The sequence below is a fragment of the Oryctolagus cuniculus genome, chromosome 18 (assembly GCF_964237555.1).
Source record: "Oryctolagus cuniculus chromosome 18, mOryCun1.1, whole genome shotgun sequence".
NCBI classification, from domain to species: domain Eukaryota; kingdom Metazoa; phylum Chordata; class Mammalia; order Lagomorpha; family Leporidae; genus Oryctolagus; species Oryctolagus cuniculus.
The window spans coordinates 23,635,165-23,702,272 of NC_091449.1; the positions used below are offsets into that span (position 1 = coordinate 23,635,165).

General features: G+C 54.4%; 4 protein-coding genes across 5 annotated transcripts in view; all 4 read right to left on the bottom strand.

Moving 5' to 3' along the window:
- Window positions 1-658: 658 nt before the first annotated feature.
- Window positions 659-17,280, bottom strand: LOC103347565 (USP6 N-terminal-like protein). 2 transcript variants are annotated; one of them, XM_070063548.1, is made up of 5 exons: window positions 14,666-17,279; window positions 8,290-14,081; window positions 7,564-7,658; window positions 7,141-7,206; window positions 659-6,528 (listed from the first exon to the last, which is right to left on the bottom strand). In XM_070063548.1, the coding sequence occupies exons 2-5, from the start codon at window positions 8,360-8,362 to the stop codon at window positions 6,343-6,345; spliced, it is 420 nt and encodes a 139-aa protein (XP_069919649.1). In that variant the 5' UTR covers window positions 8,363-14,081; window positions 14,666-17,279; the 3' UTR covers window positions 659-6,342. The 2 variants fall into 2 exon arrangements, with proteins under 2 accessions (XP_069919649.1, XP_069919650.1); XM_070063549.1 differs by lacking the exons at window positions 659-6,528; window positions 7,141-7,206; window positions 7,564-7,658 and having other exon boundaries at window positions 9,982-12,041; window positions 12,479-12,518; window positions 13,775-13,866; window positions 14,012-14,081; window positions 14,666-17,280.
- A 12,324-nt stretch (window positions 17,281-29,604) lies between these two features.
- On the bottom strand, window positions 29,605-36,423 carry LOC100350046 (tubulin alpha-3 chain). The gene is given in 5 exon segments (XM_008274599.4): window positions 29,605-29,873; window positions 29,875-30,285; window positions 30,578-30,726; window positions 31,472-31,700; window positions 36,292-36,423. Coding segments are annotated over 4 exon segments (810 nt in total). The 5' UTR covers window positions 31,599-31,700; window positions 36,292-36,423; the 3' UTR covers window positions 29,605-29,750.
- A 1,695-nt stretch (window positions 36,424-38,118) lies between these two features.
- Window positions 38,119-52,669, bottom strand: NUDT19 (nudix hydrolase 19). Its single transcript, XM_008274598.4, has 3 exons — window positions 50,588-52,669; window positions 40,901-41,108; window positions 38,119-39,099 (listed from the first exon to the last, which is right to left on the bottom strand). Exons 1-3 carry the CDS (start codon window positions 51,527-51,529, stop codon window positions 38,894-38,896), a joined length of 1,356 nt encoding a protein of 451 aa, XP_008272820.4. The 5' UTR covers window positions 51,530-52,669; the 3' UTR covers window positions 38,119-38,893.
- Window positions 52,670-66,999: 14,330 nt separating this feature from the next.
- The window catches only part of RGS9BP (regulator of G protein signaling 9 binding protein), a 3,319-nt gene continuing 3,210 nt past the window's right edge, over window positions 67,000-67,108 (bottom strand). The window contains exon 1 of the mRNA XM_017350636.3: window positions 67,000-67,108. This exon is cut by the window's right edge and continues 3,210 nt beyond it. The gene's annotated coding sequence lies outside the window, so the exon portion shown is untranslated.

Genomic DNA, 67,108 nt, shown 5'->3' on the forward strand with positions numbered 1-67,108 from the left:
ATCGGAGGCTGGGGGAGCTCTCTGGAGGGTCTAGGCAGAGCAGCACCGCCCCTGGCTGACCCCGTGCAGGGGCCTGTAGAGCTGCAGCCCTCGGGGGCCGGAAGGGCTCAGGACAGCTCAGACTGGGGAGCTGTCTCTCTCCCGCTTCCGCTTGCCGGTGCTGATGGAGGCACGGGGCACTTCAAATCACCCAGGGAGCCCTGAGAACTCTGACATAATGAGTTCATGAGGACTTCTCCCACTCAGCAGGCCCCATCTAAACACAGGTGAGGTTCAGTTCCCGATGCATACTTTCAATTTTGTTCCTTCAAGGCTCAAGTTCAGAAAAACAAAACAAAACAAAACAAAACAAAAACACTCCATTGCTGTGCTTATGTCAGTTTGCAGGTCATACTTGCTGCTTGTTATGTGAGTTTCCCAAGGCAACGAAAAGGTCGATCATCTTATCTCCTGCAACATGGCTGCCATCAGACACCTAGAACAAGCCCCTATTCTACACCAAAAACTTCATATGGCAGAAAGCGACACAAAATCACTTTTCCCGGAGCTAACAATGAGCCAATGCAAACACCTAGTGCACTCTTGCAAGAATTGTGCCCCCTCGCCCCGTCAGCCCCACTGCTACAAGCAGGAGTGAACCCGTGAGGACTTGCTCCTTAGAAGCTCTGGCAAGTGGACTTCACCCACATGAACTCCTTTGGTCAACTTATGTTTGTCCATGTGGTGGGAGATACGTATTCAAAGGCTGTATTTGCAGCAGCCCAATCCGGAGAAAAGGCTAGAAATGTGATAAAGGCGGTTAAGTCAGCCCTGCTAGTCCTCGGTGTCCCCTGGACAATAAAGCCTGATAACGGGCCAGCGTATACACCACAGGAATTTAATTCCTTCCTGAGGTCCTGGAACATACAGTCTGCCACAGGTATCCCATACAAGCCACAGGGGCAGGCAATCATTGAAAGAACTCATAGGACGATTAAAGATCTCTTACAAGGACAGAAAAACAACCGTATGCCCCCAGACCCACAGCTTGCTTTGACTGAGGTCCTTTTCACTATCAAGTTTCTTCCTTTTGATTCCAAGGGGTCAGCCCAGTTTATAAACACTGGGGATCCTTTCCATCCCAGACCCCGGCCCCTATGGTTAGGTGGAAATACCCCTGACAGGAGAATGGAAGGGGCCACACCCTCTCTAACCAAAGGTCGAGGATATGCTTGTGTCTTTCCAGAGAATGCGGCACAGCCCATTTGGGTACCAGCCAGAAACATCAAGCCTGCAACTGACAGCCAACCAGCACCAGCTGAACAAGACTGAGAGTCAGCCTTGTTAGCAGACGCACCTGCCCTATCATCCTACCCTGGGAAACTGCCCATAGCCACATCCATTAATGCTTCATACCCCACTAGCTCTAGTCAGCCACTCAAACAGCCCACAGCCTGTGTGTGGTCACACAATTCCTGGTTACCATTCTTCCTCATTCCTACCACATCTGAGCAAGCACACCAGTGGTCTCCCGTGTTGAGCACTGTTTAGTCAACAACGGGTAAGATCCCCTGGGGGACAACCTAAGACAGGCACAGCCACGTACAGAGACCACATGGACACAGGGTCAACAATGGTATGGCCAAAAATCATGCCTCCCATTGCTCAAAAATAAATGAAAGGGGGAAATGTGGTGGAATGAGAAGGCCATGTCAAGATGACCGCTGGCAAGCGAGCGTCAGTTACTCAGGAATGGCTTTGAATCCCATCTGGCAGTGGAGCCTGCCTGGCAACAGGCTGTGATTGGATGGCTTCCAATACTGCCTGACAACAGGCTGTGATTGGTTAGGGTATAAACCACCCCATGACCGGATTGGCTGTCTTGGCTATATAAGCTGTTGTACTAACTGAAATAAACGAGTCTGTGGGCTGCTTGCCTCAAGCCCACTTTCACCGGACTCCGGGGGTCTGTGTGGTGACTCCCTGCCTCTAGCCGCCACCAGGCTCCTCCTCTCAGAAACGACTCCACTGCAACATTGTTGAGAAATCAACTGCAACAGTGCACATGTGGAAGAAGCTGGACTCAGGGGCTGAGGCAGGGGATGGACCCCGGGTGGTCCAGGAGGGGATGCACGTGTCCCAGTGGTGTCTTCCCCACGTTGCCTGCCCTGGGGTTGTCATCAGGGACAGGGCCCAGTCCTCCTCCAGCCCCATCTCACTCGGGCTCCTGCTGGGGGATGCTGTCTGCCATGAGACCCTCACCAGAAGCTGGTGCCGTGCCACGCTCTCGGGCTGGTCAAGCCACAGGCAAAGTGAACTTCTTTCATTTTCTAAGCAACGCGGCTTCAGGTATTTTGCTATTGCCACACAGAGTGGCCAGGACTCCCCTCCAACTGCAGCTAAATGCCCTCCAATGTCCCTGAAGGGTTTCTGAGAAAGCCTCTTCCCGAAGCATCAGGGGTTCCCCATCGCGGATTTTAGTTGAGGTCTCCCTAAACCTGCTCTGGCTTCCTGTGCCCCCTAAACCCCCAGGTCTGAGTCCTCTGTTAGGGGTGGCTGGGGGTCCAGGCAGAGGCCAGCTCAGCAGCACTGCTCACGGCACCTGGGAGTCTGGCAGGACTTCGAGTCCCTCAGGTCAACCTCTAGAGCCATCGCGGGGCCTCATCTGTGTCCTGGGAGACAGGAGCCGGGTAGGAGCTGGGAAATGCTGAGTCTGCGAATTCACCGCCAGTCCTTACAGGGCTCTGGAGCCGCCCCTGAATTTCAGGTGAGCCATGGCCCACGTGGCCGGCTGAGAGCTGTGGCTACACGGCCACAGAGATCACCTCTGACAGTGGTGCTTGTGGGAGAGCAAGGTGACCTGCGTGCTAGGGCCCTTCCTGCCCACAGCACATGAGCTCAGCACACAGACCAGGCCCCTCCAGCGCGCTGCGGCAGCCCTTCCTGGAGAACCTCTCTGAGTCCCAGGGCAAAGGGCTCTACTCCCGTGGTGTTCACACACAGGCACAGCCGAGAGCAAGTCCCTCTCACCTCCACCGAGAATCCATGCAATTCTATCAAATGTGCCTCCTGCCTACGCTACCAACACCTGGTCAGTTGGGCAGTAGACGCACTCTAGCCACTGGTCGCCTCCCAGCCCACAGTGCACATCCTCTCCCATGTGGGAGAGCCATGTGGGGTCAAGCCAGGGATGCTGCAGCCACGGCCGCCCAGGTCTAGGGGAGAGCACAGAGGTGACACAGGCCCTCCAACCACGGCTGTTCCTATTGTGCCGATCTGTCCCAGAGGTCACGGGCACTCACGGCTGCTGCTCTCCCACCCTGGCCCAGTCCCCACAGGGCACAGCTGAATCTCAGGCATTGCCTGCAGGGTCCTGAGTGGGTCTCTGCCTGGGGCTGGGGGCTGTGGAACCACCCATCTCCCCAGGAACACGGGGAAGCTTGCTGCCGCTGGGCGCCGGGATCACAAACTGGAGCAAACTCCTTTCCATGGAACAATTTAATACAGGCTCAGCACCACCTGAGGGTGGTGGTGGGGGAGGGGGCGGGGAGGAGAGTACAGTGGCTCCTGGCACGGCTGTTGTCTTCCAGTGTCAGCGTGTCCTGGCCCCAGGAAGAGCCTGGGGGGTGGGGGCTCAACCAAGTGTATAGGATGCCGTGAAGACACACGGAAGGCTGCTGCCCAGCCTGGGCAGGACAGATGCTGGACTCGGCCTCTCTTCTAGGAGGCACCCATCATCCAGGTGCCCCACAGAATAAGAGGTAAGGAGGCCTCTGGCCAGGGAGGGCACGCGGGCCTGGTCTCCCAGCCCAGGGCTGGCTCTGGCCGGCTCCAGCCCGTGACTCTCCCCAGAGTGCGTGGGGCTGCCATGCCAGTAGTGGGGAGTCTTCAGCCGTGGCCCCCAGGCGGGGACAGCCTGCATGGGCCCTGGTTCCGGGGGCTCTGAGGCCCGTGGAGAAGCCCACATCCACAGGCCCTCCCGGCTGCCAGCGTCGGAGGAGTCGTCCTCCCTGTGCTCTGGCCCGCTCAGGTTAGGGAGACTGGCGCACTGGCACAGGCCTCCCCACCTCGAGCACTTTGGAGACTCCGTGGGGCTGGCAGAACCTGGAGACTCTGTGGTCCCCACAGGGGAGCCCAGGCCGAGGGGCTCTGGGCTGCCTTCCCAGCTCTCCTCCTCCTCCATGCCTTCCCTCTTGGTGATGCGGAGGCCAAAGCTTCCTGGAGGACGGATCATCACTGCACGGGTAGCGGGACCCCTGGTCTGCTCCCACACTGCCACTGTGTCCTGAATGGTGATTTTGGCCTTCGGAGCAGTGGGGGCAGGAACGTGCATCTGGGGGACGCGTGCCTGCCCCAGGGGCCTGCTGCACTGTTCGATGGCCTTGGCTGGAAGAAGAAGAGACGCGGTTTGCTTCTCCACAGCCCCCGTCTGGCCTGCAGGGTGCCTGCCCCGACCTCATCCTGGGGTCCCCATCACCACGTGTGACGCTGAGGACTCTTCCAGGCTGCTGGCCCCAGACGGGAGGGTGTGTGCAGCCCGGGCCAGGGGAGCCCTGGGACACCACCGGCTCCTCCTGCACAGCCATCACAGGGTGGATGGCCCTGAACTCCTTGCCTCACTCTCATCTCTGGGGACTAAAGCACCAACTCAGGACCCCATCACCTTCCCCACCTGACCTGCTGCGCCCTAACAGTGCATTGGCTGAATTTCCCGCATCTGAGTCCCTCCTACATGGCTGGAAAGGAACTGAGCCTAAGATGATGGGGTGAGAGCTGGGGCTGTGGGGCAGACATGGAGTCCGGTTCAGGCCCTTGGGGACAGGGAATGCAGTTTCTAAAGAGGTGGCAGGGGTGCCCTGTGTCCTCTGCCCCTGGGCCACTGTCTCTTTCCTGGTGAGACTGGGCTGTCACCACTACTGTCCTACGAGCACCCAAGGAGGCAGCATCTGGAGGTGCAGTGGAGCCTCCCCAGTGCCTGGACAACCTGCACCTGGGCCCCCACTTAGAGCCTCTAGAGCTGGGACAAGTCCATCTCTGCTCTGCATGGGGACCCAGGCGCTCAGGTCCATGATGGCAGCAGCAGCAGGGGACAAGCACAGGGACCCCTCCCCACCAGAGCCCAGAGGCCAGCGATGCTCCGGGTCCCGCTGCCTTCTGTTGGCCCGAGGCTAGGGCTGCAGAGCCCACACTCTTGTGTTCTGCCACGGGGGCCCCCAGCGCCTGCCTCTGTGCCCAGCCCTGCTCGCAGGAGTGCACTCGGCCCCCACAACTGGGCTCAGGGCACCTGGGCCTTCCAGGGGTTCTCAGATGGCTGAAGGGGATCCAGTGCTGGCAGCCTTTACATCACTGCACAGGGTCTCCCACAGCCCCACCTCCCTCTAGCCCTACCCACATGCAGGTGGAAGCCCCGCCCACCCCTGTCCTAGGAGGGTCCTGTGTGCAGACAGCTGTGGTCATCGGGCCAGGAGCCTGTGTGGGGTCAGTTGGGGAGAGGCCCCCTGGGCAGGCAGGGCCACTTCTCATCTTGCTGGATTGGGGGTCCAGCTGTGCTCCAGGCTCCTGGGGGCACTGAGCCAGGACACCTGCTCCAGACCTGGGCAGGGTAGCTCAAGGCAGGGCCTCTAATCCACTCCAGAGTGGGAGTCAGCCGAGGAGCCAGAGCCACAAATGCCCTGAGGACAGCTCCACGGCCTGGCCCCAGAGTCGTGGGGGGAGAGCCGGCACCCACAGGAGGATTCTGGGAAGCTGCCCGAGGCCCTGCCAGGCCATGCTGTCAGAGCTTCAGAAAGCGGAACTGCTGAGCCCGGGGAGGACAAGGAGGACCAGGAAGAGGTGAGGCCCTGGGCGGGGATGTCAGGGCCTGGCACTCCCACTACTGACTCCCCCAAGGGAGCATGGGACGGGGCCTTGTGCTGGACTCACCTTCGGGAGGCAGGAGGCACTGGAGCTTCCCCAGCTCACGCATGGAGGCCCGCAGCTGCCTGATGACCGCATCCTCACTCAGAGACCAGGCCTGCTTCAGGGTCACCTGCAGGAACTCCCGGAGGTGGTCCCGGGGCATCTTCAGCAGGCGCTCTAGACATGCGGGTGGGTGTCAGGCTGGGAGATGCCCTAGGGATGGCGCAGCCACCATGGCTGCCCCAAGCCCTGTCCCAGCACCAGACATGGGCTGCAGACACCCTTGGACACCCTTGGGTGTCAAGCCAAGCCCTGGAGGGACTGCTCAGGGGCCAATTGACAGTGCGATGACCCTGGCCACTTCTCCTTGTGGTCTGTGGGGGCCTGGGATTGGGGATGCAACAGGGGGATTCTCAGTGCCCTCCTGAAGGGAACCCAGGCCTCCCCAACCCCCTCATCCCTCCCTCAAGCCCTGCTCATGAGGGACAGGCAGGGGGACCCCCAGCTCCTCCGTCCCAGCACCCGGGCCTCTGTGGGCCCTGAGGACTCACTGTTATGGATCTTGAGGGCCGTGTATGCCATGGCTGGGAGCACGTGCTCGCCCTCCAGGATGTATATATCCCATATTCTCAGAGCCAGGTGGAATGGCACCTGGGGACAGAGGCATTGGAGGACCCGCCGTCAGGGCCTCAGCAGGGCCCACAGGGGTGGGTGTGCAGTGTCACTCCCCTAGGACAGAGGGAGACTCCAGGAGGCTGATCACACAAGAAGGCCAGAGCTCCTCCTGGGAGGGGAGGGGAGGCCATGCCTCATGGCCACATCCCTGCCCACTCAGCGAACCAGACCCACAGAGGATGACCATGTCCTGTCCTGGACCCTGGGGGTCTGCACACTTTGGAAGCCACACTGGAGATGCCAGACACCCCAGGGACCTGGGGGAGGGCTCAGCCCTTGGGCTGTGCTGCCACCAGCCTCTGCCTCGGGGGGTCTATGGATCTCCTGCCTCTCACTGTAGGGCTCTGGCCTTTGCCAGGCTCTCAGGATGGGTCCTGGTGGGACCTGTCCCCTCCTTGCTGGCTCTGAGGCTCAGCCTCAGCTTGGACCACCCTTAGCAGGGCTGGACAGGGCCTGCCTGGTCTGCACAGCAGGCTCCCTCCTGTGTCTTCTGGTGCTGGGGGAGCTCAGAGTCACAGGCCACCAGCACCAGAGAACCAGGCACTGGGGCAGGAGCTTCCCTGGGCAAGGGGTCCCCGGGGCACTTACCCCATCCAGGAAGCACTGGATGTACCAGTGGGCGGTGGAGTCCTCCAGGCACACACCCTCCTTCTCCTAAGAAGAGGCAGAGGGGGCTCAGGGCCCAGGGCCCAGGCCTGACTCCCTCTAATCTGAGCCCTGGGGCAGAGCCCCTGGGTGCAGGAAGCCCAGCAGCAGGGGCATCCCCCCTCCCAGCCATGCAGGTTCCTGAAGGGACACAGGTCCCTCCTTCCACTCTGCTCTGGGGACAGCGTCTCCCTTCAATCTACGCCAACTCTGGGGGACCAAGTGCTGGACAACAAACCAACACCCAAGCTGCCGCGGACCCCCATAACCAAGGAAAGTTTTGGTGAGGACGTGGCCTCCCCTGGCTCAGGAAGCAGTCCCATGAGCCCAGAGCCCCCAAGAGGAGAAAGGAGATGCTTAACTTACCAGGTGTTTCTCCAGGGAGGGGAGCACGCGATGCACAATGAGCCCCAGGTGTTGCTGGAATCGCTCCAGTTTGGGGGTGTTTGGTTTGTAGAAACCTGAGTAGAATCAGCCACACCCTCATGTGAGAGCCTCCTCCTAGGAAGGCTGGAGAGCCCCAGGCCTGGGTGGGGTGCTTCTGAGCACTGAGGGTCAGGGGAGGCTGGACCAGGGGCAGGTGGGGATGAACGTGGCCAGGGCAGAGGATCTGCTTGGGAGGTGGGTGCAGGTGGGTGACTGTGTGCAGCCCAGGCCAGGCTGCCCCCTGGAGCCCGCTGGGGTGGGTGCAGTCAGACTGGGTGACTCCTGACCATTCCAAGACTCAGGAGTGAGGAGGGGTGACCGTACAGGGGATACTGCCTTCCACAAGTTCCCTAGGTGTGGCTCTGTGCTTGAGAGTTGTGTACAGATGTGTGAGGCAGAAGAGCCAGAATCGACCTGAGTCACTGGACAAGGACAGGACCCCTTGTTCTGAAGGTTCCCACACCCAGGATGGCCATGGCCAAGCTGCAGGGCCTTTGGGTGGTGGTGAAAGAAGGCGGCTGGCTCAGTCTGGGAGGCCTCTGCCAGCCCTGGCTTCTAGGGAGCACCCCCCCACACACACACTGTGACACTGTCCTGCACATTCAGGAGCCAGTGAGGGCCGTGCACGGACTTGCATGCACTGGGCCCCATACTCCATCCACCTACCCTGCATCGCGTGCTTCCTGCTTTCCATGAGCTGCACCAGGGCCCAGAAAGAGTCCTCCTCGGGCATATACATGAGCAACAGCGCCACCACATGGCTCAGACCCTGGCTGTAGCCCACCTCCTGCAAGATCCCAGAATACCTTTAGGAGACCTCCCCTGGCAAGAATGATATCCTAGGATGGCCCACCTCTCAGGGAGATCAGGGTCACCCACTGAAGGGTCCAGGAAGATTTAGGCACAGGGAGCCCCTGTGCCTGAATCCTGCCACTTGGTGTCAGCTGCCCAAGAATTGGAGCCCAGAGAAGTTCTCCAAGTTCCTGGAGGGAATCCTGCAGGGCCTGAGCTTAGGCAGCACAGGGGGAGAGCTCAAGTATGGACACCTGTTACCCCCAAGATGTCAGCATGGGCCAGGTTGCTGTGGGAATCCAGATCCATGCCCATGGAAGCTTCTGGACCCCTGAGCTCTGCAGGTGAGCCGGTGGCCCTTTCTCACACGATGAAGAAGTAAGCCAGGAAGTGCTACCAGGACCGGAACAGGAGGTGCCTCTGGCATGGGTGCAGGCCTGGGCTTCCTGAGTGCCAGGCCCCCTGGGAACCAGGGCACCAGGCAGGGTTGGCCAGTGGCAGGTCAGGGGGGTGGGGATGTCCAGGCCTTGCTGGGTCACCCATGGAGCCCTGTACCTGCTCCACGCATGGGAAAGTCTGAGTGGGTGGTTGTGGCAGTGGCGCTGTACAGAGTGGGATTCAGGCCCATGGGTCCAACCACAGGGCTGGTGGGTGTAATGGCATCAGTGGGACCCAGAGCAAAGTCGTACACCTGATCTGCCCTGCCTTCACCCCCCGCCCCACTGTGTGGAATGCTAGTCCTGGGAGGGGCATCCCAACACGGCCAAGCTCCTGGGGTCTGGAGACCAGCCCAGGAGAAGGCTGCCTTTCTCCTCCCAGAACTTGAGGTTGGGTCCAAGGAGGCTCGGAGCCTGGCCTCTACCGCTCTTCCTTGGAGCTGTGGATGAGAGAGGCCCCTCAACCCAGGCTGGGATCTTTGTGACCAGGGGTGCCCTGCAGGGACTGCCGGGATAGCACCTGCGCTATGATCCCAGAATACTCACGGGATTGTAGACGGAATAGGCCATCAGTATGTGGAATAAGGCCTGTTGGCTGGAAGAGAGAGGACAGAGGCCGTGTGTCTTGTGCTGCCGAGGCTCTCAGTGCAGCTCTGCCTAACAGAGCCTGACAGCCACACGCAGGGCCCGTGACACTCTGCTCATGCGCAGTGACGTCGTCAGGGCACCTGCGTGTTGTCCACCGTGTGGGTGAGTGCCGCCTGCATGGACACGCACACCTCCCAGGGCGCAGTCACGTGCACTTTCATTTCCCCAGGTGGGTGTTCAGGGCACAGGTGAGCGTCCCACTGTGGGAGTGCAGTCCCGTGTGTCCAAGCTGTGCAGAGTCAGCCTCCCATGCACGTTTAGCCTTGTAGGGAGCAGCACCCGGTGTCCTCAGTGGTTTTAGTTCCCCCCTCCCACAGCTGTGCGCTGGTGCCCCTTTGTGGTGTAGGGAATAAGTGTGTGTTCATGCGCTGAGGAGGTGAATTGTGTGTGCTTTCATGAAGGGTCCCCCCGAGCCTGTGTTCCCGGGGTACTGGGGGGCTGCCCACTGCTTCCTTGTGACTGAGTTGAAGGGCTCCTTGAATATTCTGGAAACAACACCTTTATTAGTTAGATTGCTACTATTGTCTCCCCTGGTGTTTCTTTTCATTTCATTCTCTCCACAGTGTCTTTGGGAAAGTTTGTGTACTATAGAAAAGGCAAGTTTGTTTTCTGTGCTCAATGAACTGTTTTAGGCTTGCACCCAATCTTCCCTAGGGACCCCATGTGCCCCAGGACCCTTGCTCCTCCCACCCGCGGGTCCTCCCCAGCCCAGAGGCCTCACTTCATTCCGTAACGTTCCCGGAACATGAGGTGGTTTCTGAAAGTCCATGCGATGGCGGAGTCGATGTGATGGAAGTGAGTGGCGCCCAGCCTGGCCAGCTCTTTCATCTCCTGCAGGGCAGGGACAAGGGGGAGGGGCAGCCTCAAGAACTGCCCAAGCCCCATTGCAACACAAGGACCTCAAGTCCACGTCAGCTCTTTTGGCTGACATGGAGTTCCCTGCAAGCGCTCATTCCTTTCTGGGTCCCGCCTTGAGGGAGGGTCATGGGCTCCCTACTTGCCTCAGTGCCCACGTAACCCTGATGGTCAGCAGCAGACAGGGGCTCTGAAAGGTCCCTGTGCACTCCCCCTGCCTGCCTCAGCTCTCAGCACGACGTGGTCTGCCCCCAGCCAGGCTTCTGAGCCTCCTAGCTGAAATCTCAGGCCCTGCCCTCCAGGAGTCAACCACAGCCTAACCACTGCCCCATGCTGCCCCCTGCTGGAGGGGCCCATCTCCATCTTGACATTGCAAGCCACCCTTGGCTTGGAGCTGAGCCTGGGCAATGACTGTCTCCAGGCCCAGCTCCCAGGGCCAGCCCCAGACTGCAGACTTGGGGGAGGCAGGGTGGGAAACACAGCTGGGCCCTGCTCCCTGATGGCAGCCAGGGGCCATGAGAGCCAGCTGCAGTTGACTGCCCTCTGCTCACACCAGTCCTCACTCCCTCCTTTCCCAGAAGCATTGAGAGCTGTCTGACCATTGGAGCGGCCTCTCCAGGCAAGGGCAATGCCAGGGGCTGCAAGTCCATGTGAAGGCAGGACCAGCTGTGGGCAGGCCTAGGTGAGGGCCGGCCAGCTGCGGGCAGGCCATGTTAGCACAGAGCCTGTGGGGCTCCCTACCTCACACCATTGTGATCTCATCCTGGGAGACCCCCGCCCATCAGGGACCAGCAAGTCCTCTCTTCTGGCCGTATGCCAAGCTGCCCAGGTGAGCTCAGCAGAGAGCAGGTTAAAGCCTCTGGCACAAAACACACCTGTCCAGTCCCAGCTGGGTCTGAGGAGATGTGGAGGAGGCACTGACTAGGATCTAGGGAGAGGAAGGCAGGATGGGGAGGAGGCTCCCGAGGGCTCAGTGAGGGACGGTCCTCCACGGAGACTCAGGCTCCTGAGCAGGCCCGAGCAGGCCGGGCCCCCTTGGGCTGAGTGCAGAGCCGTACCGCGTATTTGCCCGGGTTCTGGGCCTTCCTCTTGTCCACCTCCAGCATCACGGCCCACACCTTCCCACGCACCTGGGCAGGGATGCCTTTGTAGATTCTGCGCTGAAACTACAGGAGAGAGGAGGCTCTGGTGAGTGGTGAACGTGGCCACTCGTGGAGGCAGCGCAGGGTGAGACAGCAGAGGGAGAAGCAGGGGCTCCCTGTGTATTGGCAGAGGGAGGATCTGCCCAGAGGGGGGCCTTATGACCCACAGTGACTGGAGGGCCAAGGGCTCAGGGGCACCGGCTCTGCCGTGTACGGACTGCCCCCACAGGGCTCCTGGAACCACGCCTGCCCTGCATCCGGGATTGTCTTCAGCAGTGACTTCAGATTTTCTACCAGGACAGTGTCCTGTGTGTATTGGGAGGTGTGCCCATGACCCGTGTCCCTAGGGGCTGGACAGTTGCCCCTGGGCATCTGAGAGGCAGGCGGTGCCTGGCACAGGAATGGGCACTGCTCAAACCCCAATTCAGCTCTCAGTGTTCCCGAGGGGCCCTCATCGCCACGGTACCTTGTCGCTGCCGCGGTATTTACTATGGTTCTTGATCATCTTTATCCACTTCTGGATCCTTCTTACCTCCTGTTTACGCTGGAAAACGAGACAGGATGGCGTGAGCCCAGCTTGGGGCTCTGAGAGGGGCCCTCGGATGCAGCTCAGGAGCTCTATGGCTGCTCAAATGGAAGGAGCCAGAAAAGGCACAGACCGTGAGCCCCAGATCTTCTGTCTGGGGGAGCATCGGTGGCCTGGCCTCTGACCCGAGCTGCCCCGTCTTCAAGGAAGAGCCCCTGAGCTCCAGCCAGGTCACTCCCAACCATGCCAATGAGTCAGGGCGGCCGCCAGCAGACGCCCCTGAGCTGTGGCTCACTTCTGGGACAGGTGAGTGTGGTAAGATGTCAGCAGGTGCCGTGTAAGTACCACATCGCGGGACCTTATGGCGCTCCCACTCACCACTGCCGAGCCCCACGTGCCCCTCCGCCCAGCTCTGCTTCCAGATGACTGGCCCATGGCCAAGGACTTGTCCTTACCTTTGCCCCCGGGGTGCTGTCTTGGGGCAACTTCTGCTCACTGGAAAGCAAGGGAGGCGGAGAGGTGAGGACAGGACCACAACAGGCACCGCGACCTCCCTAGTGGGGCAGGGAAGGACCAGCTTCATCCTCTCAGCCCAGGGGACTGAGACGGGAAGGGAGGGGCTGGTGACCATGAGCACAGGGAGCCTAGGGCCAGGCAGGGGCTCTTGCTGCCAATGGGGGGCTCCAGGCCTGTCAGAGGTCCACCTTCATGGGTGTGTGGCAGCCCCCCACAGCAGTTGTGGGGTGGCTGTCCTGAGCAGAGCCAGGCTGCCCAGGGTTGAGGCTTCTATATCCCCACATCAGCTCTGCCCAGGACGTCACCCTGGAACTGACCGAGTCCGGGTGGCCTTCCTGAGAGATGCTCAGTGCTGTGAGTGTGCACCTGGGGCTCGAGGCACCTGGGACCCCCACACCACTCAGGGTCCCCCACCGCCCACCCTCCCCCCGTGCCCTGGCCTCCTGAGGTCATGTGCCCCACCTCACCTCTCCTCTGTCAGCCCGGACCCTGGCCATCTCTCCACCACTCTGCTCCTACTTATTCTCCAGGTTCTGGCACAACATGGAGGCAGAAGCCCTTATCCCCATGCTAAGGTGGGCTGCTGAGTCATGCCAGAGACGGCCCGAGATGTCTCCATCACTCCAGGTCACCGGAGCCCACCCTCCAGCCACGGGGCCTCTCTCCCTGACATCTGTGGGAACAGCCTCCAAGTGTGCTTCCTGCCCCAGGCCCCACTCTTGCCAGCACAGACCCGGGGGCAGGGCCATAAGCTGCACCCTCCCTGTGGTCTGTACTGCGGGAGCCCACAAGCAGGTTCAGAGCCACAGAGACCACATCCCTGGCCATCCTTCAGACTAGGTCTTCGTAAGCCTTGAGCCTGGCCCTGAAGCCAGGCACCTGCTGGACAACTGCCCACATGCTAGGCTGGTGCCCCAACCCTGTGGACACAGCTCTGGAGTGGCGATGGCCAGGCTGTGTTGCCTGGGAGCATGGGGACCTGCAAGCCACCCCCTCTCCTTAACAGAAACAGAGGCCTCAGAGTAAGAGTGCCCAGTGCTTGCCCCACATCCAGCTCTGTCCCTGCCTGCAGTCCTGAGTCCCAGGGTCACTCGGCTCTGGCCAAATGCTGACCAGTGCCTGCCTGTGACCACAGCTGGGCTCAAGGTCGGGGCCCGGGGACAGGTGTGCCGCCTCATGTTGGGGTTTCTGACCCCAGTCCCGCCCTGGGGTGAGCTGGGGTGCGGAGGACTCACTGCAGGAACCCAAGCCTGTCAGGGACGAGGCAGCCGCCCTCATCGTCCTCTTCTTCGGGCACCAACAGTGCCGCTCCTCGGCATCCCTGCAGCTGAGAGGGGACCTGGATGAGAAGTTCTAGGAGAGCTGTTCGTCCTCCCCCTCTCCCCGTGTCCCCAGGGAGGCAGGATCTGGCTCTCACAGGCACAGTCCTTGAGGCAGGGCCCCACCTCCTCCCCCAGCACCCTGGCCTGTACCTGCTCATATTGTCTGATGAGCGCTGCTCGCTCCTGGGCCCTCCGGGACCTCAGGGCGTTCATATCCAATCTGTAAGACACACACGCACATGTGAGTCAGCACTGGGGAGCGCACAGGAATGCTGCCCTGAGGGCTGTCCCCCTGGTCAGAGGGGGGACTGCCACACAGCCAGGCAGGCGGGCACCTGGTGGCCGGGACCCTGGAGGATGACTTGTGCAGAGCTCAGGGACTAGGGACGGTTGGGGAAGGACAGCCCCCACCTTGCCTCCCCTGCCCTCGGAAAGGGGCGCTCCTCCCCCAGCCTGGCAGCCACGTGTCCTCCAGGGAGCCCAAGTCTACGGGGCTCCCTGGCATGCTCCCAGCTCCCGCATCTCTGGGGCTCTCAGAGCCGGCCTCCCTGCCCACCTGATACCAGCTGACCTGACACCTAGTCTTGAACCCATGTCCAGACACGGACTCACACCCAGGCCCATTCAACACTGGTGACCAGCAGAGCGGGAGGAATGAGAAAACTGTATACACGTTCTGCACACAGGGGCAGCACTCAGAGCTCCACCACATCACTCATGGAACCTGGCATGGGAGACCAGGGCCACCCCCCTGGCAGGACCTTCCCCACGCCACAGCTCATGCAGAGAGCAAGTCCCACTCACCTCCGTTGAGTATCCATGTGATTCTCTGAAATGCGCCTGCTGCCTACACTACCAACTGGTCAGTTGGGCAGTAGACGCACTACTGGCCTCTGGTCGCCTCCCAGCCCAGAGTGCGCATCTCAGTGACTGTGACATCACAGAAGCCTGCCAGCCAATCCCTAGTGGCTCTGCTGTGGCAGGGCTCAGGGTCCTCAGGCCTGGCTTCATTAAAGGTCACCAGAAGTGGGGCCTGTGTTCTCCCCAGGGCCCAGGTGAAGAGGGCAGGGCTCTGGCAGAACTGCCCCGGAACCAGGGGTGCCAGGGCCCTCTGCCACCTGTCGTAACGGTCCCAAGTCCCAGGCAACCGGCACCTCCCGCCACTCCTTTCTGCCTCTGCAATTGTATTACAGCACAACTGTGAAGGCCTTTCTTTGAACACAAGGTCACATAGGGAGCCCCACATAGACCTGTCCCCACACTCGGGGCTGCCCCTGCCATGACCTGAACTGAGACTCCCGGGGGTGCAGCCTCCTGTCCTACCACAGGCCCCACCCCAGCACTGCCACCCTCTGCTGCCCCTCCTGCTCTGTTCCAGCCCTTCTTCCCTGGAGTTGTAGGAGGTGGACACAAGGGTCCTCTGGGATGGAGGGCAGAGGAGTGTCCCGCTGAGCACCACCCGCACAGGATCTCAAGCCAGTGTGGCCCAGCCTGTCCAGAGCGGGAACCAGGGCCCTGTCCTGCACAGGGCACAGAGCACTGAGAACTCCTGGGCACAGCACCTGAGCCACATGCTGGTAACACCGGGCTGCTGCTGACCATAAGGACAGGGACAGCACACGTCAGGCCGCAGGTAGGAGTAGCCACAGGCCCGCGGCTCCCCGGGGTGCTGATCCCATAGTTGTTGCTACAAATGTTTCCTTACTATCAAGGTGTTGCTACAAATGTTTAATTCGTGGATCTGGGGGGGTGGTTTCTTCCATCCACTGTTCCCCTCACCAGAGGCCTGCAGTGGCCAGTGGCTGAGGCCTTAAAATAAATAAATCTTTAAACAATAAAAATTAAAGTTCAAAATAAAAGCAAGTTCCTCTACTTTTCTCCCTCTTTCTCTCTACATCTTTGACTCTACCCGCCTCTCCCTGTAACCCCATGGGATGTTGGCCACCATGTTGGATGCAGCACGAAGGCCCTCCAGAGCTGTGAGCCAATCAGCTCGTGTGGCTTGGACAGTGCCCCAGTCTGTGGGATTCTGTCACAGCAGCAGAGTGGACCGAGACACCTGGTGTTGCCTGTGTTCTCACTGCGCATAGAATTGCATCTGTCAGACAGGGTGTGGTGGGACACAGCCCCAGGGTCAAACAGGTGGGGTAACGAGGGGGTCTCTGCTCCCCAAGCCCTCCCGTCCCCTGGGCTCCCTTTCACTCCTGCAGAGGCAGGGGTCCCCCATTGCTGCTCTGTGGAGGGAGCTCAGTGAGCACAAAGAGCAGGTCCTCCCTGGGGTAAGTGCTTTAGACAGAGTTTGTGGCACCAAGAGGGCTGTGGGACCTTTAAGAGGCGGGCAGAGTAGGAGGTTGCTAGGTGAGATGGGGTGGGGCCCTGGGAAGGGGTGAGTGCTGGGCTCCCAGAATCAGGGCTGGGCCAGCCAAAGGTAGGAAATGCATCTGGGTCTCCCTCCCTCCTGGGTGATGGAACCCCAGTGCTTGGACCACCACCTGCAGGTGCCACCTGAACCCCTGCGTGTGCATTAGCAGGGAGCTAGAATGGCAGCCAAGGAGCTGGGAATAGGACCAGGCCCTCTGACTTGGGATGTGGGCGCCCCAATCCAGGATTTCACTGCTGCCTGGTGCGCCCACCCTGACCCATTGTTTCTGTGAAGGCAGCCCAGGTACAAGTGTGGGAGAAACAGAAAAAGGACCAGACCACCCTGCCCCCCCCAACAAGCCCCTTGGGACAGGAGCAGCTGCTCCACCCTGTCTGGGCCTCCCAGCAGTTCCTTGGTCACCAGGATGTCACAGATGCTCCTCCCCAGACAGCCCTGTGCCGAGTGCCCTCAGTGAGTTGTGTCAGAGCAGGGGGCAGGTGGCAGATTCAGGCCCAGAGGGCACAGACAGGCATGCGGGGGGCCTGAGACAGGCGGCAGCATCATGACCACAGGGCTGAGCCACCACAGACACCCAGATCCTGGGCCCACTGTGCGGGAGACCCCACACGGGGTGTGTTTGCGGGGTCACAGCTGCATCCACAGTTGGGGGTTGGCACTGGGACCAGCTGAGGCAGGAGAGAGGATTTCTGGATCATGGCCAGGGGCGTTCATGCCCCCTGAGCTTTAGGTCTTCCTGTCCGGTCAGGGACCTCTTCCCACCCCTTATGTCCCTTGGGCCTGGAGGTGGGAGGTCTCATATCCATCTACAGGTGGGCACCACTGCCACCGTGCACGGCCTCACACTGAGCAGCCCAGCAGGTCTCTCTGCAGAGGGCGGGGCAGCAGAGTGGCAGCTGCTGTGCAGTCTTGGGCACGCGCCCCGGCTCTGAGCCGCAGTGTGCTCACGGTGACGCTGGGTCTCTCACTGCCACTCTAAAGGAGGCTGGCCGGCTACGCCTGGTTGGTGACGCGTGTGCCCTGTGGATCTTGGCCCTGGTGACGGAGATCGAACCCCCACCCACCCCGCCCCACACTGCACCCCTGCAGGAACAACACGGACAGCCCTGGATCCAGCCACCACTGGCAGTCATGGCAGCCGGCCCGCTGCACCACCCGCCTCCCACACCCACGCCCTGTGTCCGTTCCAGCACTGAGCAGACTCTGTGCAATGCGGGCTTTTATTGTTGCCTCCTCCAATGTGAGGCCGGCAGGCAGCAGGTGGGGCTGCACCTGCTGACCACATAGGCGCGGGACGGCCCAGGGTCTTCTGGCCGGGAGGGCTCCCTTAACAAAGAGGATCTGAGAAGATTTTATTCTGCAGAGAAGTCGGGACACCTGGTGAGGCCGGGGCCTAGAGACACCTGCAGGGCGCAGGCACAGGGCACTTCCTGGGGAGGAGCTGCAGCCTGGCACTGGATCTGGGCAGCTAAAGGCAGATCCTCTCCTGCACCCGGGTGCCTGAGAATCTCTCCTAAAAATCCCTCCCTTGATGAGGAATGAGGAGGAGGTTCTCTGTGGGGGGTGCAGGTGAGGCTGGGACAGGCAGGGGCTACACAGTAGGCCTGGCAAGGTGGCAGGGCCACCGGGGGCCTCCAGGAACACACAGACCCCAGTTTGCTGGCCCCGTCTATCTCTCACAAGCTTGCAGCCTAGCAGTGCCCGTCCCCACCTGCGCTTCACCTGCAGTCAGGGTTCGGTCTGGTTTTTTCCCAGCCGCCGCCAGGCCCGAGAGGACAGGAGGGGCTGTTCGAGGCCTGGTTCAAGGCTCTGGAGCCCCAGATGAGAGGTCACCTAGGCTTTCCAGCCACATCCTCCACCCACCTCTTCTGCCTCCCAATGCACTAATCCCCCTAAATGGGCAGAGAAAAATCACAGGAGGCATCAAGGTCATGTCTACACTGCCAGAGGGGGCCAACATGCTGTCCAGAACACTGACGTGTGCCTGTGTTTCAGCCCGGGGCTGAGGGTGGGAGCATCGTAGCTGCAGAGAACCTGGATCAGGCCTGGGGGCCCAGGACTGGTGGCCGGGCGGCTTCCCAGGTGCTGGCGGTACCCTCTTGCTCTCACTGGCTGGATCCTTCCTCCAGCCTCCTTCTCACCCTATGGGAGCTCATGATGTCCTGGGCCTTTCTTGCTTCCCATTGCTCCAGCCTTGCCCCTTCTCCTGGCACCCTCTTCTTCCTCAGTGAACAGGGCCCCATGGGCGGTTTGAAGTGCCCCGTGCCTTCATCAGCACCCACAGGCGGTGGCGGTAGAAAGGCATCTCCCCAGACTGAGTTGTCCCGAGCCCTTCCGGCCCCCGAGGGCTGCAGCCTACAGGCCCGCGTGCAGGGTCAGCCAGGGGCGGTGCTGCTCTGCCTAGACCCTCCAGAGAGCTCCCCCAGCCTCCGATGCAGGAGTACAGTGTGTTGGCTCCAACAAGACGAGGGTGTCCATGGAAACGCTAGCAGAAGCGAGCCCGAGACAGCTGCCTGTGCTCTTATCTGGAACCCGGTGAGCAGCAAGACGAGTAACTTAATATCAGGTTATAACCATGAATAAAACCCCACATGTGAGTGCATCCTGATACAAACAGATAACTGCATAAGCAGACGGTTGGAGAAGAGACAAATACTCCTGAGAGAGAACCCAAGTAGTCAATGGCTGACTCCACTCCAGCAGGGGGAGCTACTGCCCCTCCCTGGCAGACGTGAACAGTGCTCTGGTGATAACCCGTGGTCAGCCACAGCTGTCATGCACACCTGGATGCCAGGTGACAAGAAGGGACCTGATTTCTTTGGTTTTCTTCCCAAACTCTCCAACCCCAGTCCAAGCTACAAGAAGAGCCCCTGACAAGCTCTGTGTAGGGGACATTGGGTCATCCCTGGCCAGGCCTCCCCTAGAGTGGCAAGGTCAGAAAACCCAGGACAGGCTGAGAAAGCTCCCAGCCCCGAGGACAGGTGGACAAAGGGCAGCTGGCGCTCAGCTCTGGGTGCTTCTTTGCCTAAAGCAGTTGCCGGATGTGAATCCTGTTTGGCACAGGGTTCTCCCTGGGCTCGAAATAATTGTGTGTCTTTTCTGCTCTGATGCCCAGCAAACCGTATTCTGTCATTGTTAGTGATAGAGTGCCTCCAGCCAAAACAAAACAAAAGTGCTTAATCTTGAATTCACTTGGAAGGCAGAGTCACAGAGAGGCAGAGAGAGAGAGAGAGAGTGAAAGAGAAGGAGAGAGAGAATTTCAGTCCGTTGGTTCACTCCCCAAATGGCTGCAATGGCAGCTGGGCCTCCTCTGGGTCTCCCATTTGGGTGCAGGGGCCCAAGCACTTGGGTCATCTTCCACTGCTTTCCCAGGCCATTAGCAGAGAGCTGGATGGGAAGTGGAGCAGTCGGGACTGGAACTGGAGCCCACATGGGATACCGGCACAGCAGGCAGCAGCTTTACCGGTTAAGCCACAACACGGACCCTGATTTTGACATATTGTGACATGTAAAACCTGCACTTTTAAAAATTAATGTGAGGGGCTGGCTTGTGGCTCAGTGGCTGTAAAGCCCTGGCCTGCAGTGCTGGCATCCCATATGGATGCTGGCCAAGTCTGGCTCTTCCACTTCCAATCCAGCTCCCTGCCATGGCCTGGGAAAGCAGTAGAAGATGGCCCAAGTCCTTGGGCCTCTGTACCTGTGTGGGAGACCCAGAAGAAGCTCTTGGCTTCTGGCTTCTAATCAGCACAGCTCCGGCCATTTTGGTCATTTGGGGAATGAATCAGCGGATGGAAGACCTTTCTCTCTCTCTTTTTCTCTCTAATGTGAGGCAATATCTACACATTCACAAAAGACCTTCAAAAACATAATGGAAGATGCATTTTACGAAAAAGTCATATAAAAGTCAAAGATTCAGGCTCAGATGCTGGAGAGGCTGTGGTCAGGGAGGCCAGAGCTGAGGTCTGACACAGAGGGCTGCCGTGGGGACAGCCGGTGCCAAAGGCCAGGGCATTAACCCATATGGGAGCCAGCTTGAGTCCCGGCTGCTCCACTTCCCATACAGCTCTCTGCTGTGGCCTGGGAAGGCAGTAGAAGATGGCCCAAGTCCTTGGGCCTCTGCACCTGTGTGGGAGATCAGGAAGAAGCTCCTGGCTCCTGCCTTCGGATCGGCACAACTCTGGCTATTGGGGCCAGTTGAGGAGTGAACCAGCAGATGGAAGACCTCACTCTGTGCGGCTGGGATGCCAGCACTGCAGGCAGAGGCTTTAACTCACTATGCCACAGCCACAGCACCAGCCCCAGCTTACTTATTGGGGCCTGTGCAGTGGCCCAGTGGGTTAACGCCCTGGCCTGAGGCACCGGCATCCCATAAGGGCGCTGGTTCTAGTCCCAGCTTCTCCTCTTTCGATCAAGCTCTCTGCTATGGCCTGGGAAAGCAGTAGAAGATGGCCCAGGTCCTTGGGCCCCTGCACCCACATGGGAGACCCTGAAGAAGCTCCTGGCTTCGGATCAACGCAGCTCCAGCTCTTGTGGCCATCTGGGGAGTGAACCAGCGGGTGGAAGACCTCTTGCTCTCTCTCTGACTCTGTCAATGCTTCTCTGTAACTCTGGTTTTCAAATAAATTTAAAAAAATAAATGGAAGGAGGCCCTCGAGGGAGGGAGACTGGGGCAGGAGGTGGCAGAGGCAGCAGGGTGGGAGAGGGTGTGTGCGGGGAAGCCAGGGACAGAAGGGAGCTGGGCTTCCCTGGGGCGTCTGCTGTGGAGCGCAGGGGCTGGAAGAGATGGAGAAGTCGTGCATGACCCCTGCCTTTTGACAAGGCTGCACTTCTCTGTGGGTCCCGGTTCTGTTCTCCCCATGGGAAGACAAGGACTTGGGCATCTCTCCCAGCCCAGCCAGGGCCCTGGAGACCCAAACAGCAGAATGTGGTCAAATGCCAACTAGGTCTTTAGAGACAACTGGTCTACCCCATGCCCCCTAGCCTTCAGGGCCATGAGTGCAAGAGAGAAGCAGAGGACCTGCGTTCTGGCCTGCCCGCCACACTGGCACTGGGTGTCCTGCAGTTCCCATAGTCACAGCAGCCAGTCGTCAAGGTCCCAGCAAGGTGCAAGAGGCTGAGCTGGCCCAGGGCTCCAGAGGCCCTGTGTGGCGCTTTCTCCCCTTGCCCAGGCAGGGTTTCTACTGGTTCTGCCCCTTCCCTGCACCCAGGCATGGGCCCATGGTCAGGTCCCCGGAAAGAGAGGGAGAAGGAGCCAACCCCTGTGTTAACCCAGGGCTGGACTTGGCCAACATCAACACACACACACGTGCACCCTCTGCAACTGCAGGTCATGCAAGCTGTGGCCTGGGAGGGGCGGGGAGGGAACACACCCACCCTGGGGGAGGACAGGCCCCTCCTGCCCTACTGGCGGCCCGGAGCAGGTATAAAGGGGCCCCGCGATGGGAGCGGCTGTCCCTGCACCATGAAGCCTGCTGCTTGCCTGGCACTGCTCAGCACTGCCTGGCTCCTGATCTCTGTTGCCAGTAGGTGCCAGCCACGGGCGCCTGGGCTGGGGGTGTTCTGGGGGCGGGGGCCAGCTTTCCAGGGTAGTGCTGGCTCCCAGGGCGGGTGAAGGGACGCACCTGCTGTGACCCATGCCTTCCATTTCTCTTCAGATTGTGACATCTGCCCGGCTGTGCAGACAGCTGTTTATGAATTTCTGTCAGGACCCTCCGATGAGTATATTTCCTATGTGCAAAATTACCAAAGTGACCCACTAGTGCTGTAAAATGCCCTGGCGCTGAAGCAGTGCGTTGATGGGAAACTGACAATGGAGGATAAGGGGCACGCGATCAGTGCTGTGGTGAGTCCAGCCGGGACTGGCCCAACACCGGCTCCTTCTGTGCCCCTGGGGAGGGGGCACTCCTCGTGCCCACCACAGCCCGGCCTGGGAATCTGTGGGAAGAACCTCCAGATGAGGACACAGAGTTGCGGGCCGCCACCCCCGCGGTGCGGGCAAGTACAGGAAGGGAGACTGCGTGCACCTGGATCCCTGGGCTCCATGGCCGTTCAGCTCCCCCAGGCAGGCCTGAGACCCTCCAGGGCCACTGTCCCCACAGCAGCCCTGCCTCTTGTGTCAGACCTCAGCTCTGGCCTCCCTGATCAGAGCCTCTCCAGCGCCAGAGCCTGAAACTTCTTCAAGCCGTGGGCGCTGGGTGCTGTCTGCCTTCAAATCTCACTAACTCACCCTGACCCCTCGGGTGCCCTCCTCCACCCCAGACCTCATGTTTCCTTCTCCCTGTACCCCATGGGCCATCTGGGGCTCCTGAGCATGGAACCAGGCCTCCAACAGCCCTTCCTGTCCTCCCGGGCCTGGCAGCAGCTGGGGAAAAAGCAGACCGAACCCTGACTGCAGGTGAGCACAGGCGGGGACGGGCACTGCTAGGCTGCAAGTGTGCCAGAGACAGAAGGGGCCAGCGGACTGGGGTCTGTGTGTTCCTGGAGGCCTCCGGTGCCCCTTCCGCCTTGCCAGGCCTTCCGTGTAGCCCCTGCCTGTCCCAGCCTCACCTGCACCCCCCACAGAGAACCTCCCCTTCATTCCTCATCAAGGGAGGGATTTTTACGAGAGCTTCTCAGGCACCTGGGTGCAGGAGAGGATCTGCCTTTAGCTGCCCAGATCCAGTGCCAGGCTGCAGCTCCTCCCCAGGAAGTGCCCTGTGCCTGCGCCCTGCAGGTGTCTCTTGGCCCCGGCCTCACCAGGTGTCCCGACTTCTCTTTCCAGAATAAAATCTTCTCAGATCCTCTTTGTTAAGGGAGCCCTCCCGGCCAGAAGACCCAGGGCCGTCCCACACCTACGTGGTCAGCAGGTGCAGCCCACCTGCTGCCTGCCGGCCTCTCATTGGAGGAGGCAACAATAAAAGCTCGCATTGCACAGAGTCTGCTCAGTGCTGGACCGGACACCAGGCGTGGGTGTGGGAGGCGGGCAGTGCAGCGGGGCCGGCTGCCATAACTGCCAGTGGTGGCTGGATCCAGGGCTGTCCGTGTTGTTCCTGCAGGGGTGCAGTGTGGGGCGGGGTGGGTGGGAGTGTGATCTCCGTCGCCGTGGCCAAGATCCTCAGGGCACATGCGTCACTGACCAGGCGTAGCCGGCCAGCCACCTTCAGAGCGGCAGTGAGAGTCCCAGCGTCACCGTGAGCACACTGCGGCTCAGAGCCGGGGCGCGTGCCCAACACTGCACAGCAGCTGCCACTCTGCTGCCCCGCCCTCTGCAGGGAGACCGGCTAGGCTGCTCAGTGTGAGGCCATGCACGGTGGCAGTGGTGCCCACCTATAGATGGATATGAGACCTCCCACCTCCAGGCCCAAGGGACATAAGGGGTGGGAAGAGGTCCCTGACCGGACAGGAAGACCTAAAGCTCAGGGGGCATGAACGCCCCTGGCCATGATCCAGAAATCCTCTCTCCTGCCTCAGCTGGTCCCAGTGCCAACCCCCAACTGTGGATGCAGCTGTGACCCCGCAAACACACCCCGCGTGGGGTCTCCCGCACAGTGGACCCAGGATCTGGGTGTCTGTGGTGGCTCAGCCCTGTGGTCATGATGCTGCCGCCTGTCTCAGGCCCCCCGCACGCCTGTCTGTGCCCTCTGAGCCTGGATCTGCCACCTGCCCCCTGCTTTGACACAACTCACTGAGGGCACTCGGCACAGGGCTGTCTGGGGAGGAGCATCTGTGACATCCTGGTGACCAATGAGCTGCTGGGAGGCCCAGACAGGGTGGAGTGGCTGCTCCTGTCCCAAGGGGCTTGCTGGGGTGGGGGCAGGGTGGGCTGATCCTTTTCCTGTTTCTCCCACACTTGTACCTGGGCTGCCTTCACAGAGAGAATGCGTCAGGATGGGCGCACCAGGCAGAGGTGAAATCCCGGATTGGGTTGCCCACATCCCCAATCAGAGGGCCTGGTCCTATTCCCAGCTCCTTGGCTGCCATTCCAGCTCCCCACTAATGCACACTCGGGGGTTCAGGTGGTGCCTGTAGGTGGTGGTCCAAGCACTGGGGTTCCATCACCCAGGAGGGAGGGAGACCCAGATGCATTTCCTGCCTTTGGCTGGCCCAGCCCTGATTCTGGGAGCCCAGCACTCACCCCTTCCCAGGGCCCCACCCCATCTCACCTAGCAACCTCCTACTCTGCCCGCCTCTTAAAGGTCCCACAGCCCTCTTGGTGCCACAAACTCTGTCTAAAGCACTTACCCCAGGGAGGACCTGCTCTTTGTGCTCACTGAGCTCCCTCCACAGAGGAGCAATGGGGGACCCCTGCCTCTGCAGGAGTGAAAGGGAGCCCAGGGGACGGGAGGGCTTGGGGACTAGAGACCCCCTCATTACCCCACCTCTGGGACCCTGGGGCTGTGTCCCACCAGACTCCGTCCGACAGATGCAAATCTATGTGCAGTGAGGACACAGGTGACACCAGGTGTCTTGGTCCGCTCTCTGCTGCTGTGACAGAATCCCACAGACTGGGGCGATGTGCAAGCCACACGAGCTGATTGGCTCACAGTTCTGGAGGGCCTTCGTGCTTCCTCCAACATGTTGGCCAACATCCCATGGGGGTGCAGGGAGAGGCGGGTAGAGTCAAAGATGTAGAGAGAAAGAGGGAGAAAAGTAGAGGAACTTGCTTTTATTTTGAACTTTAATTTTTATTGTTTAAAGATTTATTTATTTTAAGGCCTCAGCCACTGGCCACTGCAGGCCTCTGGTGAGGGGAACAGTGGATGGAAGCAACCATCCCCCCAGATCCACGAATTAAACATTTGTAGCAACACCTTGATAATAAGGAAACATTTGTAGCAACAACAATGGGAACTCACCCCTGTGCACCCTAAGCCACCCCAGGAGGCCAGCGCCCGTCCATGCAGGAGCTGGGTTGGGGCCCATGCACCCATGCTCCCTGCACACGGACTCTGGGGAACAAACCTCCCCCCCAGTGAAGGAAAACGCAATGTGGAGAACACTAAGCCTAGGCATCTGGAGTTTGAACTCAGGCAGAGAAAGGAAAACGAATGGGCATCCTCCACCCAATTAGGAACATTTGACAGCTGAAGCTGAGTGGTCCGCATTCAGCACTCACTGTGTTATTTTACAGCACTTTGTGAATCTCCAAAAGAGTTTACAATGCAATTTAAAAGCGGAGACGCTGAGTGGGGAGGGGGAATAAAAGAATCAGTTAAAACCCAAGTGTTGCTGGACAGCATCTCTGGACACGACACAGCGGTGCACTCATTCACACTCCACAGAGGAGGCCAGCAGGTGTGTGGGTGACCAGGGCCCTGCACCCTCTGGTCTCCATGCCAGGGCAGAGGAAGAGGGCAGAGAGGCAGAGCAGTGGGCCCTTGAAGGGAAAAGAACTGACTGTGGCCCCAAGGTGGCAGGCTAGGGGCAGTGTGTGGCCCAGGACCAAGGAGGTGCTGGGGGAGGGCTGAGCCACTTTCCCAGGGGGAGCAACCTTGTGATCAGCACCCTGGGGAGCCACGGGCCTGTGGCTAATCCTGCCTGCAGCCTGACGCATGCTGTCCCTGTCCTTATGGTCAGCAGCAGCCCGGTGTTACCAGCATGCGGCTCAGGTGCTGGTGCCCAGGAATTCTCAGTGCTCTGTGCCTGAAGCCCTGGCCCGTGTCCAGGACAGGGCCCTGGTTCCCACTCTGGACAGGCTGGGCCATGCTCCCCTGCCCTCCATCCCAGAGGACCCCCTGTGTCCACCTCCTACAACTCCAGGGAAGAAGGGCTGGAACAGAGCAGGAGGGGCAGCAGAGGGTGGCAGTGCTGGGGTGGGGCCTGTGGTAGGACAGGAGGCTGCACCCCCGGGAGTCTCAGTTCAGGTCATGGCAGGGGCAGCCCCGGAGTGTGGGGACAGGTCTATGTGGGACTCCCTATGCGACCTTGTGTTCTAAGAAAGAGGCCTTCACAGTTGTGCTGTAATACAATTGCAGAGGCAGAAAGGAGTGGCGGGAGGTGCCGGTTGCCTGGGACTTGGGACCGTTACGGCCGGTAGCAGAGGGCCCTGGCACCCCTGGTTCCGGGGCAGTTCTGCCAGAGCCCTGCCCTCTCACCTGGGCCCTGGGGAGAACACAGGCCCCACTTCTGGTGACCTTTAATGAAGCCAGGCCTGAGGACCCTGAGCCCTGCCACAGCAGAGCCACTAGGGATTGGCTGGCAGGCTTCTGTGATATCACAGTCACTGAGATGTGCACTCTGGGCTGGGAGGCGACCAGAGGCCAGTAGTGCGTCTACTGCCCAACTGACCAGTTGGTAGTGTAGGCAGGAGGCACATTTGGTAGAATCGCATGGATTCTCGATGGAGGTGAGTGGGACTTGCTCTCTGCATGAGCTGTGGCGTGGGGAAGGTCCCGCCTAGGTGGGTGGCCCTGGTCTCCCAGACCGGTTTCCATGGGCAATGTGGCGGAGCTCTGAGTGCTGCCCCTGTGTGTAGAGCGTGATTACAGTCATCTCATTCGTCCCGCTCTGCTGGTCACCAGTGTCGAATGGGCCTTGGTGTGAGTCTGAGTCTGGACACAGGTTCAAGAATAGGTGTCGGGTCAGCTGGTATCAGGTGGGGCAGGGAGGCCAGCTCTGAGAGCCCCAGAGATGCGGGAGCTGGGAGCAGGCCGGGGAGCCCCATAGACTTGGGCTCCCTGGAAGACTCGTGGCTGCCAGGCTGGGGGAGGAGCATCCTTTCCGAGGGCAGGGGAGGCAAGGTGGGGGCTGTCCTTCCCCACGGTGCCTAGTCCCTGAGCTCTGCACAAGTCATCCTCCAGGGACCCAGACACCAGGTTCCCGCCTGCCTGGCTGTGTGGCAGCCCCCCCTCTGACCAGGGGGACAGCCCTCAGGTCAGCATTCCCGTGGGCTCCCCAGTGCTGGCTCCCATGTGCGTGTGTGTCTTACAGATTGGATGTGAATGCCTTGAGGTCCTGGAGGGCCCAGGAGAGAGTAGCGCTCATCATGAAATATGAGCAGGTACGGGCCAGGTTGCTGAGGGAGGAGGTGGGGCCCTGCCTCAAGGACTGTGCCTGTGAGAGCCAGACCCCGCCTCCCTGGGGACACGGGGAGAGGGGACGGGCAGACAGCTCCCCCAGTGACTTCTTATCCGGGTACACTCTCGGCTGTAGGGACTCCGAGGAGTAGCACTTTTGGAGACTGAAGAAGAGGACGATGAGGGCGGCTGCCTCGTCCCTGACAGGCTTGGGTTCCTGCAGTGAGTCCTCCGCACCCCAGCTCACCCCAGGGCGGGACTGGGGTCAGAAACCCCAACATGAGGCGGCACACCTGTCCCCGGGCCCCGACCTTGAGCCCAGCTGTGGTCACAGGCAGGCACTGGTCAGCATTTGGCCAGAGCCGAGTGACTCTGGGACTCAGGACTGCAGGCAGAGACAGAGCTGGACGTGGGGCAAGCACTGGGCACTCTTACTCTGAGGCCTCTGTTTCTGTTAAGTAGAGGGGGTGGCTTGCGGGTCCCCATGCTCCCAGGCAACACAGCCTGGCCATCGCCACTCCAGAGCTGTGTCCACAGGGTTGGGGCACCAGCCTAGCATGTGGGCAGTTGTCCAGCAGGTGCCTGGCTTCAGGGCTAGGCTCAAGGCTTACGAAGACCTAGTCTGAAGGGTGGCCAGGGATGTGGTCTCTGTGGCTCTGAACCTGCTTGTGGGCTCTCGCAGTACAGACCACAGGGAGGGTTCAGCTTATGGCCCTGCCCCCGGGTCTGTGCTGGCAGGAGTGGGGCCTGGGGCAGGAGTCGGACTTGGAGGCTGTTCCCACAGATGCAGGGAGAGAGGCCCCGTGGCTGGAGGGTGGGCTCCGGTGACTTGCAGGGATGGAGCCATCTTGGGCTGTCTCTGGCATGACTCAGCAGCCCACCTTAGCATGGGGATAAGGGCTTCTGCCTCCATGTTGTGCTAGAACCTGGAGAATAAGTAGGAGCAGAGTGGTGGAGAGATGGCCTGGGTCTGGCTGACAGAGGAGGGGTGAGGTGGGGCGCATGACCTCAGGAGGCCAGGGCACGGGGGGAGGGTGGGCGGTGGGGGACCCTGAGGGGTGTGGGGGTCCCAGGTGCCTTGAGCCCCAGGTGTACACTCACAGCACTGAGCATCTCTCAGGCAGGCCACCCGGACTCGTTAGTTCCAGGGTGACGTCCTGGGCAGAGCTGATATGGGGATATAGGTATCTCAGCCCTGGGCAGCCTGGCCCTGCTCAAGACAGGCACCCCACAACCGCTGTGGGGGCGCTGCCCCACACCCACGAAGGTGGACCTCTGACAGGCCCGGAGCCCCCACTGGCAGCAAGAGCCCCTGCCTGGCCCTAGGCTCCCTGTGCTCATGGTCACCAGCCCCTCCCTTCCCGTCCCAGTTCCCTGGGCTGAGAGGATGAAGCTGGTCCTTCCCTGGCCCACTAGGGAGGTCGCGGTGCCTGTTGTGGTCCTGTCCTCACCTCTCCACCTCCCTTGCTTCCCAGTGAGCAGAAGTTGCCCCACGTCAGCACCCCGGGGGCAAAGGGGCACCACAGATGGCTGCAGTGGCCGGAGCTGTGCTGACCTGAAGCCAGGAGACAGGAGCTTCATCCGTTTCTCTCACACGGGTGCAGGAGCCCAAGGGCTTGGGGCATCGTCCACAGCTTTCCCAGACCACAGCAGAGAGCTGGATCAGAAGTGGAGCAGCTGGGAGTTGAAATGATCTCCATATGAGATGCTGGCACTGCAGACAGCTGCTTTAGCCGCTACACCACAGCGTCAGCCCATGCTCCACTTCTAATCCAGATTCCTGCTAATGTGCCTGGGAAAGCAGCAGATGGCCCAAGTCCTTGGGCCCCTGCACCCATGTGGGAGACCTGGGAGAAGCTCCTGGCTCTGGAAGAGCCCACCTCTGGCAGCTGTGGCCATTTGGGGAGTGAACCAGCAGATGGAAGACCGCTCTCTCTCTCTACCTCTGCCTCTCTGTAACTCTGCCTTTCAAATAAATAAAATACATCTTGAAAGAAAAAAATAGGTCATCTGTGTCAAGCTGTCATCAAGGGGCTGAGAGCGTCTAACAAGTGGTGGGTGATCAGAGGAAGCACAGCCATCCACGTGGGAAACGGCAGACACACTGCTCTGGGTTTCTCATGTCATTTTCCATCTGAATGATCTGGAACTCGAAACTCCCCCAATACATGGGAACTCATCAGAGCTTACAAATGTGGAATCCATAGTTTTGCCTATGGGGAAAATCATTGTGGACAAGGTTAAAAACCAAAGGGCATGAAGACGCAAACCAGGTGTGTCAGGGCACGCAGCCTGCTAATCACAGTATGCCTTCTCCCGGAGGTCTGCTGCCCGCTGATGGGGTGACACCTCCCAACGCCCAGGCCTACCTTAAAGCTGGTCGGGCATCAGTCCACAAACTGGATGGTGAGCTTGGTCTTGATGGTGGCGATGGCCGCGTTGACATCCTTCGGGACTACGTCACCCCTGTACAGCATGCAGCAGGCCATGTACTTGCCATGGCAAGGGTCACACTTCACCATCTGATTGGCCAGCTCAAAGCAGGCATTGGTGATCTTGGCCACGGACAGCTGCTCGTGGTAGGCCTTCTCCGGCGAGATGACCGGGGCGTAGGTGGCCAGCGTGAAGTGGATGCGGGGGTACAGCACCAGGCTGGTCTGGAACTCCATCAAGTCCACGTTCAGGGCCCCATCGAATCGCAGGGAGGCCGTGATGGATGACACGATCTGCCTGATCAGGCGGTTGAGGTTGGTGTACGTGGGACGCTCGATGTCCAGGTTGCGCCGACAGATGTCATAGATAGCTTCATTGTCCACCATGAAGGCACAGTCGGAATATTCCAGGGTCGTGTGGGTGGTCAGGATGGAGTTGTACGGCTCCACCACGGCCGTGGAAACCTGCGGCGCTGGATGGATGGCAAACTCCAGCTTGGACTTCTTGCCATAGTGCACCGACAGCTGCTCCATGAGCAGAGATGCGAACCCGGAGCCGGTGCCACCCCCAAAGCTGTGGAAGATGAAGAAGCCCTGCAGCCCCGTACACAGGTCCGCCTGCGAGAAACCACACAGCGTGAGCCGGGTCCGGGCAGGCCGTGCCGCCCACCTGCCCCCTACCAGGCTCACTTCTCTCGGCCTCTGCAAGTTAACACAGACTCAGACCGTCTGCGGTGAACACGTGTTAGAGCAGAAGCAAAGAAGCACACAATAAGACCCACAGTGAGTCGCACACGCACCCTCCGCAGAGGCCTCTGCAGACCAGGTCGGGCTCCTGATCCTGGCCTGAGTGTTGGGGAGCCACCTCCCCTGCCAACCCAAGGCTATGCGGGACGAGGGCGCCCCTTACCAGTTTGCGGATGTGGTCCAGCACGAGGTCCACGATCTCCTTGCCGATGGTGTAATGGCCCCTGGCGTAATTGTTGGCCGCGTCTTCCTTCCCGGTGATCAGCTGCTCCGGGTGGAACAGCTGCCTGTACGTGCCCGTGCGCACTTTGTCTGCAGAGAGACCAGGGAGGCGGGGCCTGCTGTACTCACTGAGACGGCGCGGCCGGCCCTGCTCAGTTCCACAAAGCACACGCTGTGCCCTGTAGCCCCCACGGGCGTGTCTCAGAAAACGTCTGTGATGCAAAACCACCCATGCAATTCGTGGATCTCAGCGGGTGAGGTCAACTCACCGAAGGAATCCCAGAGTTCCCTGCTGCGGTGAAGGGAGAGCAGCTCTCACCCCTCACACGGGGACCGATTTGTTTCAAGGAATAATTTAAAACTGGGCAGTGCCTAGGTCAGTGTGGCTTTGGCTGGGCAGTCCTGTCGGGGTTGCCCAGGTGCTCTGGGCCTCCCAGGCTGTGACACTGTTGTCCCCTGGCACACCCATCTCTCTGCAGCTCTCCTTCACACGACCTTGGGCTCTAAGCTGGGAGAACCACACGAATGCTCTACGCTGACCTTGTCATGTGGGAGATGCACCAGCACACAGAGCACGGCGGCAGGGAGGGAACCAGCACACACGGGGTCTGCAGAAGCCACCTGACCAAGGCCGAGGCAGCCCCCGGCACATCTCTCCGCAGCCCACCGTGTGCCGGCAGAGCAGCTGTGGGTCAGGGGTTGCCGAGTCGCACAGTCAGACTGTGCATCGTGAACCTTTCAGTTCTCACTCGACAACAGCATGGGCTCCTACAGCTGTTCTCTCTGCAGGGGAGCCCACACTGGGCATCCCACCCTCTGGTACCCGAGCACCTACCAACCACCGTGGGCTCCAGGTCAACAAACACGGCTCTGGGCACATGCTTGCCCACCCCCGTCTCACTGAAGAACGTGTTGAACGAGTCATCACCGCCACCGCCACCGATGGTTTTGTCACTTGGCATCTGACCGTCGGGCTGAATGCCATGTTCAAGGCAGTACAACTCCCAGCAGGCGTTGCCGATCTGGACGCCCGCCTGCGCCACGTGGATAGAGATACACTCGTGCTGGGAACCAGAACATAAACGTGAAACTCGCTCATTGTCAGGCAAGCTGCAGCTACAGGGCATGTGAAACACTTTCACAGTGTATAACGCTTCAGTTTCTACGGCTTTTTCAACTTTCATTTTCTACAATGGTTAGGTCACCCTTGTATCCTTGCTCACTCTAGCTATTAAGTGCCACAGTTAGCCCTAGAACCTAAATGTTTGCCATCACACAAAAATTACATTATTTTAAAAGTTGGTGGCCAATGAATTCCCGGGGCCAGCACTGTGGCATAGCAGGTAAAGCCGCTGCCTGCAACATCATCTCCCATCCCAGCTGCTCCATTTCCGATTCTGCTCCTTGCTAACAGCCTGGGAAAAGCAGTGGAAGATGACCCAAGTTTGGGCTCCTGTCTCCCTCATAGGAGACCTGGATGAAGCTACTGTCCTGGCTTCAGCCTTGGCTGTTGCAGCCATCTGGGGAATGAACCAACAGATGGAAAATCTCCCTCCCTCTCTCTCTTTCTCTCAAATAAATGATCTTTCAAAAAAAATAGATGAACTCATTCTTATGGCCAGCCACAGTAATTCTCTGAATACACAGCATTTGTGAACTGTGCCTGATCAAAAGATAATGTGAATTGGGAGAGAAAGAATGGGCAAGGTCCCACGTGGTCACTATGTGTCTGCCACCTGCCCTCCCACATCCAGTCTGCCGTTTCAATCCCATTGTGTGCTTCGGGAGGCTGACATATGTGGTCAGCATCAGAGGGAGTCCCTGGCCTCTGGCCTCATACAGGCAGCAGCAGCCGACTAGACAGTGTGGTCAGGAGCCTGGTCCCTGGCTCCCTCCCTACATACTGGCTGGGACTCACTGAGAACCTTTATCAAAGCCCCAGTCTTTAGCATTTGGCACTCTTCATACAGCTGCCTTCTCAACTGCTAGTAACTACTTCCTCCTCCGACCTCTTCAAGCCCAGGAGTGCAACGGCTCCCAGGCATGAGGCATGCTGGGACCCAGAACTGTCCTTTGATGCTTTTTTATGACTCTTAATTAACTTATTTTTATTTATTTGAAAGGCAGAGATGAGAAACATCTTCCATCCACTGGTTCATCCCCCGAAAGCCTCTAATAGCCAGGGCTGGGCCAGGTGGAATCCAGGATCCAGGACCTCCATTTGGATCTCCTCATGCTGGCCAGAAACCCAAGCATCTGGGCATCACCTACAGCTTCCCAGGTGTAGTAGCAGGAAGCTGGATCAGAAGCACAGACCAGCTTGGACTCAAGCCAGGCACTCCAGTGTGGGACATGAATGTCCTAACTGGTATCTTCAGCCCAAGAATAAACGCCTGCCCTCATGGTTTAACCCTATCCATATCTATGCTGCTTAGCTTCTCCTCAAGGCACCCATTTTGAATGGACCATCTGTTTCCTGCCAGGAGCCTGACTGGACATACACTAGCGATTTATTCAATTTTATTTTATTTTTAAAATGCTTTTATTTATTTGAAAGAGAGAAAGTTACACAGAGAGAGGAGAGGCAGAGATAAAGAGAGGTCTTCCATCCACTGGTTCACCCCCCAGATGGCTGCAGCGGCCAGAGCTAGGCTGATCCGAAGCCAGGAGCTTCTTCTGGGTCTCAGACCTACACAGGTACAGGGGCCCACGGATTTGGGCCATCTTCTGCTGTTTTCCTAGGCCATTGCAGAGAGCTGGATCAGAAGTAGAGCAGCCAGGTCTCGAACTAGCGCCCATTCAGGATGTTGGCACTGAAGAGAGTGGCTGGTTACCTGCCATACCACAGTGCCGGCCCCATTTTAAAAAATCTTTATTTGGAAGGCAGAAGAGGGACAGAAACAGAGAACAGAGGTAGATCTTCCATCCACTTGTTCACTCTCCAAATGCCTGCAACAGCCAGGGCTGGGAGGCAGGCAAAGCCAGGAGCCCGGAACTCAATTCACATCTCCCTTGTGCAAGGCACTGACGGAAGAACTTGAGACATCTGCTGCCTCCAGGGAGTGCATTAGCACGAAGCTGGAATTGGAAGCTCAGGCAGGACTCAAACCCAGACACTAATATGGAATGTGGGTGTCCCAAGTAACATCTTAATTGCTGGATCAAATATCCACCCCGACTTGTGGATATTGTAAACCACAAATACTCATAGAGATCACATCAAATTTGAGGTGCTCACCCATTCAATTCTAATCTACAATCCTAAGAACTTGAAGTCCTATTTCCTACTGTATTTGCAACAAATATCAGAGTCTGCAGAGGCATTCAAACATAAACATAATGCAATAATCTCAGAAGGAAGCATTTTTTTAAAGTAGAAAGAATTTTTTTAAAAAACAATGTCTATCTACCTGAAAGACACGGAGAACAAAGAGAGATCTTCCATTCACTTGTTCACTCCCCAAATGGCTGCAACAGCCAGGGCAGGGCCAGGCCAAAGCCAGGAGCCAGGAACTGCATGCTGGTCTCCCACATGGGTGGCAGCGGCCCAAGTACTTGGACCATCTTCCACTGGTTTCCCAGGCTGATTAGCAGACAGCTGAGCAGCCAGAACTTGAACTAGTGGCTCCAGTATGGGGTGCTGGGGTTATTAGTGGAAACTGAACCCACTGTGCCATGCCAGCCCACAGAAAGCTCTCCAATACAAAGGAACTCACTCCTCCAAGGGAGGAATCCACCAACATTCAGGGAAAAACCCTTTTGAGTCTACTTAACGACACCATTTTGAATCCATATTACTTTTTAAATAACTTACTCATTTATCTCTAAGGCAGAGTTAAGAGAGAGAGGAAAAGACAGATTATTTTGCCTTACACTTAAATCCAGGTACCATGTATTTCACAAAGTGCCTTATTTGGCATTCTACTCAGCTTGCCCCAGTAACATCCAAGTAAGATCTGTGACATCCATAAATCCCCAATTTCTTCATTTATAAAATGGGGATGGAGAACAGCCATTTCCATCTCTAATCAGAGCATCCGAGAAAATTATTCTTTGCTTTCAAGACAGTCACTATAAATTACCATTGTGACCCTCACCTGGGTTAATTTTAGATTTTACTTTATAGTTTTTATTTGTTAGAGATTTATTTATGTATTTGAAAGGCACAGTCGAGAGAGAGAGGGAGAAAAAGAAAGTGAGCTTCCATCTGCTGGCGTACTCCCCAAAATGCCTGCAATGGCCAGGGGTGGGTCAGACTAAAGCCAGGAGCTTCATCCAGGTGCCCCACGTGGGTGCAGGGGCCAAGCACTTGGGCCATCTTCTACTGCTTTCCCAGGCCATTACCAGGGAGGTGGATCAGAAGTGGAGCAGCCGGAACTAGATGGTGCCAGTGTTGGCTTCTTTATTTTTAAAAAAAGTATTTATTTGAAAAGGCAGACAGAAAGATATAGGTATTTATTTGAAAGGCAGTTAGAGAGAAGGATTTGGTTCACACCCCAAATGGCTGCCACATCTAAGACTGAGCTAAGCCAAAGCCAGGAGCCAGGAACTTTATTCCAGGTATCCCACATGGGTAGCTGGAATACTTGGGCCATCCTCTGCTGCCTTCCCAGGGGGGCGCCAGTTTGAGTCCCAGCTGCTCCACTTCCAATCCGGCTCTCTGCTGCGGCCTGGGAGGGCGGTGAAAGATGGCCCAAGTGCTTTGGCCCCTGCACTTGTGTGGGAGACCCGGAGGAGGCTCCTGGCTCTGGATTGGTGCAGCTCCAGCCATTGTGGCCATCTGGAGAGTGAACCAGCGGATGGAAGACCTCTCCCTCTCTCTCTCTCTGCCTCTCTTTCAAATAAATAAATAAACCTTTAAAAAGAATTTACTGAAGGGGCCAGGATTGTGGCATAATGCGTAAGCTACCGCCTGAAATTCCAGCATCCCATCTGGGCACTGGTTCGAGTCCCAGATGCTCCACTGTTGATTAGCTCCCTCCTCTAGGAGCAGGGATAAGCGCCCTCCAGGCTCCAGAGCCCACCGCTACTTCCAGAGACTGACAACCCTGATCCTGCCTAACTCCATCAGCGCCACGGGCATCACTTTTTTTTTTGACAGGCAGAGTGGACAGTGAGAGAGAGAGACAGAGAGAAAGGTCTTCCTTTGCCGTTGGTTCACCCTCCAATGGCCGCCGCGGCCGGCGCTCCGCGCTGATCCGATGGCAGGAGCCAGGTACTTCTCCTGGTCTCCCATGGGGTGCAGGGCCCGAGCACTTGGGCCATCCTCCACTGCACTCCCTGGCCACAGCAGAGAGCTGGCCTGGAAGAGGGGCGACCGGGACAGAATCCGGCGCCCCGACCGGGACTAGAACCCGGTGTGCTGGCGCCGCTAGGCTGAGGATTAGCCTAGTGAGCCGCGGCGCCGGCTGGGCACCACTTTTAAAAAATAAAAAATTCCCTCCCTCTCCCCACCCAGCTGCGCCGGGCGCTCAGCCACCGACTCCCAGGGCAATCCGCCTTCATCTGGTCACCGCTGCCCTCAGACCCGAGAGAACCATGGACGCCCTGGGCCGCCCGCGTCCCGCCCCGGCCTCCTCTCCCACCCTCCTCTCTGGCTGCCCCAAGTGGCGGGCTGTTCCGCCCGCCGGCCTGGGCCCGTCCCCGGGACCCTACCACGGTGAACTTCACCGCTGCCGCCTGACGCCGCTACTGGACTTCAACTGCCGCCGGAGCCAGCAGCCACCAGGGCGCACGCGCGCCCAACAGCCAGTAGCTGCCTCGCGCTGCCCCAGATTCGCTGGGGGGCAGTCATTGGTCCGGAGTCCCTCAAGGCGGGCCAAGACTCCGGATCCTGCTTCCTATTGGCTGATGCTCAGCCAGCGGATCTGGGGCGCCTTCTGATTGAGTGTGGGTTTGGCGGGAAGGGCGCGGAGTGGCCGACGGCTGCACAGACCCGGGGCCTTCTGAGGGCATCCTCGGTGAGGGCGGAAGCGCTGTGCTGGAGCTTGGGGCATTGCCGGGCACCCAAGCCCCAGGTGTGCGAATGACTGCAGTAGGAGGAAGTGGGCTGTCCACCCGCTCCCCAGGCACCCTAGGGCTGTTCGCCTCCACGCTCCTCGTTCGGTCTTTGCAGACATGGCCGCCTCCAAGAGGTCTACTTCCCTGTCGACCCAGTCCTGGCACCCTGCTCTGTTTTCTCCCAGCAGGAAAGCCATTCCCATGCAGCACTCAGGAGACCGGCAGGGTTTGATTGCTGCTTTAGTGTGAAGGAATGAGTTTCCCGGCCACAGGAGCGGAAGGGTACCCCCCTACTCCCAGAAGATGGGATGGGGTGGGATCGAGTGCCCGCTTTGGTGGACTTTGGAAAAATTGTCAGGTTTTTTCGAATCTTACGGATCATCTTAAATTTATTTATTTTTCTTTTTAATTTGACAGAGTTAGATAGTGAGAGAAAGAGAGAGAAAGGTCTTCCTTCTGTTGGTTCACTCCCCAAATGGCCGCCACGGCTGGCGCTGCGCCAATCCGAAGCCAGGTGCTTCCTCCTGGTCTCCCATGCGGATGCAGGGGCCCAAGGAGCTGGGCCATCCTCCACTGCACTCCCGGGCCACAGCAGAGAGCTTGACCAGATGAGGAGCAACCAGGACTAGAACCCGGCAGCCATATGGGATGCCGGCACTGCAGGCGGAGGATTAACCAAGTGAGCCACGGCGCCGGCCCCAGGCAGAGACTTAACTACTTGAGCCATAACCTACTGCATCCCAGGATCACATTAGCAGGCAGCTGGATTGGAAGCAGAGTACCACGGCGGCCATTGGAGGGTGAACCAACGGCAAAGGAAGACCTTTCTCTCTGTCTCTCTCTCTCACTGTCCACTCTGCCTGTCAAAAAAAAAAAAAAAAAAAAAAGGAAAACTCTCTTTGAATAATGTGTCTCTTCCATTTGTCCTGAACTTTTCTTTCAGTTATGCCACTAATCCACATATTAGGTGGCATCCTCCATCTTTCACCTGTTTTTCTCAGGCTGCAGTGACAGAGAACCAGGAACTAAAGTTATTCCGAGGTCGAGTTTTGTCTCCAGGCAGCAGTCAGTGTAAAGGGTTCTGAAGCGGGAAGGAGCTTTGAGAAGAGAAGGAAGAGAAGACATTGCTGGTGGGAGGACAGACGCAGAGGGGTGCGTGATGACAGCAGAGGGTGCAGGGCCAGGAGGCAGGTTCTGCTCTTGGCTGTGGCACTGACGAGTGGCGTGGGTCTGTTTCCCGGTGTCCTCACTGGCAAAGCCACAGTGTACGCTGATGGACTTCAGCTCGGAGCACTCACTCCTGGCCAGGTAACGCTATCTGTGTTGGGCACCTCTCCCAACTAGACGGCAGCAGCAGACCCCTGTCCCCTGGAGTGGTGACCACCAAAACGGCTTCCGGTCATCAGCAAATGTCCTCTGAGAGTGAAATGCCTGGGGTTGAAAACCACTTCCTATAATCAGGATTAAATAACACACACTTCATTTGTATTTATCATTGTTTTTATTTTACTGGTAGGGAATGGAGACATTTCATGAAAAATGAAATCAATTGTATGATACAGTCAAGATCTTGAAAAAGAATGATCATTTCTCACCTTTAATCAGTAAACATTCCTCTCCAAAGGAGGTGAAAAAATACTTATATTAAATGTACCAAAAATAAAACGCATTAAATACCACATCTCTCTAACTTCTTTGCATTCATTAACTACCACTCTAGAGTAAAAACAGTGATGGCTTTTGTTATGGCTTCATATTTCTTTAAAATACTAACTACAATAGATTTCCTTGTACAACTGTATTATTGCATGTTAATCGACAAGATAAAATGCAGGGAGAAAACAGTGACATCGTCATTTGGAGGTTGTCGCAGTCAACTGCTCACCGTCCAATCACACATCCTTTTAGTTAATTTCTAGCAGCAAGTGTGAGAAACCCACGGGTTACTCTGTACAGCACCTTGGGAAAGAAAGTGCAAATATAGTGGACCAGCAGAACAACAGCAGTCGAACATCTTATTTAAACTTCTGAGATGAGAAATCGCCCATGGAATTCTTGGTAGCAAGATCATTAATACTTTATAAACTTTATACTTGTGGTGGCATACTGTAAAGTTTACAGAAAAAAAAATAAGCAAGAGAGCTAAGAATCACTGCATCAGAACTTTTACAGGTTTCTTACATTTCAAGTAAGTTTAATCAACTCTCACTGTTATGAGCACCACCTCGAGCAGGCCAGCGTGCCATCGAGCGGCGCCCTACAAGTGGCTCTTACTCGCCACATAGGTCTTGGGATAAATGTGCTTGTACTGCGGCTGAACGGTCACGTGAAGGCTACAGTGATGGCGGCTGTGGATCACTATTCGGTGAAACTTCTTGCCTTCCCTCATGACTTCTTCTATACTTTTTTCAGTAGACAAAACTTTTTCTAAAAAGTCTGAATCTTTCAAGTATAGCTCATCCCCTGAAAAACAATAAAATTTTCATTCCATTGAGTATTATTTTACAAGTAATTCCAATACGTTGCTCACACATAAATCATTGTTTGTTTGGGACTAAGATAGTTGCTAAATGGTCCTAACCGTATGAGCTTCTCTCAATTTCTTTCTTGTATTTCCCTTTGTCAGTCTGAGAGGCAGAAGGCAGAGAGAGAAAGAGGAAGTACACATCTGGCTCTCCCAGCGGCTGGCTCATTCCCCAGATGCCTGCAATGGTCTCACTCACGGGGCAAAGCTGTGAGCCAGGAACTCTGTCCCAGTGTCCCAGGCAGGTGGCAGGAACCTAATCATTGGAGCCTGCACCATGGGCCCCCGGACCCCCAGTGGGAAGCTGGAATCAAGAGCCAGAGCACTCTGATATGGGACATGAACGCTTTAACCACTATCTCCAAAGCCTGCCTCCCTTCTTAATTTTGAATACCTCACCACCTTCATCCCCCAGTGAAGATTTTCTCTGCATGCATAAGCATTTATGACTGGTACACTGTTCGTGCATCTAACTTGTATATTAGTTCATGACTCTTTGTATATTTTGCTATTTCATTGTATTCTGATAAACTAAAGGAATTACCATTGGAACCGGTGCTGTGGCTTAGTGGGTAAAGCCACCACTTGCAGTGCCGGCATCCCATATGGGCACTGGTTTGGGTCCCGGCTGCTTCGCTTCCAATCTAGCTCTCTGCTATGGCCTGGGAAAGGAGTGGAAGATGGCCCAAATCCTTGGGCCCCTGTACCTGTGTGGGAGACTCAGAAGAAGCTCCTGGCTCCTGGCTTCGGATTGGCTCAGCTCCAGCCGTTGTGGCCATTTGGGGAGTGAACCAGCAGATGGAAGACCTCTCTCTCTCTGCCTGTGCCTCTCTGAGAGGTAACTCTGCCTTACAAAAAAATAAATAAACCTTCGAAAAAGACAAAAACTACCACTGATAGAAAGGTTGCTGAATCGTGGCCCTGCAGGTTGCAATACAAACGTTACCACTATTCTCAGGAATCGAGCCGGCCGCCATGAAGGGAGACAGGCCACAAGGCCCCAGTGTGGAGTACCAGCAGCTCTCCTGATGTGCACCAGGCCAGCAGCAACCAGCCACTAACAACTGCCCCAGCTCAAACACGCTGCCAGCTTCCCAGTGCTCACAATTCAGAATTAAAGTGATACAGATGAAAAAGAACTTTTTCAATGTCTAGGGAATGTTTTTATGTAAAAGTAAATGTGTATGGGGCTATGTATGTAGTTGTGGCTCAGTGGGTTAAGCTGCTGCCTGCAACAGTGGCATCCCATATCAGAGTGGGGGTTTGAGTCCTGGCTGCTTTGCTTCTTATCCAGCTTCCTGCTAATGAGCCCGGGAAAGCAGCAGAGGATGGTCTAAGCACTTGGGCCACTGCACCCACACAGGAGACCTGGAAGAAGCTCCTGGCTCCTGGTTTTGGTCTGGCCCAGCCCCAGCCATTGTAGCCATCTAGGGAGTGAACCAACAGATGGAAGATCTCTCTCTCTCTCTCTCTCTCTCTCTCAAATAAATGAAATAAATCCTTTAAAAAAAGAAAAGAAAAAGCAAATGAGCACAATATATGTGTATAACATATTATCCAGAATTCTCATTATAACAAGTACTAGGGCTATTTTATAGGCATTGACCTTATTGGATACATACCTTGTAGCCTCTAAAACCCAGACTGAAATTCATGTCTCTGTGTTGGGCATTCCTGTGCTGCACAGCCCAGCGTACCGAACGTGAGTCCTAACAAAAGCACCGGGGCATCACGACTTACCAGGTAAAAGCTGGACCACCCCATCAGCAGTTAACAAGGTGATGGGCAGCCATCTTTCCACTCCTTCCAACGCACGATCCAAACAAAAGATGTGCAAGTCAGACAGGGAGGCAAAGTTCTCAAGTCTTCTGATTTCGTAGAACTGTGGTGGGGGCAGCCAAATCTCCTTTGAGATTAAACTTCTGGTTGCCTCTGAAGGAGAGGACCACTGTGGAAGACAAAGGGAGGGTTTCCTAAGGTTCATTCCATATATACTGTGAGATCTGAGGTTGTTGGGTCAGTGCCCAAGATCTCATTGAGATTTAAACTTGATGCCCGCATGCGTTCTTCCAGATCCCTCTGAGACTACACGAGATCTGTGAAGAGAGCTGACTTGGTCCTCTTCAGAGGCTGCTTGCTGGGCCACTGACCCTGAGAGCTCGCAAATATGAGGGTGTTCCACAAGGGCCATGGGGGATGGAAGGAAGAGGCCAGCGTGGTTGCACAGCAGGTGGAGCCGCTGCCTGTGATGCCAGCTTCCCATATTGGGGCAACAGCTGGAGTCCCAGCTGCTCTGCTTCCGATTCAGTTCCTTGCTAATGGGCCCGGGGAAGGCAGCAGATGATGGCCCAGGTACTCGGGCCTTTGCCACCTATGATGGAGTTCCAGGATCCTGGCTTACGGCTGGCGCAGCCCCAGCCCTTGTTACTTGGGAGTAAACCAGCATATGGGAAAATCTCTCTGTATTTCCCTCTTTCTGTCAGTCTGCCTTTCAAATAAATAAAAGTTTTTTAAAAAGATTTTATTTATTTATTTATTTATTTGAGAGGCAGAGTTACAGAGAGAGAGGGAGAGACACAGAGTGGTCTTCCATCTGCTGGTTCACTTCCCAAATGGCCACAATGGCTGGAGCTAGCTTATCTGAAGCCAGAAGCCAGGAGCTTCCTCCGGGTCTCCCACGCTGGTGCAGGGGCCCAAGCACTTGGGCCATCTTCCACCGCTTTCCCAGGCCATAGCAGAGAGCTGGATCGGAAGAGAAGCAGCATCCATAGGGATGCCGGTGCCACAAGCAGAGGCTTAGCCTATTATACCACAGCGCCAGCCCCGATAAAACAAAACTTAAAAAAAAAAAAAAGAAAATGGAATTAAAAGATTTTTCAAATGTTTAAATCGATGCATATGAAAGGTCTTTGGAAAAAGTTCACAAAAATTACGTATGACAAAGAACTACACATGGATTCAGCTATTTTTTTCATCAAAAGAAACTGATCTTTTAATTCCATTTTCTGTGAACTTTCTGAAATATCGTCATAAGCCAGGAGAGAGGATCAAAGCTGACCTGGGAGAGCTGTTCAGCCTGAGAGCAGGAGATGCTGAGAGAGCGAGCCTTCTGGTCCGGAGGAGGACAGGAAGATTAGACTGACAAGGCAGTGCCTGTGCGTCCCTGAGGATGTCACGATGGACAACACAAAGCTTTCTTGAGCCGTATGGTGCCTTCAGCCACAGAAATGGGGCGTGATGCGGGCCACACGTTACCATGAGGGTGAGGAATCGGGAACAACAGTTACTTCCAGCGAGGTCAAGAGGCGCTGGGCAGTAACCCTATAGGGTGTCAACCAGCCCTTCAGCCCATTAACATTAAGCGGCCTCACTGCTGCAACCTGCCCTCCTTCCCAAGAATTGTGGGGTGGGGAGAGGGACACAGACATGATGAAAAAGAGCTATTTCAATGAGCACAGAATTCTTTAATAAGCTTACTGAATCTTCCCTTACACCAGGGCAAACCGATTCTCACGCCTAAGGCCCTGCAGTTGAAAATGTTTTGGACCTTGCACAAGATGGGTCAAAGGTTTGCCAGCTTCAACATGGGAAACCTGTTACACCTTTACACACGCAGGGCCCTGGCAGAGGGCCCAGCAAACTACAAGTTTAACAAGCACCCTAGATCACTCTTAAGTTGGCCAAGACTACATCTTGAGAAACAAAGCTCTGGGTTTCAAAGGACTGCCCCCACCTCTCTAACTTGTTTCCAAGTCAGTCTGTTTTTACGGTTTTGTTTGAGTTCAGTGATAATCAAGACAAATGGCAAATGACAGGCATCGAACCACCAAGTCCAACCCACAGGTCTCAATAAGTTATCAGTTATTAGATACTTGTTTCTTTGCTTTTTAAATTTTTTAAAAAGATTTATTTATTTATTTGAAAGGCAGAGTTACAGAGAGGCAGAGGCAGAAGCAGAGAGAGGCCTTCCATCTGCTGGTTCACTCCCCAAATGACCACAATGGCCGGAGCTGAACAGATCCGAAGCCAGGAGCCAGGAGCTTCTTCCAGGTCTCCCATGTGGGTGCAGGGGCCCAAGGACCTGGACCATCCTCTATTGCTTTCCCAGGCCATAGCAGAGAGCTGGATTGGAAGTGGAGCAGCTGGGACTCGAACCAGCGCCCATGTGAGATGCCAGCACCACAGGCGGCAGCTTCACCCACTATACCACAGTGCTGGCCCCTGCTTTTTAAATTTTTTAAAAACGTTTTTGAACAGCAGAGAGGCAGGCATGCACACACGTGCATGCACACACACACACACACACGGAGCTCTCCACTGATTTACTTTCTGGATGTCTACAACGGCCAGGGCTGGAGCAGGCCAAAGCTGGGACCCAGTAACCCACCCAGGTCTCCCATGTGGGTGGCAGGGATCCAAGTACTCAAGCCATCATCCCCACTGCCAGGGTGCACACCAGCAAGAAGCTGGAATAGGAGTGGAGCTGGGACGTGAACCCTGGCACTCTGAGATGCGGACATCCCATGTGGTGGTTTAACTGCTGCACCAAACCTAAAATGTTTCACGTCAGATGTTTCCACTTCTCAGGGTCATGCTGCATATTCTCATTTTATAGACAGGGAAATTCAGGCAGCTCCTCTGACTAGTCTCGGCATAAAACTCTGGAGGTGCCTGGCTCCAAAGTCTACTTTTTTTTTAAGTATTTATTTATTTGAAATGCAGAGTTAGAGAGAGAGAGAGAGAGAGAGAGAGAGAGAGACAGAAAGAGATTTTCCACTCGCTGGTCCTGAAGCTCCATCCAGGTCTCCCACATGGGTGACAGGGGCTCTAGTCCTTTGGCCATCTCCTGCTGCTTTCCCAGGTGCATCAGCAGGGAGCCAGATTGGAAGTGGAGCAGTAGCCAGGAATTGAACTGTGCTCATACGGGAGGCAGGGGCTTATCCCACAATACCAGCCCCCCAAATTCTACTCTTTCCGCTAAGCTTTTGAACCTCAGCACTAAGGATTCTAGCCGCATAATTCCTCGTTGTATTATGCACCGAAACAGGGGTGTTGAGAAGCATTCCTTGGCTCTACCCAGCAGATGCCAATAGCAATTCCCCAGCAGTGACAACCAAAACCATCTCCAGACGTTGCCAAATGTACCTGGGGACCGGGTGGGCCTCCTGCGGAGAACCACTGGTCTAAACCGGGTGAAGAACTGTTCACTGGAACCTCCTCTCCCAGTCGGGAGAGAATGCCCACTCCCTCCCCTCCCCGCTGCAATGTAAGAAACAGAGAACTGGATAAAAGCTCTGAAACAGCCATTTCCAGACACTGAACACTGCAGAGCTGTGATCTCTGAGAAAGGACAAACAAGGCGAGCCCTAACATTGCCTGTGGTTTCGCCTGAAGTCATTCCAGGGCTGCACCACAAGGAGGCAGAGTCTGGTCAGTATCTAGGACTCTCACTGACCCCAGGGGGCAGAATGTGCAGTGGGGAGGCCCTGCGAGGAGGGACCCACGGCTAATAGAACTCAGATCTGTGTCCTAGAATCTTTGCTGGGCACTTATCTGTAGATGCATAACACGAAACCACACGAGCCAGGAAGACGATTCCCGAGAAAGTAACAGTCACCCTCTACCTACCGTGTAGGGGCCCTGTAGAATATAAGGAGTATTCTAGCAGACACCACAAAGGTCACAGTGAGAAGTGCGGCCACATCAGCACTAGAATAAAGGCTACTGTACACCCTCCCTAAGCCAGCTACACTCGCACATCAAAAGCATCAAGGTAGGAGCAGAGGTGTAGCATTGTAACACTGGAGCAAGCCAGGACTCCAGCTACAGCCCTCTGGGCAGTGCTGGGTTCCTGCAGCCTGTGAAGACGGTATTGCTTACACTGGCTGCCCAAAGGGCGGATGGGCTCCACTGGCTGCCTCGCTCCAGTAGGACAGACAGTATGGGCAGGACCCACAACGGCACCAGAGGTGAGCTAAGCCACTTTGCACAGGAAGAAGGTGCCCACTCTGTCTAGACCTTGCTCCTATATTGAATCTGAAACTTGCGTTAAGAGAATCAAGAAGGTCTGCATGTACAGTCACGCTCAGAGGAACCCGGGCTCCAGCAAATGCATCACTGCGGCCAATACGGAAGCTTCCTTGGGGACGCACACTCTCAGCATGGGGCTTCCATACTAACAGTCTGTCCAGTCTGTCCAAGAAACACCGCCAGGATGACAGCACTCGACCATGGGTTTCACTAATGCCAATTTGCAGCAGTAGTTAGCTGTCTGTTTCATCACGTTAGTGGTGGATGTGCAATGCTGGCAGCTGTGAGGCAGCGAATAAGTCACTGGAGAGGGAGAACCCAGAACCCAGCAGGTGTGTGTTTCCAGGAAGCTGAGCTCATCAGGAGGTGTATTAGGAACTGTTGCCTCTAAGGACCGTGCAAGAAAACACATACCGTGAAAATGAAAGGCTATCCCTGGTTTAATGAAGCGTAATCCTATGTAGGAAGCTTAATCCTATCTTTTGGGGACAGAGGTTTTCTTCGTGTGCTAAACTATGTAAGTTAGAGAAGACCAGCTTGTTTTTTTTTTTTTTTTTTTTTTTGACAGGCAGAGTGGACAGTGAGAGAGAGAGACAGAGAGAAAGGTCTTCCTTTGCCGTTGGTTCACCCTCCAATGGCCGCCGCGGCCGGCGCGCTGCGGCCGGCGCACCGCGCTGATCCGATGGCAGGAGCCAGGAGCCAGGTGCTTTTCCTGGTCTCCCATGGGGTGCAGGGCCCAAGCACCTGGGCCATCCTCCACTGCACTCCCTGGCCACAGCAGAGGGCTGGCCTGGAAGAGGGGCAACCGGGACAGAATCCGGCGCCCCGACCGGGACTAGAACCCGGTGTGCCGGCGCCGCTAGGCGGAGGATTAGCCTAGTGAGCCGCGGCGCCGGCCCAGCTTGTTTTGTTTTTAATTTCCCTCCCAGATCATTAAAAAGACTTTTCTTAGTTATGTATTTTTATTCAATTGGAAGGCAGAGAGAGAGACAGACAGACAGACAGAGATAGGCAGACAGATTTTCCACCTGCTGGTCCACTCCCCAGACACTTGCATTAGCCAGGGTTGGGGCAGGTCAGAGCCATGAGCTTGGAACTCAACCTACAACTCCCCCATGGATGGCATGGGCCCAGGTATTTGAGCTGTCACCTGCTGCCTCCCAGAATGCAGATTGGCAAAAAGCTGGGAGGGGAAGCAGAGCTGGGACTTGAACCTAGGCACTTCAAAATGGTGTGTAGGCATCCCAAGAAGAGACGTAAGGACTGTGCTAAGTGGCAGCCACCCAACACACCTTGAAAACAGGGCTGACCGGGGCATTCTCATTCTCTCAGGGGGCCATCCATCAATGACATTTAGCACAGCCAATCTATGCTAGCAACATTCTGCAATTCCTTCAAAGAAGGTAGCCCTTTGAGAAGTCTCTTGAACCTAACCAACAGTCCTTTCGTGGGTGATATTTGTGATTTTCAGTAATCCGAGTTTCCGGGGGTCTTTGAACAAGACTCCAGGATGTGAAGGTTAATTGCAGTGCTGCACAGATCTCATGTATTAGCGTCTGTAGGAAGTTCACTTTTCTTTTTCTTTTATGATATGTTGTGCATTTCACAACTTTAAGGTTAAATGAATTATACATTTATTTATTTTATTCTTAAAGATTTATTTATGTATTTGAAATGTGGAGTTACAGAGAGGCAGAGGCAGAGAGAGAGAGAGAGAGGGGTCTTCTATCTGCTGGTTCATTCCCTAAATGGTTGCGCTGTGCTGATCCGAAGCCAGGAGCCAGGAGCTTCTTCTGGATCTCCCACACGGGTCCAGGGGCCCAGGGACTTCGGCCATCTTCCACTGCTTTCCCAGGCCATAGCACAGAGCTGCATCGGAAGTGGAGCACTCGGGTCTTGAAGCAGCGCCCACATGGGATGCCAGCACTGCAGGCAGTGGCTTTACCCACTATGCCACAGTGATGGCCCTTATTATTTTTATTTACTTATTTTGTTTTATTTTTTCATAGGCAGAGTTAGACAGTGAGAGAGAGAGAGAGAGAGAGAGAGACAGAGACAGAGAGAAAGGTCTTCCTTTTTCCTTTGGTTCACCCCCCCCCCCCAGGTGGCTGCGCGGCTGGCGTGCTGTGCCGATCCGAAGCCAGGAGCCAGGGCACAGGGCCCAAGGACCTGGGCCATCCTCCACTGCACTCCCGGGCCACAGCAGAGAGCTGGACTGGAAGAAGAGCAACTGGGACAGAATCCGGAGCCCCAACCAGGACTAGAACCCGGGGTGCCAGCGCCGCAGGCAGAGGATTAGCCTAGTGAGCCGTGGCGCCGGCCCCTAATATATATTTATTTATATACATTTTTTAAATGATTAGGGGCCAGCATTGTAGCACAGCAGGTTAAGCTGCTGCCAACACTGCATATCAGAGTGCCAGTTCCCCATTTCTGATCTAGCTCTCCAATAATGTGCCTGGGAAAGCAGCGGAAGATGGCCCAAATGACTTGGGCCCCTACCACTCACGTGGGAGACCAGGCAGAGTTACAGGCTCCTGGCTTTGGCCTGGCCCAGTCTTGGCCATTGCAGCCATTTGGGGAGTGAACCAGCAAAGAGATCATCTCTCCCCTTCTCTTTATCACTCTGCTTTTCAAATAAATCTTTAAACAAATAAAGGGTTAAACTAAATTAAAATAAGGTTGTGCCATTAGTTCAGAGATGTAAAGGCAAGTATCATCATGATGAGAGAAAACAGTATTTATGAATTAAAAGGAACTTCCAGGGGAAAGCGTTGTGATATAATGAATTCAGTCACCACTTCCAATGCCAGCATCCCATATCGGTGCTGGTTCTAGCCTTGGCTGCTCCACTTCCAATCCAGCTCCCTGTTTATGTGCCTGGGAAGGCAGCAGAGGATGGCCCAAGTGCTTCGGCCCTGCAACTGCACGGGAGACCCAGATGAAGCCTGTGGCTCCTGGCTTTGGCCTGGCCTAGCTCCGGCCATTGCAGCTATCTGGGGAATGAACCAGCGGATGGAAGACCTCTCTAACTTTCCTTTTCTCTCTCTGTAACTCTGCCTTTCAAATACATAGAATAAATTTTGTTTTCTTTTTTTTTATTTTTTCTTCCAGAGAGGAAAAATAACTGAAGTGAAAAACACTCTGGCTGCCATTTACAGCAGGTTAGGTGCTTTATAAGCAGAGCGCCAACTTGAAAACAGCAAATAGAACAAAGTAAAACAGAGGAAAAGAAAAAGATCGAGAAAAACTGAATCAGGCATCAATGTACTGTAAGACATTATGAAGTAGTCTAACACACGTGTGACTGGAATCCCACACAATTGGGATAGGGAAAGAGATGAAATAGTTAAGGAAATAATAAAACGAACAAATCAGTGTACACCATAATCAAGTTGCTAAACACAATCATTAAGAGAAAGTATTAAAAAGTCACATACACCAAAAAAATGCACATATATTAAGTACACAGAAAAAAAGATCAAATTGATAGCAGATTTCTCATTCAACATTTCATTAGCAAAAGGGGAGGGGGAGGGCTGCTGTGGCCCAGCAGATTAAGCTGTTACTTGGGCTGACAGCAGGCCATATTAAGACTGTCTGGTTCACATCCTGGCTACTCTGCTTCCAGTCCAGGTTCCTGATAGTGTGCATCCTGGGAGGAAGCAGATGACTCAAGCACTTCAGGCCTGCGACCCATGGGAATATCCAGCTGGAGCTCCAGGCTCCTGGCTTCAGCCTGGCCTAGTCCTGGCCGCCCCAGTTGTCTGGGGCAATAAACCACCAGCTGGAAGATCTTTCTCTCTCAAAAGAAAATAATCAATCAACTTCTAATTCCATATCCAACCAAATTATTTTTCAAAAACAAGGGGAGGGGTGACGCTGTGGCTTAGCTGGTAAAGCCACCACTAGCTGTGCTGGCATCCCAGTTGAGTCCCAGCTGCTCTACTTCCGATCCAGCTCCCTGCTAATGTGCCTGGGAAAGCAGCAGAGGATGGACCAAGTCCTTGGGCCCCGGCACCTGCGTGGGAGACCCAGAAGAAGCTCCTGGCTCCTGGCTTCAGATCAGCCCAGCTCTGGCCGTTGCGGCCAATTGGGGAGTGAACCAGTGGATGGAAGACTACTCTCTCTGCCTCTGTCTCTCTGTAACTCTGCCTTTGAAATAAATAAATAAATCTTTAAAAACAAAACCAACAACAACAACAAAGGCGGGACCAGTGTGCCACAGCCGTGAAAGTCACTGCCCGCAATGCTGGCATTCCATGTAGGCACCATGTTGGGGCTCCAGCTGCTTCACTTCTTTTTTTTTATAAATCTTTTTTTTTTTTTTTTTGGACAGGCAGAGTGGACAGTGAGAGAGAGAGAGAGACAGAGAGAAAGGTCTTCCTTTTTGCTGTTGGTTCACCCTCCAATGGCCGCCGCGGCCAGCGCACCGTGCTGATCCAATGACAGGAGCCAGGTACTTATCCTGGTCTCCCATGGGGTGCAGGGCCCAAGCACTTGGGCCATCCTCCACTGCACTCCCTGGCCACAGCAGAGAGCTGGCCTGGAAGAGGGGCAACCGGGTCAGAATCCGGCGCCCCGACCGGGACTAGAACCCGGTGTGCCGGCGCTGCAAGGCGGAGGATTAGCCTAGTGAGCCGCGGCACGGGCCTGCTTCACTTCTGATCTGGCTCCTTGCTGGTGGCCTGGGAAAGCAGTGGACGATGGCCCAACTACTTGGGCCCCTGGCACAGATGGAGGAGGCAGAAGAAGCTCCTGACTCCTGGCCTCCACCTGGCTCGGCGCAGCTGTCTGGGGAGTGAACCAGCGGATAGAAGATTCTCTCTCTGTAGCTCTGATTTTTAAAAAAGATTTATTTATTCATTTTGAAAGAGTTTCACAGAGAGAGAAGGAGGGGCAGAGAGAGAGAGAGAGAGAGAGAGATATCTTTCATTCTGCTCATTCATTCCCCAAATGGCCGCAACAGCCAGAGCTGTGCTGATCTGAATCCAGGAGCCAGGAGCTTCTTCCAGGTCTTTCACGCACTGCCCTAGGGGCCCAAGCACTTGGGCCATCTTCTACTGCTTTCCCAGGCCATAGCAGAGAGCTGGATCGGAAGTGGAGCAGCCGGGACTCGGACCAGCACCAAATATGGGATGCAGGCACTGCAGGCAAAGGCTTTACCCGCTACGCCACAGCGCTGGCCCCCTGATTTTCAAATAAATAAATAAATCCTCTAGAAAAAGAACAGGAGCTAGTGCTGTGGCGTAGAAGGCTAAGCCTCCGCCCGCAGCGCCAGCACCCCATACAGACGCGGGATCGAGTCCTGGCTGCTCTTCCTCTGATCCAGCTCTCCACTCTCTTCGGTTCCCAAGTCCTGGTGGCTGCCCACTGCCCGCCGCGAGGAAGCCGTACCTGGGATCCCACCACCTCCGCCGAGTCGGGGCAGACGAGCGGCGGCTCCCGCAGGCAACACAGGTAAAAGGCGGTGTCAAAGCGGCGGCCGCGGTTGTAGCCGTGGCCGTGGCTGAAGAACGGCGTGAGCCACACGCTCCAGTCGTGCAGCGCCCAGATGTCGGGCGTGCAGTCCAGGTGCGCGCACAGGCGCAGGAAGTCGCGCGCGTCGCGGCGGACGCTGGCGCGCCAGTCGGCCAGGCCCGGCGGCGGCTCGAGGGCGCGGCCCGGCTCCGGAGCCGGCTCCCCGGGGACGCCGGCCGGCCGGGGGCCCCGGGGCCGCAGCAGCAGCACCCCCGCTTCCTCGAAGGTCTCGCGGATGGCGCAGATGCGCAAGGCCACGTCATCCGGCAGCGCCCCGGCGTCGCCGTCGGGCGGCACCGGAGAGGGAGTGCCGCACCGGGGCGGCTCCGGGCCCAGGCCGAAGCGCGGCGGCCCTTGGTGCGGCGCGAAGAGGCGCAGCCAGTCGGCCGAGCGGTCGGCCGCGTCCAGCGCGCCGCCCGGGAAGACGTGCGCGTTGGGCATGAAGCCTTGCTTGGCGGAGCGCTGCAGCAGCAGCAGCCGGAAGCCCTCGGCGGGCGGCGGCGGCGGCGGCGGCAGCGACGAGGCGGCGGCGCCCGGGCGCGTCCCTCCGGCCGCCAGTATCAGGGAGGCCGCCCGCCGCCAGCTGCTTGGGCCGGGCCGTAGAGGGCCGCTCATGGCGGGCTTTGGCGGCTGCGGCGTGCGGCTTCCGGGTTCGGGATCTGGCGCGGCGAGAGCGCCCAGGCCGGTTGCTGGGCTCCGCACCCACCTCAGCGCCACCCGGTGCTCTTCTTGGACTTGAGTGCAAGGCGCTGAGGAGACCTGGGCTGGGTCGCCTTCGGCGCCGGCCTGTGGGAGGGGCGAGGCCTCCTCGACTGTCATCGGGCCCAGCCTGGTCACTCTCGCGGGACAAGGGGCTGTCGCCGCTACCAGCCGGCGATTGTCATTCCCCGCTGCTGGAAAGGAGGGCCGCACGATCCCCGTTCTGGAAGCTTGGACACAGAGCTGGAGACCCCAAGGGCGAGTCGAAATGAGGTGCAAACCCCGGTGCGATGCCGCCTACCCCGCTCAAACCCGAGGGCTAGGACTTTCTCCTTTAGACAAACAAGTTCAAGGGGCAGATGCCCGAGTTTTGCAATCTGGAGTTAGCCCTGCCAGTGTGAAACGAATGGATGAACCAGATGCCAGATTGTAAGCTTCAGCTCAGCCCGAATGTGAAAGCTACTTCCTGGCCCCGTGCCCACTAGGGCACATTGGTCTCCTGGCTCCTGGAGACCCTCTATTGTCAGGACATCCTGGAACCGCCCTAGCTGTCTTCCATTATTGGATGGCTTCCACTTTTATGGGAGATATTTAGTCCAGACCTAGAGAGAAGGATTTGTCTCCGCTCCCTCTTTGCAGTGGCTAGAGGACTACCACCTCCCAGACAAGTGTTCCTGTCTTCCGGAAGGAGCCTGCTTAGATTTGAGCTCTTAGCAGCTCCTTCTGAGTTACCAGCAGTTCTGCCACAATTGCTAATATAAGTGATCATACATTCATTATGGTTTGGGGTGAGTTAGACTACCACTCTTTGAGTTTCCTTTATAAACCATTGTATTTTATTATTATTATTATTATTATTATTTTATTTGGCTTATTAGAGAGGCAGAAGGAGAGTGTTCCCACCCTCAGCTTCACTCCATAAATGCCTGTAATGGCTGAAGCCTGGAGCTGGGATCTGCAGGTCACCCACATTGGTCATGGGAACCGGATTACCTGAGCCATCACCACTACCTCCTGGGTAGTACACGAGCAGGACAGTGGAGTCAGGAGCTGGCTATTGAACCCACGTACAACTCTGTGGGGCCTAGGTCTCTCAATCTTTTTTTTTTAAGATTTTATTTATTTATTTGAGAGGTAGAATTACAGACAGTGAGAGGGAGAGACAGAGAGAAAGGTTTTCCGTCCATTTGTTCACTCCCCAGGAGCCAGGTGCCTCTTCCTGGTCTCCCATGCGGGTGCAGGGGCCCAAGGACTTGGGCCATCTTCTACTGCTTTCCCAGGCCACAGCAGAGAGCTGGATTGGAAAAGAAGCAGCTGGGACTAGGACCGGGCCCATATGGGATGCTGGCGCTGCAGGCGGAGGATTAACCTACTGCACCACGGCACCAGCCCCATGGTCTCTCAATCTTAACTGCTAGGCTGAAGGTCCACCCCTAGGTGAGCATTTTAATATGCCATTTCTTGGGTAGAACTCACAAATGTCACTGCCAATATTTGCGTTGCTTTTTGCTAGTCTCATTTTCTTAAAAAAAAAAAAAAAAAAATATATATATATATATATATATATATATATATATATATATATAAGTTGAAGGCAGAGTGCCACAGAGAAAGAGGGAGAAAAGTCTTCCATCTGCTGGTTTACTCCCCAAATGGCTTCAACAGCTGGGACTGGGCCAGGCCAAAGCCAGGACCCCAGAACTCTATCTGGGTCTTCCACGTGCAGGAGTTGAAATCTGGCTCCAGATTTGTACCAGTGAGTTCTCAGAGTGCCCGTCCCTGTTCTGCTGGTGGCATTGCACTGTGCCGCTAGTCCTGGCCTGACAGAACGCTCTCACGGCCATCCCCTGTGATCCTAGCTATTGTCAGGTGCCGCTCAGTCTCTGGATAGCTTTGTGTATGAGAAGCACTTGGGCCATCTTCTACTGCTTTCCCAGGTTCAGCAGTAGGGAGCAGTGCAGGTGGTACTGGAAGTACATTCCTATGTGGGATGCCAATGTCCCAAGCAGTGGCTTAACCTGCTGCAGCCCAGTGCCAGCCCCCTCCCTGTATCTAAAGTCCCCTCGTTTTCTAAAAGGGGCAAATGCCTGCATATTGATTACATCCCCCAGACATAGAATATGGGACCAGGTGTTGAGAAAAGCACATGTAGAGGCCAAGAGTGGACCCATGCCCTGTTGAAGACTCCGCCAACTTCCACATACCTTGAGTCTTTGCAGACTCTGTAGTTGGGGACACCTCTCTGAAGTGTTGCTCGTGGTTCTGAGACAGTTGTTTCCAAATCTGCTGGGTCCAGGTGGCACTGTGGAGCCTGCATTGTCAATGACCCCCTACCATGCAGGTGATTCCAGTGCTGATGTGATCATCAATGTAATGACTCAGTTGTAGGGGCCTGCATGGGAAGACAATGGAGTGTGATCAGCAAGGAACAATGAGGGCCTGAAAGTGGAGAGGAGTAAGGAGTAGGGAGAAAGGGATGATTCAGAGAGTGTTTTGGAAGTCAACTTGATGCAATGTGGTAGTTGATTTATTATGCAAAGCTTATTATGTTAATTATGTTGACTATGTTAACTGATCAAGGGTGGAGATGTGCTACAATTATGTTATCCTTCATTCATTCAGAATTATGCTAATAGATTAAGTTTGGAGACATGATAGAATTCTACCATCTAATCTGGGCTGGTAAAGAGGTGTTTAGGTCATTGATGTGTGCCCTCGGAAGTTAAGTCTCATGAGAAAGGCGATTTTTATTTTTTTGAGAAATTTATTTTATTTATTTGAAAGACAGAGTTACAGGGAGAGGTAGAGACAGGGAGAGAGGTCTTCTATCTGCTGGTTCACTCCCCAGATGGCTGCAACAGCCGGAACTGTGCTGAACTGAAGCTGGGAGCCAGGAGCATCTTCCGGGTCTCCCATGCGAGTGCAGGGACCCAAGGACTTGGGCCATTTTCTACTGCTTTCCCAGACCATGGCAGAGAGCTGGGTCAGAAGAGGAGCAGCTGGGACTAGAACCAGTGCCCATATGGGATGCTGGCACTTCAGTCCAGAGCTTTAACCCACTACGCCACAGCGCTGGCCCCCAAGAAAGGCGATTATTTAAGCCAAGTTCAGCCTGGCTTCCCCCTGCTTTCTGGCTCACCATGTGATGCTCTGTATACATTCTGCAACCCACCATCCTCATCAGACACCAGACTAATGGGCTGCCCAGTGTTGGACTGAGAACCTCCAAAACTGTAATCCAAAGTAAACTCTCTTTCTTCTAAGTAGCTCCTCTTGGGTCTTTGAGTTAAATGAACAGCTAACACTACTTTACAGACAACTAACCACTTATGGAGAGATTAAATATCTTAACAAAGGACACACTGTTCATTGTAAAGTAGCACCATGTGAATGTTTGTATTAGCTCACTTTCCAGGGGGCTGGTCACCCTTGAGTGAGATGACCGATTCCTGAAGTATATACCAAAGTGACAGAAACTGGATCATAACCGACACTTAACAGTGCCCAAAGCCAGCACACTGCATGTCTGCAGGACTCAGGAGGCTCTGTGATAATGTGGTGTACCTTTCTGTACAGATCTAGTGATGACCTCCTATAACCTCAGTTATCTGCATGGTAGCCAAGAACAAGAACAGAAGCAAAGTACAGTCTGTGAGTATGAAAAAACAAAAAGGCACAACGATCGTGTTCAAGTCTAATATGCCCGGCCTCCAGAACACATTAGTACTTACCTTCTGCTCCTAACAAATTACTCCCAAATGAGGCAGTGGCTTAACGCAACAAACAGGTGTCATCGCACAGTTCCTGTGGATCAGGAATCATAGCATCTCAGTTCTGACCCAGTGCCTCCAGTGAGGTCAAAAGGTCAGTTGGAGTGTGGCTAGGGCTGCCAGATCCATTTGCTCAGTGGCTCACTCACATGGCTGTTGGCAGGAGGGCTCCGTTCCTTGCAACATGGATCTCCCCATAGGGCTACTTGAACGTCTTTAGCACTTGGTGGTTACCTTTCCCTAGAGAGAGTGATCCATGAGAGAGGAAGAAAGAAGCCATGATGCCTTTTGTGACTTGGCCTCCAACTCATGGTCCATCATCTCCTGCTCAGCTAGATAAACATGAGAGGCAGAAAACACCAGGAGATGAGAGTCATTGGTTGTCGTCCTGCTGAAGGCTGGCTACTACAGTGCATTAAAAAAAGAAAAAAGAAAATAAAGAAACCATCTAAGCATTAGAAGAAAACAATTAAATTCCTCTGTAACTTTTGACTCAAAATCAAGACTCAATAAAGGAAATTTGACTCTCCCCCCCCCATATATATAGATTTGTCAAAACAAAAAAAAAATCATTAGCAAAGTGTAGGACAAATAGTAATCTGGGAAAATTATGTGGAATAATATCACAAAGGATTGGAGGTTAGAAAAAGTGGAAAAGGGAAAAAAACTATGTGCAGAAGAATGGGCAAGAGGTACACAGACAGTTCGTAATGATTTACTCAAGGTCACCCAGCCAGCAAGGCTTGAAATGCGGCTCCAGATTTACCAGTGAGTTCCCGGAGTGCCCTGTCCTGTTTTTCCAGTGGCCTGGCACAGTGCCACTGCCCCGGCTTGACAGAAGCACACACGGCTGTCCCCTGTGATCCTAGCAATTATCATGTGCCACTCGGTCTCCAGTTGCTCACTTCACAACCCAAACACTTAACTCTTTACTCTTCCACTCTTCAGTCCTTCCCAGCTCTCTTTATAATAAGAAATCTCCTTATGTGCTTGATTAGAACATGTGTAACCCTGAAAGGAAAAAAACTGTGCTCCCTCCACCCCTACCCCAAAAAACAAACAAACAAAAAAGGTCATACTGCTGTATTCCTAGCTCCAAACAGGTTTTAGTTCAATCTCTAGTACAGCATGTCCAAACTCATTTCTGTTATTCATTAAGTTGTTTGGTTAAAAAAAGAAAGAAAAGAGACTATGATCTACGGAGCCAGCCATGGAGTGATGACTTCAGCTTTGAGACTCACCCGTCACAGGTGAGTTGGCTTAACCTTTCTAAAAACCAGCTGGAGGGGTGGGTGACAGGTGTTGGGCACAGCAGTTAAGATACCATTTGGGGGGCCGGCGCCGCGGCTCACTAGGCTAATCCTCCGCCTAGCGGCGCCGGCACACCGGGTTCTAGTCCCGGTCGGGGCGCCGGATTCTGTCCCGGTTGCCCCTCTTCCAGGCCAGCTCTCTGCTGTGGCCAGGGAGTGCAGTGGAGGATGGCCCAGGTGCTTGGGCCCTGCACCCCATGGGAGACCAGGAAAAGCACCTGGCTCCTGGCTCCTGCCATCGGATCAGCGCGGTGCGCCGGCCGCAGCGCGCCAGCCGCGGCGGCCATTGGAGAGTGAACCAACGGCAAAGGAAGACCTTTCTCTCTGTCTCTCTCTCTCACTGTCCACTCTGCCTGTCAAAAAAAAAAAAAAAGATACCATTTGGGATGCCTGCAGACTTGTACCTGGTTCAGGTCTCAGCTCTGCTTCCAATCTAGTGTCCTGTGAATGCACACCCTGGGAGGTAGCAGGTGATGGCTCAGGTATTTGGGTCCGTGACACCCATATGGGAGACCTTAATTGAGTTTTGGACTTCAGCCTGGCCCAGCCCTGGCTGTTGTGGGTGTTTGGGGAGTGAACCAGCAGATGGGAGATCTCTCTCTCTCTCTCTCTCTCTCTCCCCCCTTAAAATAAACAAAATAAATGAATAAAAATTTAAACAAAATTCACCTGTGAGTGACCAGTAACATACTATACTCCAGGAATCACCACATCAAAATTATTTCCCATAAAAACCTTTTAAGAAGGTTTTTACAAAGGTTCTGCCATGATTTAGATGTGGTTGGATTGTGCCCCCTAAGGTTTCATGTGTCAGAAGCTTGGTCCCCAATGTGTCAAGGCAGAGGGGGCGCTACTTTTAGGAGGTAGGGCCTAGTGAGAGTTGGTTAGGTCACTGGGGGCACTGTCTTTGGAAGAGATTAAAGTAGTTCTTGTGGGGCCCTGGTTAGGGTTAATTCCCCAAGCGTGAATTCTTAGAGTAAGCCTGACCCTTCCCTGCTCTCTGGCTTCCTGTCATGCCAGGAGATCTCTCCCTCTCACCTGAGCTCCTGTCGTTGTGCCAACCCACCACAATGTGATGCAGCCAAAGAGGCCCCTTTGGCTAAATTGATGGGGCCACCTGATCTTGGACTTTCAGAGTCCAAAACCGTGAGCTAAACAAATCTCGTTATAAAGTACCCATCATCAGATACTTTAACAAAGGAAAATGGACCAAATACAGGCTCCCAGCTTTGTTTTCTCAGAATGTATAGGTGCCATTTGAATTATGTGAAACAAAAACTTTGGCAGGTCATTGTTTTGGATTGCGTTCCTACATTAGGCTCCAACAGACCAAATCAATCCAAGATGGAGTCCCTTGGGCTAAATGACACAAAATCAAACTGAAGATTTAAGGAAGCAGAGAGATCTCCAAACACATCAGTTTTTCCTGAAAGTAGAAGATTCTAACCTGCCTGAGTCAAAGTTATAAAGAGGTTCTTTTAACTCTTACAAAAAAGTAACCTATTGTTAACCAATTAGTTTTCTCTCTTTGTTTCCTTGTTCCTGTCTGACAAAACCCACTGTTCTGTGATTCCCAATAGGAGCTCTCTACTTGTAGAATAGAGGCTGTAGGGGCCCGGTGCTGTGGTGCAGCAGGTTAAAGCTCCGTCTGCAGTGCTGGCATCCTATATGGGGGCTGGTTCCAGTCCCAGCTGTGCCTGGGAAAGCAGTGGAGGATGATTCAAGTCTTTGGGTCCCTGCACCCATGTGGGAGACCGGGAAGAAGCTCCTGGCTTCGGACCAGCTCAGCTCCAGCCATTGCAGTCATTTGGGGGAGTGAGCCAGCAGATGGAAGGCCTCCCTCTGTCTGTAACTCTGTCTTTTAAATAAATAAAATAAATCTTTTTAAAAAATAGAATGGAGGCTATCTAAATTATGCTTCACAAATAAAAAATCAATTAGAGGGGTGAGCATTTAGTTGAATTGTTAGGACACCAATTGAAATACCTGTATTCCTTATTGGAACGTCTGGACTCAGTACTGAGACCCTGGGAGGCAGTGGGGATGGCTCAAGTAATTGAGTTCTGGTGCCCATATGGGAGATCTGAATTGAGTTCTGAGCTCCTGACTTGGGACTCTGTCCAATACTGGCTGCCATCTCAGGCATTTGAAAAGTGAGCCTGTCAATAGGTACTCTCTCTGTCTCTCAAATAAATTTTAAATTGAACATCTTTTAAAGAAGCAGTATGCAATCACTTGCCAGCATGTTCCATCTTGCCCAGGATATGACTCATCCATTAGGCTACCTGCCCATTATTTGCTTGGTAGCCATCCGGGGTATCAAATGATCTGTCCTAGTATTACAGTATTTTTGTTCAAGTAAACACTACCTAGTACCTACATCATTCACCTTGTCACAAAGAGAAGGGTGAATACAGTATTATAGTTTGAGACAGGCCACATTCACGTAACTTTATTATACTATATTATAATTGGTCTATTTTATAATTGCTAATCTCTTACTGTTTGATTTATACATCAAACTTTATCATGGATATGTAAGTATAGAAAAAATATAGTACATAAAGAGTTAAGCACTTTCAGGCATCGAGTACAGGTCTTGAAGCTTGTATCCATTGATAAGCGGAGACTATTGTATACATTTTTTTTTCTGACAGGCAGAGTGGACAGTGAGAGAGAGAGACAGAGAGAGAAAGGTCTTCCTTTGCCGTTGGTTCACCCTCCAATGGCCGCCGCGGCTGGTGCGCTGCGGCTGGTGCACTGCACTGATCCGATGGCAGGAGCCAGGTACTTATCCTGGTCTCCCTGGGGTGCAGGGCCCAAGGACTTGGGCCATCCTCCACTGCACACAGCTGGCCTGGAAGAGGGGCAACCGGGACAGAATCCGGCGCCCCGACCGGGACTAGAACCCAGTGTGCCGGCGCCGCAAAGCGGAGGATTAGCCTAGTGAGCCATGGCACCGGCCTTGTATACATTTTTTTTTAAGATTTATTTATTTATTTGAAAGAGTTACACAGAGAGGCAGAGAGAGAGAGAGGTCTTCCATCTGCTGGTCCACTCCCCAATCCTGCAACAGCCGGAGCTGTGCTGATCTGAAGCCAGGAGCCAGGAGAGTCTTCCGGGTCTCCCAAGTGGGTGCAGTGGCCCAAGGGCTTGGGCCCTCTTCTACTGCATTACCAGGCCATACCAGAGAGCTGGATTGGAAGTGGAGCAGCCGGGACTCGAACCAGTGCCCATATGGGATGCAGGCACTGCAGGCGGCGGCTTTACAGCTATGCCACAGCACCGGCCCCTTTATACATTTGTTAAAACTTATAACTACACAGCTAAAAAGAGTGAATTTTACTGTATTTAAATTATACTTCAATAAATTTGACCTTAAAAATGTGTAGGTCAACTTGAATTTCCCTTTGTAACTCAGACCTTGATGCATATACTGTGGTATAGTATGAAATATGTTTGTCTTTGTTCCTGGTTCCTGTCATAGAGCTTTTAAAATCCTTGGGCTTTCCTGTGTGATAAGAGTGTCTTTTGTTATTTATAATGAGTCCTTTCTTTAAAAAAAAATACTTGTTTACTTATTAAATTTGTATGAAAGACACACACATACAAAGAGGGGGAGTGGGTAGGGGTGATCTCCCATGCATTGATTCACTCCTCAAAAGCCCACAGCAGCCATGACAGGCCAGGAGGAAGCTAGTGAGGGAACTCAGTCTGAGTCTCCTGTGTGGATGCCGGGCACCCAGCTTCTTGAGCTGTCACCTGCTGCCTCCCCAGAGGTGCGCTGGCAGGGAGCTGGGGTAGGAAGCAGAGCAGATACTGCAGCCCAGACACTGAGAGGAGATGTAGGCATCCCAAGCGAAGTCCTCACTGTCTTAACCCCTACAGCAAAGAGTGACTTCTGCCATGGTCATCAGTGCCTTTGATAACACCAGAGTTTACACTAATACAGTAGCTTTGGGGGATACTCCTATGGTCTCAGGATGGGTTCTCTCACCTGAAGAACCAAGTGAAAGATTAAAGGGTTGGGACTTTCAGCCCCACCCACCCACCTCCAGGAAAGCTGGAAATTAAGCTCTACGAAAACTCCTGAACAAGAGATTTGACAAGCTTCTGGGTTGTTGAACACCCAGAAGGTGCTGGGAGGGCAGGCGTGGAGACTCTGCACCCCTCTCAATACGTCCTGTCTCTTACCCCATGCATCTCTTCTTCTGCTGCTCAAATGAACTGGCAAAGGTAAGTAAGGGTTTTCCTTGAGTTCTGACAGCCACTCTAGCAAATTATTGAAACTGCTGACACAGAGACTCAGGCTTGCAGTTCAGGATACACCTGCTATGATGGACCATGAGTGGTGTATACAAGAGGGTTGGGGCAACGAGGAAACTCTGTCCTGCAACAAAGACCCCTGGTTACTGGGGATTGTTGTAAGAGTTGGCATTAACTCATGAATTAACATTATTAGGTAAGTGTCCTTGTGCAAGTGGCTCATCTGGAATATTACAGTTTTAGGAATTTTTTTTTTAAGATTTATTTATTTGAAAGACAGAATTATAGACAGAGAAGGAGAGAGAGAGAGAGAGATCTGCTGATTCACTCCCCAAATGGGTGCAATGATCAAAGCTAGGCCATGACAAAACAAGGAGCCAGGAGCTTCTTGCAGGTCTCCCATGTGAGTGCAGGGGCCCAAGCACTTGGGACCATATTCCACTGCTTTTCCAGGTGCATTAGCAGGGAGCTGGATCAGAAGTGGAGCAGCTGGGATTTGAACTGGCATCTATATGGGATGGTGGTGCTGCAGGCCGTGGCGTAACCCACTGTACCACACCTCAGGCCCCTGAGGGATTCTTGAATGGATCCCACCACTGGCTCCATTTTGATGTAAGTGACTCCATTTTGATACTGACAACTTCCGTAAGCCCCAGGAGGAAGGATCATGGGAACTCCAATTTATAACCAACTGGGGTGGCACAGGTCACGCCAGCCGACTGGCATTTGAAGTAGGGTGGACGAGGGTGGTCTTGAGGGACCGAGCTCCTAATCTGTGGGATCTGACAGTGTCTTCCTGGAGCTGGTGTCTGCTGACATGTAGGGAAAAGACCCTCCACATCTGGTAACAGAAATGTTCTGTTTCATGAGTAGAAATTGTTTTTTCCTACACACGTAGATTCTTTCTCATTTTTACCAACTATATCAAACTTTAACCTTCAATTGGATTTTTAGCAGATTTATGGAAAATTGAATCTTTTCTTGTACAATGGTTCTTTCACTCAACCATCCAATTTTTAGGACTTTAACATATTGTCATAAGTAATAATAGCAGTGGTAGCTGACCTTTACTGAGCCCTGAGCTCAGGAAAAATATTAGCTCAATATCCCAATGAAGGGTACCCTCTTATTTGCTTACTTGAAAATGGACCTGCAGGAAACCCAGAATTATTACCAGGGTTGGTTGTGACACATGAGTTAATGCCCAAAGCACACATGAGCTTAATGAAATGTGCTTCTCTGTGGTAGGCCAGTGCCTACCTGAGTGGTGGGGCGGGCATTTGGCACTGGGGATAAGACATCAGAGCTCCTGGTTTGAGACCCAGCTCTGCTTCTGATCCTGGATCCTGCAGCAGTTGATGGCTCAAGTTATTGCATCTCTGTCACCCACCTACGTAGGAGAACTGGATGCTGTTCCTGGCTCTGCCTGGTCCAGCCCTGGATGTTGTAGGCATCTGGGGAGTGAACCAGTGGATGGAAGATCTCTCTCTGTCTTTCAAACAAAAGGAAAAAAAAAATAAAGAGTTTTAAAAGTACCTGTCTTAAAAAAGAAAGAAAGAAAGGAAGGAAGGAAGAAAGCAAGCAAGCAAGCAAGCCTGTTGGGGGCAGGGGAATGGTAAAATAAACAATTTAAGAAGTTTGTGTTTTTTTTTTTTTTTTTTTAATTCTAAGGCAAAGACATGATGAGTGTTGGGAGGGTGAGAATTGGTTTCCATGCATTAGGGAAACTAGGGCACGGCTTTCAAGACAAGAAAAATAAGGACATTTTATATAAACAGCGAGACAGATGTCAGAGGACATTCCCTGGGACCCCCCAGGAGCTAGCTGATGGGAAGTGCTAGCTGCAGGAAGCTGTTGTCGAAATGGCAGCAGCTCCAGCCACCACAAGATCCCTCACTGTGAATTTCGGGCACCAGCCCAGCCCCTCGCTGCCAAGCTCTGAGAAGAGACAGCAGTGGGATTGGGGCAGAGGGTGGTGCAGGTAGAAATGACAGATGGAAGCAAGGAGCCCTGGCTATACCCAAGGAGTCCTAACAGAAGGAGAGCTGAGAGGAGCTGAGAGCTGAGAGGAGCCAGTCTTCTCCTCTGCCTTTCTGTCTTCCTAAGAAGCTGTGTGTTTGCGATCGGTACTGGAGCTGGGCTCGGTCCCTGGAGGAGTCCCAGGGAAGCAGGAGGGAGCATGGAGGATAGTCATTGGGGAAAGCACAGTGCCTGCAGAAGGAAGCATATCCTGTTGTAAAGATACGGAAATTGGGATCAGGTGTGAAGGAGAGCATTCATGAGATTGATCTGAACCTAAGATTTATTTATTTATTTGAAAGGCAGAGTGGCAGAGGCAGAGAGAGAGAGAGAGAAGAGTCTTCTATCTGCTGGTTCACTCCCCAAATGACAACAGCCGGAGCTGTGCCAATCCAAAGCCAGGAGCCAGGAGCTTCTTCTGGATCTCCCACACGGGTGCAGGGACCCAAGGACTTGGGCCATCTTCTACTGCTTTCCCAGGCCATAGCAGAGAGCTGGAGCAACCAGGACTTGAACCAGCACCCATATGGGATGCCAGCACTGCAGGTGGCGGCTTTACCTGCTATGCCACCGTGCCAGCCCCCTTTGATGTATCCTATTCCATAGTCAGTCCTCTTAAGCTGAGTCTTTCCTCTTCAGTCTTTTTTCCCTTAAGATTTATTTATTTATTATTTGAAGTGCAGAGTTACAGAGAGAGAGAGAGGGAGACAAGACCGAGATCTTCCATTCACTGGTTCACTCCTTAAATGGCTGCAACCGCTAGGGCTGGGCCAGGCTGAAGCTAGGAGCCTGGAACTCCATCCAGGTTTCCCACGAGGGTAGTAGGGGCCCAAGGAGTTGAGCTATCTTTTGCTGCTTTCCCAGATCCATTAGCAGGGAGCTGGATCCCAAGTGGAGCAGTGAGGACTCCAAACTGCGCTCATATGGGATGCTGGCTTGGCAGGTGGATGCTTAACCTTTTTGGTCTTGAGACTGCATTTCTTTATTTTTTGTATTTGTTTTTATTTGTTTGTTTGTTTTTTTGACAGGCAGAGTGGACAGTGAGAGAGAGAGAGAGAGAGAAAGGTCTTCCTTTGCCATTGGTTCACCCTCCAATGGCCACCGCGGCCAGCGCGCTACAGCTGGCGCACCGCACTGATCCAAAGCCAGGAGCCAGGTGCTTCTCCTGGTCTCCCATGGGGTGCAGGGCCCAAGCACTTGGGCCATCCTCCACTGCACTCCCTGGCCACAGCAGAGAGCTGGCCTGGAAGAGGGGCAACTGGGACAGAATCCGGCGCCCTGACCGGGACTAGAACCCGGTGTGCCAGCGCTGCAAGGCGGAGGATTAGCCTAGTGAGCCGCGGCGCCGGCCTAGACTGCATTTCAATCCGTGCTTCTGTAGGGTAAGATTCTAAAGTGTTTGCTTCGCTTCTGGGGTTAAGGTTTTAAAACTATTTGTCATTGCATTTGAGACCTTCACTGTAAGAGTTTACCTTTCTAATAACAGAGTAGCATCATTTAGATGATAAGAGCATTCAAAATTTTATTGTAAAAATGATGTGACAATATTACATAAAATATTGGAAAAAACACCATTCATAATCCCAGCAACTTCACAAATATTTTCATTTCTGCACATTTCCTTATTGCTCTTCTCCGTATGCTAATCTATACATACACACAGGGGTCCAGCATATTAAAAGGACACCTTAAAAAACCATTCCAACAACAGGAGGTATCGTTTAACTTATTTAAATAGGTCATATAAGCCTTCAGGTCTTAACATTTTCAACTTAAAACACTAATGAAGGAGGATATCCAAGATTTCGTAGTACTGCAGTGAAAACACCCAGAATCCTGTGGAATGAGATGGAAAATCAGCCAGGGATGGGAAGCTTTTCTCAGAAACTTCCTGACCTCAGGGACACGGGGCTGCGGCGTCAGCTGTGGGTCACTTTCCACAAGCCAGAGGAAGCGGCGCTTGAAACACAGCTTTGATTTGTGTTGGCCACGCACAACGAGCTTTCATGTGGAGACCTGTTCTTCCCGGGTCGCACCTGCATTAAAAAGCTGAGTCTAAAACCCAGAGTCTTAGAATCCTGGTTATCTCTGAACATGTGTGTATGTAATGAAGCCTGTGAGGGGTGAATATGTGGCTCACGAGGGTCACTTCCAATCCAATGTGCATAGAGAAAATGAATATTTTTTATAAATCACAAGTTGATAGTTGAAATTGTTTGAGGGTACTTTTCCCCTAAGTTATAAATGCTACATATTATCTTTAATTTTTACTTATTAATAATCATCCCAGAGAAATCATTCACTCAAAAGATAGACATGAAGCCTGTAATGCCACCTTAAATCTGAGGCCACACGCACATAAGAACTCAGGCTGTGTTCCTGTTGGCCGTCGTGAGGCAGATTTCGGCTCACCCATTAGTCACCTCCAGGACTAACGATGGGGTGTTGTATCTTTCAAAATAATTTTATTATTTATTTGAAAGGCAGAGTTATATATAGAGAGGGAAAGAAACACACACAAGGGGAGAGGGAGGGAAAGGGAGAGGGAGAGGAGGGGGGAGAAAGAGGGGGAGGGGGAGAGAGACAGATAGAGAGAGAGAGAGAGAGAGAGAGAGAGAGATAGTTTCCATCCAAATGGCTGCAATGGCCAGGGCTGGGCCAGGCTGAAGCCAGGAGCCAGGAGCTTCATCTGGGTCTCCCACATGGGTCCTGGGGCCCAAGTCCTTGGGCCATCTTCTTCTGCTTTCCCAGGCCCATCAGTGGGAGCTGGATAGGAAGTGAAGTAGCTGGGACTCACAGGGAATGCCAGCACCCCAGGAGGCAGCCTGGCCCACTAAACCACAATGCCTGCCCATGGATTTTATATCTGTACCTTCTCAGAATCCATTCAGGTGGCCTGACTGCTAAGCAAAACAGAACTCCGACTTCACATTCTGAATTTAAATTCCTAATCTAAGTCCTATAAATAAGCAGCATTTACACACAGTTGAATTTTTAGAAATCTGTTCGCTAATTCTGGTGTGCACTAAAATCAAGTAAGCGTAGTCAATGCCGATTTTTAAAATTACATAATGTTAAAGAATTTTGCACTAATTTTTGACCAAAATGATGATCATGGCTAAACTGTAAAACTGGATTCCAATATGCACCAAAACCAATGAACAAACTTGCAAAAAGAATCTGGAACCAAGCCAACAAACAGAATAACTCTTTTGTTGTTGTTGCTGTTGTTGAACTATATTCTAGTTAATGTTTTCAGCTCCAAAAGGGATCTTTGAGTTCACCAGTCAGGACCCCCATTGCACAGATGGGGGGTTCGAGGCACAGGGAGGTCCATGACCTGCTGAGGTACTTGGAGAGAGAGGCGGAGGCCCCTGCACATCACTGCCGGCCAGGCCTCGTGGGAGGAGCACCCCCAAAGGAACGGAGGGGAGTCCTACAACACTTTACTTCTCGGGCCCACACACACAGGCCCACAGTTTGGGGTTCTCATCCTTACAAAGCATTCATCACAAAACAGAGGAAAGGAACGGAATAGCTAAAGATGTACCAATTGAGCACACTGGAAAGGAAATGCAACATTATTGGGTCCTCACACCACCACAGCCAAAAACACCTGTAAGTCACTCAGCATCACACATCTCTTTCTCGTCATTCACCATCACACATCTTTATGTAGCTTACTGTAAACCTTAGGTTAAATCATGATATTTATGCTCTGATATTATTTACCAAAGACATTGTTCCCTTGTGGCATTTCAAAACATAAATTGTAAAAACACACGAACAAATTTGCTAGCCTTTTTTCCCCTCCTACAAATACTATGTTACCAATATTCATAACTCATTCTTGTAAACTATTATCTTCCCATGATAATCAGTGCCTTGATATTCCAATTCTTGTCTTTGCATATGGAATGCTTTGCCCTATCCCTTGTATCACGGCATAAGACCATGCCAAATCTTTACAGAAGATTAACAACTTTGCGGTCAAACATCCCAGTTGAATCAGTCGTCTATCAGGAAGCAATCTCTAGAGTTCTATGTAGAAACCAGAACAGAGACACTAGGTGGAAAGCAGTCTACTACACAAGGCAGAAAGTGATTTTTCTTGTGTTACATAGCAGAAGTTCTATCAGGCAACAGCATGACTCCAGACACTGCCTGATATTCCTAGTGCTTACTATTTTCAAAGTCAAAGAGTCGTTTGGGTCAGCAGGGCCGCAGTATGAATGTTTATTGTAATCCAGCTATGTTGTTAACTTTTCATCACTAATTTCAGGAAAGGAGGACCCTCAGAGTCAGGTCCACATCTGATTGTAGGTAAATACCTA

What these genes read in the sequence shown, in the direction of transcription:
- LOC103347565 (XM_070063548.1), bottom strand. Translation starts at nt 8,362, where the DNA reads ATGTATATGCCCGAGGAGGACTCTTTCTGGGCCCTGGTGCAGCTCATG. An exon ending in CAGGAAGCACGCGATGCAGG is followed by an intron (nt 7,659 to 8,289) that starts GTAGGTGGATGG and finishes GATTCTACTCAG; the next exon opens with GTTTCTACAAACCAAACACC. An exon ending in CCTCCCTGGAGAAACACCTG is followed by an intron (nt 7,207 to 7,563) that starts GTAAGTTAAGCA and finishes GCCTCTTCTTAG; the next exon opens with GAGAAGGAGGGTGTGTGCCT.
- NUDT19 (XM_008274598.4), bottom strand. Translation starts at nt 51,529, where the DNA reads ATGACAGTCGAGGAGGCCTCGCCCCTCCCACAGGCCGGCGCCGAAGGC. An exon ending in CGGAGGTGGTGGGATCCCAG is followed by an intron (nt 41,109 to 50,587) that starts GTACGGCTTCCT and finishes TGTCTTCCACAG; the next exon opens with TGGTCCTCTCCTTCAGAGGC. An exon ending in GGTGGTCCAGCTTTTACCTG is followed by an intron (nt 39,100 to 40,900) that starts GTAAGTCGTGAT and finishes ATTGTTTTTCAG; the next exon opens with GGGATGAGCTATACTTGAAA.